The sequence below is a fragment of the Sphaeramia orbicularis genome, chromosome 8 (assembly GCF_902148855.1).
Source record: "Sphaeramia orbicularis chromosome 8, fSphaOr1.1, whole genome shotgun sequence".
Classification (NCBI taxonomy): Eukaryota; Metazoa; Chordata; class Actinopteri; order Kurtiformes; family Apogonidae; genus Sphaeramia; species Sphaeramia orbicularis.
The window spans coordinates 6,969,129-7,031,451 of record NC_043964.1 but is presented as its reverse complement, the minus strand read 5'-3'; the positions used below and the strand labels follow the sequence as shown (position 1 = coordinate 7,031,451).

The 62,323-nt window shown below is 36.9% G+C and overlaps 5 protein-coding genes across 10 annotated transcripts; 4 read left to right on the top strand and 1 right to left on the bottom strand.

The window, feature by feature from the left end:
• The first annotated feature begins 1,596 nt into the window (after positions 1–1,596).
• srsf2b (serine and arginine rich splicing factor 2b) lies at positions 1,597–6,275 on the top strand. 5 transcript variants are annotated; one of them, XR_003936006.1, is made up of 4 exons: positions 1,597–2,177; positions 3,316–3,624; positions 4,718–4,788; positions 6,092–6,275. XR_003936006.1 is itself a non-coding variant. In XM_030140868.1 (3 exons), exons 1-2 carry the CDS (start codon positions 1,813–1,815, stop codon positions 3,605–3,607), a joined length of 645 nt encoding a protein of 214 aa, XP_029996728.1. In that variant the 5' UTR covers positions 1,597–1,812; the 3' UTR covers positions 3,608–3,624; positions 4,711–5,680. The 5 variants fall into 5 exon arrangements, 3 of the variants coding, with proteins under 3 accessions (XP_029996728.1, XP_029996727.1, XP_029996726.1); XR_003936005.1 differs by having other exon boundaries at positions 1,598–2,177; positions 4,711–4,788; XM_030140868.1 differs by lacking the exon at positions 6,092–6,275 and having other exon boundaries at positions 3,328–3,624; positions 4,711–5,680.
• Positions 6,276–7,514: 1,239 nt separating this feature from the next.
• On the top strand, positions 7,515–10,986 carry LOC115423826 (eukaryotic translation initiation factor 1b). Its single transcript, XM_030140882.1, has 4 exons — positions 7,515–7,703; positions 8,400–8,563; positions 9,116–9,217; positions 9,920–10,986. The coding sequence occupies exons 1-4, from the start codon at positions 7,673–7,675 to the stop codon at positions 9,962–9,964; spliced, it is 342 nt and encodes a 113-aa protein (XP_029996742.1). The 5' UTR covers positions 7,515–7,672; the 3' UTR covers positions 9,965–10,986.
• Positions 10,987–13,302: 2,316 nt separating this feature from the next.
• On the top strand, positions 13,303–19,597 carry si:ch211-198p11.6 (sperm mitochondrial-associated cysteine-rich protein). 2 transcript variants are annotated; one of them, XM_030140879.1, is made up of 5 exons: positions 13,303–13,519; positions 14,101–14,159; positions 14,265–14,375; positions 16,477–16,632; positions 18,144–19,597. In XM_030140879.1, exons 2-5 carry the CDS (start codon positions 14,154–14,156, stop codon positions 18,228–18,230), a joined length of 360 nt encoding a protein of 119 aa, XP_029996739.1. In that variant the 5' UTR covers positions 13,303–13,519; positions 14,101–14,153; the 3' UTR covers positions 18,231–19,597. The 2 variants fall into 2 exon arrangements, with proteins under 2 accessions (XP_029996739.1, XP_029996740.1); XM_030140880.1 differs by lacking the exon at positions 13,303–13,519 and having other exon boundaries at positions 14,037–14,159.
• Positions 19,598–28,607: 9,010 nt separating this feature from the next.
• Positions 28,608–30,891, bottom strand: LOC115424155 (prostasin-like). The gene is made up of 4 exons (XM_030141259.1): positions 30,837–30,891; positions 30,083–30,230; positions 28,977–29,245; positions 28,608–28,873 (listed from the first exon to the last, which is right to left on the bottom strand). The coding sequence occupies exons 1-4, from the start codon at positions 30,889–30,891 to the stop codon at positions 28,608–28,610; spliced, it is 738 nt and encodes a 245-aa protein (XP_029997119.1).
• A 21,921-nt stretch (positions 30,892–52,812) lies between these two features.
• Positions 52,813–53,900, top strand: LOC115424154 (alpha-(1,3)-fucosyltransferase 9-like). The gene has a single exon (XM_030141258.1). It carries the CDS (start codon positions 52,813–52,815, stop codon positions 53,890–53,892), a length of 1,080 nt encoding a protein of 359 aa, XP_029997118.1. The 3' UTR covers positions 53,893–53,900.
• Positions 53,901–62,323: the final 8,423 nt, after the last annotated feature.

Genomic DNA, 62,323 nt, shown 5'->3' with positions numbered 1-62,323 from the left:
TGCCTTTGTAGATCTAATCTGTAATAAACGTGTTAATTATAAACTGAGGCAGAATATTGGTACAATTACGCTGATTTAAAAAAAAAAAAAAGAAATTTAAGGTTTTTTTCAGGTTATTCACGTTTCTGTGTGAAAAGATGGTTTGTAAATGTAAATATTTTCATAATTTCATGTTAAGTTACTCCTAAGTTATTTTTGCACTAAAACACAGATAAAAGTTTGTATTTGTCATTATTTATAGCTTATTGTATAATTATTTTTACTTTATATCATATTGGTCTGAATGTGGAACCTGAACTCACCTGGTTTTAACAACATTGATCTATTTCCTTTCAGTTGGAGTTTTTTTTTTTTTTTTTTTATGTAAAACTGTGCGTTGATGCCAAACGTCGGTTCATTCTGCTGGTTTTGTTTTCTTTTTCTTTCTCTGAACGTCTGAAAACGGGCCTAAAGACCCCACGTTTTGGGGGGGAAACGGACTCTGTGATGCTGTATTTTTGTGTTTTCATTGGATTCTATGTTGATTTTCTGCGGTTAATTTATTGTTGTTGAAACAGAAGCTGAAGTTTGAATAAAGGTGAAGCCGAATCGATCAGTGGAAGGATGAAATAAGGGACGTGCATGTGAACCACGAAGGTGATTTTATACTTGAATGTTGCACCTGGAGGTTGAATCTGCCTGTTTTTATGACCAATAAAATGTTATTTTCAGCACAAGTCGAGTGTTTTTACAGGTGGAATTCAAACCAGTTTGGACGTTGGAAGGTTATTATCTGGAGCGCTGATAAGGGGGGGCAAATTCATGGGGCCCAGCATTTGTGGGGGGTCCATAGAGCAGTATGTGTGTGTGTTGGTGTTGGGGGGGGGGGGGGGGGGGGGGGGGTCCAGTGGATACAGGAAAGAAGGTGTGAAAATTTCTTATCAGATCTGCTGTAGAATAGAGGAATAGAAGTCAGGAATTGGACATTGAAAGTACACTACAAAAAAAAGTTAAGGAAATTATTTTTTTTGTCAATTTTTTGGGTCATTTTTGACATGTCTGGTCATTAAAAAAATGTGTTTCAATTCAGTTCCCACACAAAAATGCAAAAAGCGCTGTGCAAGAATCCCAACTAGAAAAAATAGGCCAAAAATTTTAAAATATCCTTAACTTTTTGTTTGTAGTGTATGTTCAGTTTCAGTTTTGTTTCACATCAGCGTAAGTGACTATGTGTGAACCGCAGCCCCACCCACATGGTTCGGGTCCTGGAGGTTCAGGTCCTGGAGGTTTGGGTCCAAGACGTTCAGGTCCAGATGAATCCAGTCTCAGATTTGCACCTCAGGTCTCTGTCAGGTTTCATCTTGCTACATCTTTTATGGGATTTTTTTTCTGTCTTGTTTTTCACATTTTGTGGCTTATTCATTTATTAATTTATTTGTTTGTTTGTTTATTTGTTTATTTATTTCACATGTTCTGCCTTACCCTTCATGTCCTTCTCCAGCTGAATCCTCCTCATCCATCCACCCGTCCTGGGCCTGTTGACTGTGTGTTCAGGCTGTTATTCCACCGGGACACCAGGGGGCGCTAATGCTAATTCGTAGGATCAAAGGCACAAGTTGAGTTTCCGCAGAAGAAGAAGAAGAAAACTGTGTGTCCGCTTTGGCGCAGTAGAGCGGGGTTTCTGCGCAGTTGAGCGGGTTTTGTGCGGTTCTTGGCGGTTCTTTGTTCCGGGTTCTTCGACGGAAACGCGGCTCTACACCACCGCACCGAACCTGCGTCTGCGGACTTTAACCAGCGGTCGTCCGGGTGTGTTTTTTTCCGACGTGAGCCGCCATGAGTTACGGTAGGCCTCCGCCGGACGTCGACGGCATGACTTCCCTGAAAGTGGACAACCTGACGTACCGCACGGCGCCCGAGACCCTACGCCGGGTGTTCGAGAAGTACGGCCGGGTGGGGGACGTGTACATCCCCCGGGACCGGTACACCAAGGAGAGCCGCGGCTTCGCCTTCGTCCGCTTCCACGACAAGCGGGACGCGGAGGACGCGATGGACGCCATGGACGGAGCCCTGCTGGACGGACGGGAGCTGCGGGTCCAGATGGCCCGATACGGAAGACCCCCGGACTCCCACTACGGCGGGGGCCGGAGAGGAGGCGGGGGCACCCGGAGGTCCGGAGGGTACGGCCGGAGGAGCCGAAGGTGAGCAGGCCGGAGCCCAGACTCCATAGAAGAACCAGACCATTCCCCGTTTAGTGGCGAATATCCGCGGAAATCCGACATTTATGCGCGAAATGAGAAGTTTTACAGATTATTGACTTATTCTCTGCAATTCGTCGTAAATTAAATACAACAAATAATCATTCAGTGTGAGTTTAAAGGCCTTTTGTGAACCACGTGACCAGCCTCCTAAACGGATCATACGTTTAAGCTCATTAATTAAACGCGTAAATAACACGTAAATAATAAATACATAATAAATGAATGCTTTACAAACATCAGAGTATATTTTATATTTAGGCTTTAAATAAATAAAAAAAAAAACGTGTGTCTTTAATGAGTTTCATGGCCTTTTGTGGACCGTGTAAACATGCAGACACCAGACTCCACTGAAGAACTAAACAATTCACACATTTAGAGCTGATTACTGAAAACAATCTGTTACTTGGTCAACAAAATTAGATGTTTTGCAAACATCAGTGCATCCTCTGCAGTTCGGCTGAAATGAAACAGAATAAATAATGGATTAGTCAGTGTTGTATGGACTCAAACGCCAGTGAAGAACTAAACAATCCGTCTTTATTAATGAATTATTACTGAATCAGCCTCTTATTCAACAAAGTTAGATGTTTTGCAAATGAGCTGTGGATTCTGTAATTCGTCTTAAATTAAATACAAAATTAGTGTTAGTTTCATGACCTGAAGAGAACTAAGCAAATCACAAATTTAATGATAATAACTGAATGAAATCCTTTACTTCACTGATACATTAGTTTTCCATCTGCAGTTGGGCTTAAATGAAACAAATAATTAATTAATCTGTTTTATGGCCTCGTGTAGACTTAATAAACTGTTCACAGATTTAACGCTCATTAAATTAACTTAATCATACTGATGAAAGTCATCAGATCAACAGAACTTTCATTTGTTCTAAATTCATCTGATTAAATGAACACATTAAATCTGATCTGATCATTTCTAATAAACGGTTGGAATCATATGATTGTTTTGATCGTTTGGATCCAAATGTTCCGTTAAACCCTCATGTTTGTGGTTCTGACTTCGTACATTTGAGCGTGCACATGTATGTGGTCTTAACCGATCCTCTGAACCGGTTCAGTTCTTCTCCCAGCCCGAGACACCGCAGACGCAGCCGGTCCAGGTCCAGGAGCCGGTCCAGGTCCCGGAGCCGGTCCCGCTACAGCAGGTCCAGGTCCAGATCCTACTCCCGGTCCAAGTCCCGTTCTCCCAGAAACAAGAAGACCAAGGCTAAGTCCCAGTCCCGTTCCAGATCCAGATCACGGTCCAAGTCCAGGTCCAGGAGTCGCACGCCTTCCTCCAAAAGAGGGTCCAGGTCCAGATCGAAAAGCCCGCCCAAGTCGGCAGCAGAGAACGGAGGAGAGTCCCCATAGAGACGAGGATCAGTGAGGTGAGGACGGTCCACCAGAACCTGAATCACAACCAGAATACTTGATTAATTCCAGGGAAAATTATTGTTGCAGTTGTTCCATTTAAGTGAATTGGGGGGGGGGGGGGGGCAAATGTCCAAAAATGGTAAAGGTAAATGAGCTTCACAACAGCAAGAGATGTAGAGGAATAGGTAACGCCTGTGAAGTTTCACTTTACCCATTCTGAGGCACATGTGGCCCGCACTGCACCACCCCATTTACCCCACTCCATGAACAACATGAATCTCTTGCATTATGGTGACCAGTTTCTTAGTTCCATCCACCATAAACAGTCCATGTGTTTACAAACAGAGCCGGGAGGGAATTTGGGCATCTTCGGAGTTTGGTCACAACGTGCATTGTGGGAAAGGGAGGTTAGCGCCGCCACCTGCAGCGGCAGTGGTAGTACAACCATATGATATTATATGGATGAAACAAACACAACGCGGACACTGCTGAAACGCAGAAATGGCTGGAGGAATATGCATAGAGGGAAGGGAGCTCCTGCCGTTTCCACATCGTGTCTCAGGCAGCTGTGTGAGCCTTCGCTTCCCACAATGCACGTTGCAACAAAATTCCTAAGATGCCCGAGTTACCTCCCGACTCTGTTTGTAAACACATGGACTGTTTATAGTGGATGACACTAAGAAACTGTTCACCATAACGCAAGAGATTCAGGTGAGTAATCACAGAAAGACTTACAGATTCATGATACTGAGGATACAACTGAGGTTTGACAAATTAGATGAAAAATTGGTCACGAAAGTCTCCCGCACCTTTAAACACACACAGACGCTCTGACACCTTCCAGTATTAGAATGTAGATACGTGTACAGAAGTATTCAGTGTAATTGTAATTAAATGGTTATAAGATGGAATCTGGATCAGCTGTGAACTGGTTCTGTGAAGTTCTATGTGGTTCTTTGAGGTTCTGTGTGGTTCTATGGGTCCTAAAGGGTTACAGTCAATGAAAAGAGACTTGAGGTTTTTAACTGATACGACTCCATTATCTGCAGTTAAATCACATTTGTGTGTGTTTGTCTTTGACTAACTGTGTCTTCTGTCAGTTTTCAGGCGGAGGACGCTGTCATCGCTGTCGCCGCCACCGCCGTCCCATCCTGGCGCCGACCTGAGCCTCAGTAAAGGTCACTGTTGTCTTCCTCATCTTGTTCTGGTTCAGGTCTCTGTTCTGATGTTTTTCGTTTTCGTTCTGTTCTTTTGCTTTAATTTGACTTTTGTAACCTGAACCTGTTTTATCAACACCCGTCTGTTTTTATTGGATCCTCTTCTTTTCTCCTCAGTTTAACCTTTGGTTTTTATCTGTAAACCTGAACATGTTCATACGGTGGAGCTGATATTTGAATCACATTAAACATTAAATCAGTTCTAATGTGGAGTTTTCATCCAGGGAGACAAACCGACAGTAAAGGCAACAATCTGAGGCTAATTATTATTATTGTTATTTTTTTATATCAACTCATTCAAACCTCAGTCTTCATGTCATTTATCTGTAAACAGTCAAATGTTTTTCTGTTTCCATCATCTCTGTAAATGAGGGATATCAAACTCATGTATGTTCAGGTTCCACATTCAGTCCAATCTGATCTAAAGTGGATCAGAACCAGTAAAACAATAACAGAACAACCCATAAATAATGACAAATACAAACTTTGAGTGGAAAAAAAGTACAATTACATTTACAAACGATCCTTTAAAAATTTTGAATAATGTGTACAACCTGAAATTTATTTTTAAAAAATCTGTAATTTTACCAATATTTTACCTCAGTTTATCGTTTCCACATGATCATTCTAACGTACAGTGGATCTACATTTAATGACAGATGAGATATTGGTCCAATTACACTGATTTATATGAAGATATTTCAGGTTCATATTTGTTCAGGTTATTCACATTTTTTATTCACAGCCTGATAGGATCTAAAATAGGCTGGAACAGAAAAATAATAACATAATTAATTTTAAATATTCACAAAAATTTGAGCAAAAAAAAAAAACATTCACAAAATAAACAAGGAAAAAAACATGCACAAAAATTTGAGAAATATCAACTAAACAATAAAATGTGACTTATTTCTTCTAAGACATTTCAGGTTCATATTTGTTCAGGTTATTCATATTTTATGTGAAAAGATAGTTTGTAAATTTAAACATTTTCATGTCATTTTACTTTTTTACACTATTTACACACTTTGACATTATTTCCAGGTTATTCTGTTATGGTCTGAATGTGGAATCTGAACTAAAATGCTTAATATCTTCAGTGTAATTTTCCTCCAGGGGCTGGATCGGACCCCTTGGCAACCGTTTTTTGGCCCACGGGCCGTATGTTTGACAGCCCTGCTTTAAATCTGTTTCTGTTGTTTTTTTTTTTTTTTTGCGTCTCTTTGGGCTCTAACTCTGCCTGTGTGTCTTTTTTGTGCACTAGGCGCAGTTGTGTAGCAGTTGAGTGTTGCTGGTTAGCTGTTAACGTGGCCTGTATCCAGTTTTCACCCACAATGCACCTGTGAACGCCAGCTCGCTACAGGCTCACCTGTGTACAGTACAGTCAAATGTTCCCCGTTCGGTCCAGGTAGACGTGACTTTGATTAAAGATGTGCTGTTTTCTCTAAGTCTGGTCTCATGGCTTTTCTTTTCTAAACACGTCATCAACAAGGAAACGATTTAATCAATTTGTTTATGAATGTGTTCCTGTTGGACATGAAATACTGGTCATTACATGTGTTTTTGTTTATTCATAAAGCTGTAATATAACTCATTTCTTGTAGAATTGAAATTCTAATTCAGTTTTAATACAACTTTTCTGTAACATTAAGGTTTTTTTTAGTGTTTTAAGGTCTTTCAGAAGAATGTGATTGAAGATGTTTTCTAATTTACATCTGATGACGTTCACCTGTTTGACATCATATGAAATAAACAGGGTTCCCACTGGGCCCAAAAAGTCTTGAATTTACAATCATCCCTAAAGGTATTAAATTTGATGTGGTAGGTCTTATGTTTCCATAAACCTGTTCTCTGTGTTGTGTTTAAATGTGTCTGTTTAATGTCCAAACTGCAAAGACGGTAACATTAGTTGACTCAATTCCACCCGATAATTTATGCTTAAATTAGGACCACTTATCGCTAACTTTGCCCTTGGTGAAATAAATTCTAGAATTCGCAAATATTTGCCACTGTGGGTGTGAAATGGGCATTAAATTCTGTTTTAAGCAGTTTTAAAAAGGTCTTAAATCTGTATGAAATCTACATAAAGAGTAGTGCATTAAATGACTTAACAGGCCTGAAAAATGAATAAGTTGACTTTATAAGTTAGTAATATTCATTGTATGTGCATTACAACATATTTCTTTACAAAAATTTAATACAGGATAAAAAAAAATACCCTATACATATAGAAAATAGTTTTGGTTTCTTTTTGTATTAAGCTGTTCTGTTTTGTTTTTGCCTTTGTCTCTCTGGATTATGGTTTATTTTATTGTATTAAGTTACTTTTATTTAATTGTGTTCATTTCTGTGCATTCCTGTGAAGCCTTCCACCACCACCTTTTTTTTAAATTTATTTCCTATATTTGGTTTCATTTACATATTATGGTCTTTATTTACTATTTTAAAAAATGTAATTGTACTTTATTACATTTTATGTATACATTACTTTCTTTGGTTACTCATTTATTATTTTATTATATTTTTGTAATTTTCCAATTGAACGAAATGATGTCAATTGACGTCACTCTTCCAGTAAGGTTGAGAAATATCAGGGCGTGGCTACAGATGCCGTCTCATGTCTACGTCATCGACGTGCTTGCGTTGGTTTCGGGGCGGGGTCATAAAGGGTTGTTTTCCAGTCCAGGACTCGTACGTTTCCATTTTGTGAGCGCTGTGAAAACCGGACACCAGCGTCCCGTCGTCCCTGTTGAAAAGGCCGAAGATCGACAAAAAGTAGTCACAGTTAGCCGACGAACCGCTCGCTAACCAAGTTATTATCCGAAAGGAAAGCAAATCTTATCGTATGTCCACTATCCAGAACCTCCAATCTTTTGGTAAGACTTTTTAAAAAACGAGCCGAAGCGACGCCGCGGTGGGGGAAGGGCGACGGCTACACATGCTAACAGTTAGCTTAGCATTACGTCGAGTATTTATCTGTGTGGATTTCACTGTGTGGAACAGCGGTTGTTGGGTAAAGAAATGTATTCGTGAATGAAGCTTCCGTTTCGTTGTTGTGTAGTGTTGTATGTACGCGTTAAAGATACGGAACAGTTGTGAGTTAGCCGACTAGCGGGCCTTTGCTAATGTTCAAACGGCCGCCATTAGGCCGCGGTCGTTCCCAGCGCGTTAGCTTATTCTTCACATCTGTTCAGGCGAAGAAAGACGTCAGATGGATGCGGGAACCGCGTCCAAATCATCTGATGGTTTTCTCTGTGGTCCACATTTCGTGTTTGACTTAGCGTGTCTAAGTGTAACGGTATATTTCTTTGTGTCAATGCTGATGTTTTTGTAGTCCGACCCGTGTTGACTGGCTGATGCTAAGTGGCTAACTATCGGTGCCAGACTCCAATAAGCTGCTAAGCTGTATATTTAGCCCGTACGTCTGCGCAGTCCGTCTGAAATACGAACCTTCAGAGAGATCTGCCAGATGTCAACACGGGACGGATGAAAAGCAGGATGGATTGGTTTGAATAAGTGGAGCACGGTGTTTATCACTGCGAATTCACTCTTTCTCCCTGTTTCTCTGTCAGACCCCTTTGCTGATGCAAGTAAGGGTGATGACCGCCTCCCAGCCGGGACAGAGGACTACATCCACATAAGAATCCAACAGAGGAACGGCAGGAAGACCCTCACCACTGTCCAGGGCATCTCCGCCGACTATGACAAGAAGAAGCTAGTCAAGGCCTTCAAGAAGGTAAGATGGTAGATCAGAGGACCAACAGGATAGGAGGTTATTTTATTGGGGGAAACTCAGAATGATCAGTATCAGGACACAGATTAATGTCTGAGCTTTACAGAAGAATCTAAAACACAGATGAGGCGCATGACATGGGAATGAGGCCAAGGGAAACGAGTGCAGAGGAAGTAAGGACAAAGTGGATCAGATCAAGACAAAGAACAGTCACATCTGTACTCACGGTCCTGGAGCTGTGACCCTCATTTACAGTGATAGCAATCACTGTCTAAACAAAGGGACAGATCCACTGATGGATTCTAAAACAGACCTCACAGTAAAGGTTAGGAGGCAGAGCGCCACCTGCAGGTCAGCAGGTCACAGACATTCAAACACATAGGTGGGAAGTGTTTTAAAGCCTTAAGAGGCAATAAAATGTTCAAATCAGTTAGAGTCCATGTGAGGGAGCAGTCAGTTGACAGAAGCGGTGACTGACATCTAGTGTTGGAACTTTAACGCCGTCTATTGAGCCACAGACACTGACTGTGTTTGTGTTTGTTTTATCTCCTACAGAAGTTTGCCTGCAATGGGACAGTGATTGAGCACCCAGAGTATGGTGAAGTGATCCAGCTGCAGGGAGACCAGCGCAAGAATATCTGCCAGCTCCTCACTGAGGTAAAGTCACAACCACGTGTTCCTGAAAAACTTTGGAAACTTGAATCATGATCATTCAAACTGTCATTTAGGGTCAGAGTAAACACCAGTGTTTTCCCCAAATAAATCCATAATATTATATTCATATCTGCATTTAAAGTCATCTGTTACTTCATTCCCTTAAGTAGATTTTTAATGAAAACGTCATTATCTAATTTAATGTGTTTCAGGTTGAATTTGGAATTATTCAGCATATGTTGGTCAAAAGTTAGAGTCCAGTTATTGATCATGACATAAACATCCAGTGTCTGAATACGAGGTTGAAACTTGACTCTAACATATAGATATAGATGGACTTCATTATTTTATTCCAGATTTTACATCAAAAATGACATTTGGATGCAGTTGGCTTGGCACCAATAAATAAAACAGGCCTTATATATGTAAAAGATAGAATAAATCAGCATAAAAAACTATGAAGAATAAAAATGATTTTCTGATTTAAAAAAAGAAAAAAAAAGATAAATATGTTTGGAGTGTTTTGGGTTCAGTGACCGACTGAATGTGTTTGTTTAATCCAGTGGTTTTTAGATTCAAAGAGTCTTTATTGTCACCTCATTAAGTAAGAAAAACATAGGTGAAATAGAATCAGAAAAGGAGTAAATACCGTGTACGTGTTTGTTGTGGTTTTAACGGGTGGATGTTGTTGTTTTTCGGTTCCAGGTCGGTTTGGCCAAGGAGGAGCAGCTCAAAGTCCACGGCTTCTAAAAGCTGTTTGCAGCCCTCTCCCCCCATCTCTCCTGGAAGGCCATTAAACCCCCCCCCTTCCCTCCTCTGTCCCGACCCCTCCCCCCTTCATCCTATGTGCTGCTGTTGCTCTTCCTCCCCCCTCTCCCCCTCCACCAGCTCCTCTTAGCTAAACACGTGAATTACCTCTGACAAGCATGGGACTCTGTAACACTTCGGCCCCCCCGCAGCACCGACACCGCCACCAGGGGGCGGCGGCCTCGCTTCGGCAAAGCCCACACGCCACTGCAGCGTCACACGACATCAGGGACGAGTGGTGATGACGACGGACCCCCCCCTCCCCCACACACACTCGACGCTTCCTGTTCCCCCATGTTTATTTCCTTTTTAAATTTTTTTTTTCTTTTTAGGTCTCGTGCCACGATGAGGAAGGCACCGTTTCATGTAACGTTTTTTGTTTTGTACTTCAAGGTGTTTCAATAAAACGATGAGTCTCCATATGTTGGAGTGGAGTGGTTGTCATGGGGGGGTGTCACGGGGGTTTTAACGTCCATGTCCATCCTGGTCTCAGGTCCCAGAGCCGTAGATTTGAACATGAATCCATTTGTCAGACCAGTCGCGTTCATCCATGGTTCATCTTTTTTGGTTGGATGGAGTAAATCTGGGTCGTTTTCTATGTAACCACATGACAAAACGACCTGGTGACGCCAACGCTCTGACCTTTAATACGATCCAACAGTAACATCAGCCTTTTTTTTTTTTGTTTGTTTTTTATTTACTCAACTTTCCTGCTCTGGCACTTTACCCACACTCCCTAAACCTGCATCATCACGGACACTTGAATCTAATAATTTGTTTTTATTAATGCAATAATTCTAAACAGGAGTGGAGGTGCAGGAATGCTGGCGTGTCCTCAGTACAGTTTTTCTTCAACCTTTAAAGCCATGGCGAGGCCACACTGTGCTTCTGTGAGTGAACACAATGACGAGCAAAGTCTGTTTGGAAAAAGTCCATATGTGGGTGAATAAAGTTTCTGCAGTTGATGCTCCTGTTTGTGCTTTTATTCTTCATGAGGCACAGCTCTGTCCTGTGCCCATAAGGCTGCCGGGTAATGTAGTATTTTGACTTTAATAGTGTTGGTTTTTTTGCAAAAATTACCTGTTTTTGTAGGAAATGCTATATATTTTATTTTTACTTAATTTGTTACGTCTTTAAATGAGCAGCTTTAATATTTACTATTAAACCCATATGATTTACAGTTAAATTTCCTCCAAAACTCAGCCTCTATCTCCTCTGTTCTATGCACGGACCCTGAAAACACTTGGAAAAATTTAGACATTCAGACGCAGGTAAATGTGGGGCAAATCCATCTGTGATCTGTGACAGTCTGAACAGGTGGTCCTAAATCTCACCCGGACCGCTTTCGTACGTGGTCCTAAATCCGACCCAGACCACTTTCATATGTGGTCCTAAATCCGACCCAGACCACTTTCATATGTGGTCCTAAATTTGACCCAGACCACTTTCAAATGTGGTCCTAAATCTGACCCGGACCACTTTCATATGTGGTCCTAAATCTGACCCGGACCACTTTCATATGTGGTCCTAAATCTGATACAGATCTGATATTTTCCAATGTGACTTCAGTCTGAACGGCCAGGTCACATTTATCCGACCTTTACATCATTGAAATGCAACAAACATCATGATTTTGCGTTCCACAGTGTGTGTCCGCGTGGTCTTGTGTTCCATCAGGACCTCTTTAGTGCATGTGGGTCACTTCAGGGTCACATTCAGTTCAGACTCAAAAGTGATAGAAGCCGCATTTAATGTGGAATATGAACCAACACACAGAAAACATCAGATTTCACCAAAAAAAAAAACAAACTAATTCTGCATTTAGACCTGCTGTGAAGGGAGCCTTAACCTGGGTTTATTTCACCTGCAGAGACTCCAGTTTTAACTCAGAGTAGACAAATGATTTAGAATGTGGAAAAACTCAGTTATCATTAAACAGATTATAATAAAGGATGGAAAAGAGAAAAGATGCAACAAGACAATAATGAAGCAAAAAAGATACAATTAGATGGAAAAGAAATGAGACCTAATTTTAAAAGAGAAAGTCATAAAACGACACAAGAAAAAGAATGTTAAAAAAGACAAAATGCAACTGGATGGAAAATACACAACATGATAAAGAAAGAAGCAAGATACAGAAAACAGAAAAAAAAAAACGTAACATAAGATGAAAAAGACAAAACAAAATTAAATACTTAGAATTACACAAACAGGTAAAACACAGTGATATTAAGGATAAAATATATGACTTTGCTGATGGAAAAGGATGAACAAAGACTTGAACCCTTAAAGACCCAGATTTACTTTAGTGTCAGATCCACAAGGAATTCCTTTTTTAACCTTTGAGTCATTTATCACCATTTATTCTAATATCATCTTCTTTATTATGTGTATTTTCAGTGTCTTTTTCATCAAAATTTGTCATTAACTGAACATAAACCCAGTGTGTCCATCCACTGTCATTGATTCAACTCCATGGGTTTTACTGGTGAATCAATGTTGTAGAAGATGACGGTGTTTCCATGCTAAACTACGGAGCCTCTGAACGTCCAAAAGGGTCATATCTGATTTGTCATAATTATTATTGTTATTTACAATGTCTTATTGTTCAGCACAAATGCTCTGGTCGTTAGTTTTCTTTTCCTTGTCTTTTTAAAATCTATTCATCGCACATTATTTACATTTCTGTATATTTTTATGTTCACTGGATTTATTTACATCTCATCAAATAAAATGACATGATCCTGAAAAGATGAAGAACTGTATTTTACACCAATTATTGACATGTATTGATAGGATTAGTGGATCAATAGGTATTAAACAGTTTAGATCTGTAGATGGTTTAGGTTTTTGGAAAGGGGAAAAAAAAGAAAAGCAAAAAAAGTGCTTTATTGTGTATTTCACATTCTGCTTCCTGTGAAAATAATAAATAAAAACATTTATTAAAAAAAACAAAAGAGCTCCCTGATTATTAATACACTAATCTTAGGTAAATAGTGCATACATGAATCCAAATGTTAAAATACAGCTCCAGTTGTCTCGTATTAAAGGTGAAAAACTTACGTGAAATTCTTGAAAATCAGTTTTACGTAGAACCTGATGAATTAAGAATGTAATAAAAAAAAAATCTTTACTTTTCTTTTAATTCGTTTCATTTTATTTTCACAGTGTTTTATTTGTACTGTAAACATTGACGTATTTGCCTCATACGAAATAATCACTGAAATAAACTTAAAAAAAAAAAAAAAGTTACTTCCTCCTTTCGCTTTCCGTCCGACTCTTTTGCTCCTCCTCGGGATCCGTAGAACTCCATGGCAACGCAAAGTAGCGCCCAAGCTAATCCCAGTTTGTTTGAGTTTCAGCTCCGTTTTCTGCCGTTTTCTTCTGTTTTACTTCATTTAATGACTGAACAGGACGTCGGGACTTAAATTAAACATGTACCAGTGTTAGTTTAACTCCGATAAGAGTCTTTAAAGACGCTTCTGGAGCCTCGGATGGGTGAGATGATGCTAACTGTCCTTGTTCTTCCGTTAAAAAGTAGAGTTTGAAGGATTTTAATCAGATCAGCAAGAATTTCGTGTTGTTATTGAATCTATTTATCGTGTTTACGTTGAAAAAGACACTAAAATACCAACAGCGAACTGAATTTTGATGCTTTAAATCCGTTTAACTGCTTATACTGTACTTTTCTGAACATTAGCATGAGCTTTTTGATATTTTAAAATTTATTTTCTGACATTTTAATATGTATTTTGTGACGTTTTATTATTTATTTTGTGACATTGTGACATTTTAATATTTATTTTGTGATGATTTAATATTTTTTTTGTAACATTTTAATATTTATTTTGTGACGTTGTGACATTTTAATATTTATTTTGTGACGTTTTAATATTAATTTTTTGACATTTTAATTTTTATTTTGTGACGTGACATTCTCTTCTGTACTATTGTATTCTATTGTATTCTATTGTATTCTATTGTATTCTATTCTAGTTTGTCCAACTTCAGATAAATATAAATATGGGACGGTCTGAGTATGAATCCAATGAATCTGAGATGATCTGTGTCTTCATCAGGGTCATGTGACATGTGACGCCGTGGACGTGAAGTGTCCTCTGAGTTAAAGACCATGGAGGTGAGTGGTTCTCCAAGCTCCACCCACTGACCCGTTTACAGTCAGACACATGTGCTGGGTTTGGTCCAGACCTCCTGTCCATATGTGGTGTCTGTGCTCCTGCAGGTCTTGTCCATCTGGCAGCTGTCCGTCCCTCTGCCGGCCATCATGCTGATCACCGTCACCCTCTACATGATCGTGGTGGGGATCGGACTCTGGATCCGGTTCTGTCTAAAGGTCGGTTCTGTTGTCACACAGACGGAACAGGGAGGACGTCCCCTTTTCCTACGTCTTCCTTTTGTCTTCTTCACTTTAAAGGGTTCATATTTGTCTAACCCCACTTTCATTAGTCTGTGGTTCATTTCTTTGTGTATTTGTATTTGCTGAATTTGGTATGTTTTATAACTAGTTACGTTTCTCAACGACAAACGTTTCTCCAACATTTACGCATATAAGATCCAGACTTCCGACAAACATTTCTCCAACATTTGCGCATATAAGATCCAGACTTCGGACAAATATTTCTCCGACATTGACACATATAAGGTCCAGACTTCAGAAGAACATTTCTCCGACTTTTAAACATAGAAGATCCAGACTTCCGATGAGCATTTTGTTGCCAATTCTTTTGAACCTTTTTTCAGGAAGAACTTAACTTTCAATATCTGTCCATTAATTATCATTATTATTATATGGAATAAATGCTTAAAACAGTGGGCTATAGTAAAAAAAAATAGACTTTTGGTCATGTTTATTATGAAAAACAACTGTAAATGTTTCTAATGAAACTTATGAGATTGTAGAAATAAACTTTAAAACCGGAGAAATACAGATAAAAGCAGTGAAAAAAACCCAAAACCCCTCCAAAAAACAGAGACACTCAACAAAAACAAATTAAGTGACACTAGCAGAACACTCCAAAACAGCACTATCACTATTATATACAATTATTTACAAGAATTCACCACTAAAACCGCACTAAAACACTAAAAAAAGTAATAAAAATCTTCCATGTCTCTCTCACAGACTGCACTCTGCTGCTCTCAGCGACACCCACTTCCTCTCCTCCCCCTTAGTTAAGGCAGACCTCTACCCTCATGTGTTCTAGACCAGGGGTCGGCAACCTGTGGCTCCAGAGCCTCCTGCGTCTCTTCCTCCTCCTTGTAGTGGCTCTTCCCTTTACTGTGGTCAAGCCCGCCACTAGCGTTTTTCTTGTGCACTACTCATTTGACAATTACAGTAGATGAGCTGCATGGAGCGAATGTGCCTACAACAACAAAAGTAAGGGCTCATTTATGCTCTACTTTAAAGACGCAGACAGACGGAGGGTTCTGTCCGTCCTTTGTTTATTACTCATGTAATTCTGTCCGTTTTCTGGGAGCTTGCGGATTGAACCCAGACAGAGAATATGGAGCAGTACAACTGGGAACTGTGGAGGCAGTGTTGAGTTTTGAAGAGAATCATTTCCATAAATAGCGATACTTTTCATAGAGCGACTGTATGAGTATGAGTACTGTGTACTTTTGGGGTAATCCTACAACAGATTCCCTTCCAAGGTACAAAAGTGTGTTTTTCGTCTGAAATAGGCTTTAAGACTAAATTCAATAATTAATCAATTTTTTTTTTTCCAATCAGTACCTCATGAATTTGGTATATTTGGTATTAGTACTTCATATACTATTAGCAGAAATACTATGAACTACTTTTACTGTGTACTTTTGGAGTAATCATACTCAAAAATCCCTTCCAAGCTCCAAAAGTGTGTTTTTTGTCTGAAATAGGCTTTAAGACTAAATTCAATGATGAATCAAATTATTTTTTCCAATAAGTACCTTGTGAATTTGGTATTTTTTGTATTAGTACTTCATATACTATTAGCACAAATATTATGAACTACTTTTACTGTGTACTTTTAGAGTAATCATACTCCAGAATCCATTCCACACTGCACTTCTGTTTGTTGTATTCAGTGGTTGTAACAGATAAAATGTAAAAAAAAAAAAAAGATCAAAACTTTTTCAAGTTTATAAGCTCTGTTATTTTTTGTGGCTCCAGATTTTTTTTTTTTTTTCTTGGAAGAGGGGGCAAAATGGCTCTGACTGATAATAAAGGTTGCAGACCCCTGTTCTAGACCAACAGAAAGAACCCAATCTCAGGTCAAAGATGACGTTTAAATTCCTTCAATAGCATAAACTGTTCAATAGTTCCAGTCATTTGAAGAACGTGATGCTGCAGACGCAGTGGTCTCTAAAGGGTTCAGAGGACATTGAATCAGACCTGTTTGCCGTCTTCAGTGGGTCACTTCTGATGATCCTGTCCATCCTCTTGTCTCCTGTAGGACCGCTGTTCCTTCTCCTGTGGTGACTGTTGTCCGGACGTCTCCGTCTCCGAACAGTGTTACAAAATGGCGGAAACCTGCGACTGTCGGACGCCGTCCCTTCGTTCCTGTCTGGTTGATACGTGTCCTTCTCCTTCAGCGTGTCCTACTCCTTCTGTAAGTCTGTCCTCCGTCCAACAGTCTGTCGGTCAACACACTCATCTGTTTTTATCTGTGTGATGGCCGCTGTCTGACGTTTGTGTGTCTGCAAACATTTGAGTTTCCTAAAATATGTGACTGTTGTCCACCAGCGTTCTCTGTAAGTAAGGCCAGATAAGATAAGACTAAGATAAGATAAAATAAGATTAAGATAAGACTAGATGAGACAAGATAAGATTAAGATAACACAAGATAAGATTAAGATAAGACAAGATAAGATTAAGATAAAACAAGATAAGATTAAGATAAGACAAGATAAGATTAAGATAAGACAAGATAAGATTAAGATAAGACAAGATAAGATTAAGATAAAACAAGATAAGATTAAGATAAGACAAGATAAGATAACATTAAGATAAAACAAGATAAGATTAAGATAAGACAAGATAACATTAAGATAAAACAAGATAAGACAAGATAAGATTAAGATAAAACAAGATAAAATAAGATTAAGATAAGACTAGGTAAGATTAAGATAAGACTAACCCCAGCCTTAACCCTAACCCTAACCACACATCGTTAACATTACACAGTAGTTTGTATTCAGCTGTTGTTTTATTGCTGTTCGATAAACTGTTCTTGAATCTGTTCTACTTGATCTGTGTCATCAACCTGATGGTTTTATTTATAAACTTAGATTAAATCTAATTCAGATTTACTTTGTCCAGAAACTCAGAAAATACAGAAAAACATAAAACAAATCATAGCCATCATCCTAAGTAGAAATATACATTATTAGGCTCCGTTTTGGGCTCCATCCACCTCCAGTTCATGTCCAATCACTGTTAAGAACATCAAAAATGACCTTTAAATTCAGATTTACCGTCACAGTTTTTTTTTTGGTCCAGCCGAAACAATATATTCTCTGTTTTTGAGACTATTTGTTTTTGAATATTCTATGGAAATCACTGATACTTTTTTTTTTTTTTTTATAATCATGAACATCGTAATGTGACAACTAGTCCATGTTCTTTTTCTTGCAAAAATGGGACTTTTTTTGTTTAATTATGATTTTTCTCATAATGACCTTGTACATTTTAACATATTGTTAATAGCAAGACATAAACTTATTAGTCGAAATGAAAGTAGAAATATTTGTCATAAACATTGGCTCTGTTTTGGGCTCCACCCACCTGGAATTCATGTCCAATCACTGTTGAGAACATCAAAAATTACCTTTAAATTCAGATTCACCGTTGCAGTTTTTTTTTTTTTGGTCCAACCGGCACAATATATTCTCTGTTTTTGAGTCTATTTTTATATGACGACTATTTATTTATGAATATTCTGATGTCATTGGGTTTTTTTTTAAACATATAAAAAACTGGTCAGAATTCTGTATTTGTGTTGACATTTTTCTCCAGACTTGTTTGGACAGGAGCCCATGTTTAAAGCAGTTCTTGTAGATTCCTGTGTTAATTTTCCACTGATGTGAATTGTGGATTTTTTTTGTTTTTTTTGTTTTACAGTGTGCGACTCTGGACTGCGCCTGTACGTGTCATCCTCCAGAATGTGACTCCTGTAACTGTCTCTGCTTCGAGATCAGGATCAAATAAAAGAAGCAGAAGAAGAAGAAGCAGCAGAGGGAGGTGAACCGATGCCAACGAAGCTCTGGACATCTGTATTTTTTAAAGACCCTTTTCCAGATGTCGTGTTGAAGTTGTGTTCAGATGATGAAACTTCTCCATCACAGTGTCCATATTTAAACACCACGAGGCCGTTTTACATTTAGTCCAACTGACCTTCTCCTCCTTTGACTCTTAAGTGCCTTCTTTGTTCTGTACATGGAGGTCAAAGGTTAAACCAGTGTCTGACTTTGGTTCCAGATGTTTGTTCAAATGTGTCACATCCTCATCTTCTGGAATCCATTAGTCTTTCCGTTAAGGCTGTACAATTAATCGGATTTTAATCATTGTCGCAATTTTGGCTGCCACGTTTTAATTAGCTTGATCGTCGGTTTATATTTCCATTTAAAGTGCGGGCTCTGCTGTAGATCTAATCAAACACTGTCTCATCCAGTAGTCAGCCAACCACCAGGGGGCGAACACACAGTTAAGGCTTCATTAAACTGCATAAAAAACAAACAAACGCACCCTGCAGCGGTGGACTGATGAGAGCCACTCATGTGGAGAGAAGAAGCCTCAGCCCCAGCCTTAACCCTAACCCCTACCCTAAACCTGAACCCAACCCCAAGCCCCAACCCTACCCCTAAACCTGAACCCAACCCCAAGCCCCAACCCTACTCCTAACCCTAACCCTTATCGAAAGAATGAAAACCAACTCTTTTTTTTTTTATTTTATTTTGGATTTGCACCTGAATGATAAAATAACAAGTCATTTTTTTCATTTTCTGATTGTGGATTCTCAGTTGAATAAGAAAAGAGCGAATGATACACAGATTGGGGATCAAAGTCAGATGCTGCTTTGAGGCCAGAGCGTCTTTAATCGACCTCAAACTAAAGACAGTCGCTGGGTTTACGTATAAACCTGAGAAAAGCTGCAGCATCGGCTAAAACCAACCAAACTGATATTTATACCATCTGTTTTTAAGTGTCATAAACCTGTTTATTTAGGTGAAGTCAGTTTTGTTTTGTTTTTTATCCCCGTAGGGACATTCATTCTGTCCATTTACCCATAATACACACAGTACCTAGTGCTAGCGTTACCATTAGCATTAGTAGTGGTGAGTTTCCATTGAAGGCGCTCATTAACTGAATGCAGATCTTCATAAACACAGATCTGTTCACCTCCAGTTTCAGGATGATTCTGTAAAGATCTCAGACTTTGCCCTGAATCAGTTCAATTATTTGTTGAATTTTCCATCACATTTTCTATTAATGTTTAATATTTACTGGTTCTGTGAACTGTTTTTATATGAGTCAAATGTAGAAAGTCTGCCACAATAAACATAAAAAACACTGAAGTTTACAAATGTTTTTGATCTGCAGTGGTGTTGTCGAACCCTGACAGGCGGGAAGGCCCAACCAGGGTTTTGGATGTGGACCCTGACCTTCATTTTCAAGGTCAAACTGTGGTTGAGGTGTCATATTTGGACAGTGATGGTAATCAACATTTTTTAGGTGTTTTCGGGGTCAGTGCATGTAACGGGACAAGAAACAAAACCATAAATTATATGGGTTTTTATAGTACATATATTAAAGCTGCTGATTTAAAGATGTAACAAATTAAGTAAAAGAAAACTATAGCATTTCCTACAAAAACAGGTTATTTTAGCAAAAACACACTGTATTAAACTCAAACTATTTTAATTCAGGGCTCTCAAACTCATTTTCTTTCTGGTTCCACATTCAGCCCGATTTGTTCTCCAGTAAAATAATAACATAATAACCTATAAATAATGACAACTCCAAATTTTTGTCTTTGTTTTAGTGCAAAAACAACCCCATTAAATTATGAAAATACTTACTTTTATAAACTATCCAAACAAAAAAGATGTGAATAACCTGAAAAAAATTAAATTTCTTAAGAAAAATAAGTGCAATTTTAACAATATTCTGCCTCAACTTCTCATTTCTACATGTGCATTCTGGATCAGATCTACAAAGACACTAAACACTGAGGAACAGGCAGAAAATAGTTAAAATTGTGCTTAATTTTCTGTAGACATTTCAGGTTGTTCATATTTGTTCAGGTTATTCACATTTCATTGTTACAGGATAGTTTGTAAATGTAAATAGTTAATAATTTAATGTTATTTTTTGCCCTAAAACAAAGACAAAAATTTGAAGTTGTCATTATTTGTAGGCATAATGTAATATTATTTTTACATCAAACTGAGAAGAAAATATGGAGTCATTATTTTTTGTCGGTTATTCTGCTGTTATTATTTGACTGTAGATCATATTGGTCTGTATGTGGAACCTGAACTAAAATGAGTTCCACAGCCTGGACGATGGAATTTTTGCACTTTGCAAATTCATTCCACAGGCTGGATTGGAACCTTTGGTAGGCCGCATGTTTGACACCCCTAATCTACAGTCAAATAATAACAGCAGAAAAACCTACAAAAAACAATTCTATATTTTCTTCTCGGTTTGATGTGAAAAAAAAAAATTTACATTATGCCTATAAATAATGACAACTTCAAATTTTTGTCTTTGCTTTAGTGCAAAAAATAACATTGAATTATGAAAATATTTACGTTTACAAACTATCCTGTAACAATAAAATGTGAATAACCTGAACAAATATGAACAACCTGAAATGTCTACAGAAAATTAAGCACAATTTTAGCTATTTTCTGCCTGTTCCTCAGTGTTTAGTGCTTTTGTAAATCTGATCCATAATGCACATGGACAAATGATAAGGTGAGGCAGAATATTGTTAAAATTGCACTTATTTTTCTTAGGAAATTTCAGTTTTTTCCGGTTATTCACATCTTTTTTGTTTGGGTAGTTTATAAAAGTAAGTATTTTCATAATTTAATGGGTGTTTATTGCACTAAAACAAAGACAAAAATTTGGAGTTGTCATTATTTATAGGTTATTCTGTTATTATTTTACTGGTTTGGCCCACTGGAGATCAGATCGGGCTGAATGTGGAACCTGAAAGAAAATGAGTTTGAGATCCCTGCTTTAAATAGTTCATTACCCAGGGCAGAGTTACACTGGGGATGGATGGAAAAATGTCCTTGAGCCCATCCTTTTTTTTACCCTGGCAACAACAGTTTGAAGCTCTGTGATTGGACGCAGTAGTACGGCCACATTAATGAAAGAAAAAATGTAACGAATAGTCATAAAATGATGAGAATAGTTCTGGTTCTGGTGACCGGTCCAGGGTGTACCCCGCCTTCAGCTGGAACATTTCTAGACAAAATGTCCAAAAAAATTACGATAACGGTGCAATTATTATTTACGAAACTTTGTCAAAGAAATGAATATATTCATAAATCATGTAAAATTACATAATGAAGATCAAAACAGTTTTTATTAAAATCAGCATCTATGTTTACAGAAATTGTAAAATGTTCTGTTCCTTACAAAAAAATGTGACTTTTTTTGTATAATTAATTCTCATAATGACTTTAACATATTGCTGAATACTAAGATATAAAACTTAAATGTAAATCTGTCGTTATAACCTGTCGTTACCTGACTCTTACTTCGTGTTTGTCTGTTCTGATGTTCTACATGGAATTCATGTCCAGAGACAGTTTGTTTAAGTTTCACAGGTTATGTGAATTGTTTTTTATATCACCAAAAGTATTGGGACACCTCTCCAACTCACTGAACAAAGGTGTTCTGATCACTTTTACAGTCATGCAAAAACTTATTAGACCATCCAAAGTTATCAAAAACAGTGGTTCTGTAATCCAGTCCTAACTCCTGTGTGTATCATGTGACTAAAACAGACAGAAAAGAAAACATGGAATATCTAAAGGCACTGTTTTTGTCTGTACAATGCAAGGTTATTATCGTTAACGAAAACTAAGGAAATGATGAAAACTAGAATTGAAAAAACATTTTCGTTAACTGAAATAAATAAAAATTATAATTAAAAGAAAAAACAATAACTAACTGAAACTGTATTGTGTGCTTACAAAACTAACTAAAACATATAAAAATTATGGATAAAATTCCCTTTGTTTTTGTCTTTGTCAACGTCGGATTACCTTGGTATCCTGTAATGGAAACAGTCTCCAGGAATAGGACCTGGTACCCGAGTCGAGTTGAGCCGGTTCCACGTAGTGGAAACGCGGCACAATGCACTTCTAAAGGAAACGACAAAAACTCCCAGAACCAGAGTCCTAAACCTGGTGGAAAACCTTCACAGGAGAAGTTGAAGCTATTGTAGCTGCAAAGGGTGGAACGACTCCGTGTTAAAGTCACAGATGAAGAACGGGCTGGTGTTCAAGTCCATGTGTGTAAAAGCAGGTGTCCCAATACTTTCGGCCATATAGTGCATTTCCATGTCTCGAACATATTTGCCTGTATTTCAGTGTCTCTGTGCGTAGACGTGGAGGCAGACGGTGAAGATGAGCAGATGGATGAAGGTGATGTCTTCTGGAGGTCGTGCGCCGTTGGTCTCAGCGTTGGAACGCGGAGACGAGAAACTCTGCAGCGAACGCAACAGGAAGGACTGGTATCGGCCCAGTCTGTGGAAGACCTTCACAGCACTTCGAGGTGACGGTCGGAGCTTGTTGTCGTTGGTTAATATGGCGGCCTGGACCCAGAACCCGTCCAGTTTACACATCAGCAGACCCCCGGGACCCCCCTGGAACAACAGCAACAGGTCAAGTCAGCGAGGATCGACCAATGAGAGCACACGACTGACTGAACCTCCTACTAATACGTACAGATGTGCTCAGAAGTGTTCATACTCTGACAGATGTTCCGACATGACAACGACCCAAAACACAAGGTCAAGTCCACCTGTGATTGGCTACAGCAGAAGAAAGTGAAGGTGGAGGAGGGGCCACCTCAGTCACCTGACCTCAGGATCACTGAGTCACTTTGGGGAGGTCTCAAACATGTAGTTCATGCAAGAAAACCCCAAACCTGAAAGGAACTGAAGACGAACACTGGAAAAAATCTAAATCTGACCAAGTGTTTTTGTCTCATTTCTAGTCCAAATATGTCATCACACTTAAAATCAGACAGAATCAGCTAAAGAGGAACTTTTCAGTGAGATATAAGAACTGATTTATAGACAATAGATCTGGAAAATCTGAGTTCAAGAAATCTTACCAAGATAATTTTTACTTGTTCCATTGGCAGATTTTTTTCTTTTGGTTAATTCAAGAAAAGAAAAAAAAAAAAAAAAAAAAATCTGCCAATGGAACAAGTAAAATTATCTTGGATTTTTATCTGGGATTTTTTTTTTAATTCAAGATTTTTGCTTAATTCAAGACTGTTTTTTACTTAATTCAAGATTTTTTCTTCTTCATTCAAGATTTTTTTTTGTTTAATTGAAGATTTTTTTTTTTTTTTTTTGCTTCATTAAAGAATTTTTTTGCTTCATTCAAGATTTTTTGTTTTGCTTCGTTCAAGAATTTTTTGCTTAATTCAAGATTTTTGCTTAATTCAATAATTTTTTTTGCTTAATTCAATAATTTTTTTTGCTTAATTCAATAATTTTTTAAAAATTATTAAATTATTATTAAAAATTAAAGATTTTTTGTTTGTCCGTACAGAGCTGACTGTTGCAGTTTGTCATACTTGTGTATTTTTGGTCATTGAACAGACGAGTGAAAACAGTAAGTTGATAGGACCAATATTTTGCTATGGCCAGAATCACAGAATCATCATTGAAGTGGGTTACCTAGCAACAGATACACAATAGGGCTATGTTGCCCTGGTGTCAGATTTCCTGTGCAGAAACAGACATGTCAGCTGAGAGATTATTCAACTGAAAACGACCGAGGAATTTACCAAGAAAGAAAAAGAAAGGAACTGGATCAGAGGATCTAGAACCATGGTTCCCCAAAGGGTTAACGCACTAGTTCTATTGTAGTAACCTATAAATAATGACGACTCCAAATGCTTCTCTTTGTTTTAGTGTGAAAAAGTAAAATTGCATGAAAATGTTTAGATTTATAAACTATCTTTTAACAAAAAATGGGAATAATCTGAACAAATATGAACTTGAAATGTCTTAATATATCAGTGTAACAGTTCCAATATTCTGTCTGTTATGAAATGTTTGCATTTATACATTAGAATAAACATATAGAAATGATAAACTGAGGCAGAATATTGGTACAACTGAACTTATTTTTCCTAAAAAATTCCAAGTGGTTTATGTTAGTCACAATTTTAAAGGATCATTTGTAGATGTAAACGTTGTCATAATGTAATTCTACTTTTTAATTGTTATTTTACTGGTTGTGACCAAAGTTCTAATAGTTTGGGATTTTTCATTATAGTTTAGTTTTATTGAGTTTTGACTTTTTTTTTTTTTTCTCAAATTCAGTTAGTTTTAATTCGTTTTTAGAGCAGATTTGTTAGTTTTTATTAGTTTTAGTTTTTTTCTAAATGCTTAGTTTTTGTTAGTTTTAGTTTTGTCGTATATTTTCTCTTCTTCGCTGTCATATTCAAATAAATCCCAGACAGGACTCTGCTGTTTTCTCCCAACTTTAGTCTCCGTGTTTCCAGGTAGAGTGGGGACCAGAAGGCGACTGGAAACAACAAGTGACGGACTGTGAATTGTCGTATGGTGCCGCTAGCTAAAATTGCTTGAGCAAAATAAATCAATTTCGTATCAATCCAACATTGACAAAGACATTTACATTTATGCATTCGGCAGATGCTTTTTTCCGAAGTGACTTACAGGGGAAAACCAATCAAATCAATCAATCAAATTTTATTTATATTGCGCCAAATCACAACAAAAGTTATCTCATGACACTTTACATATAGAGTTGGTTAAAACCAGACTCTAAGCCAGTTTACAGAAACCCAACAGAATCCTCCAGGAGCAAACAAAGGGAATTTTATCCATAATTTTTATACATTTTAGTTATTTTTGTAAGCACATAATACAGTTTCAATTAGTTTTTGTTTTTTCTTTTAATTATAGTTTTTATTTATTTCAGTTAACAAAAATGTTTTTTCAATTCTAGTTTTCGTCATTTTGTTAGTTTTCATTAACGATAATAACCTTGGTTCTGACCCACTTCAGATCATATCGGACTGAATATGGAACCTGAACTAACATGGGTTTGACAGACCTGCGTTATTGACTCCTGTTCTAATAAATAAATAAATAAATAAATAAATAAATTCCTGCCGTCATCATGTACCTTTTTCAGGGTTAAAGGTTTTGTACAAATGCTGTCGGTTGTTGATTCATTCCCACAGTCGACTACCAAGGTCTGGAACTCCTGCAGAACTGGTTCTAAAGTTGGAGAAAATAATCAAACAGTATTTCAGATGGTGTCAGGACTGAAGCACCGACCCCCCCCCCCCCACACACACACACACACACACACACACACACATACCAGTCTGTGTTGTGGACTCACCCCCTCCTGGTCCAGAGCTCCAGGCTGCAGCCCAGCATGAGGATCCCACAGAGAAGGTGCGTCCGTGGTCCAGGCAGATGGGCTGGACGTGGTCGGACAGACCAGGCCTGGAGTCCAGATGCAGAACCGCCACATTGGACCCGTTCAGACCGCTCTCGGTGATGTTGACCACATTCAGAACTACGTGGAACAGGTTGGATTGGCTCTGTTTTAGACCCAGACCTAGGACCACGGTCCAGTCAGATGGTCTGGGTGGACTGAGAAGACCAAAGGAACCACAGAATTCAGTTTGGTTCGGCAGAAATGACAAGTTTTAGTTGAGGTTTAGTGTTAGTTTGAGTTTTGAAGGTTTTAATGAAGGAAGACTTGATTTACAGAAGCTTAAAAACATTAAGCCTCTCTGACCCACCATAGAACCAGTCCTCCAGAGCAGATCTGTACATTTGTACAGCTTTAGTGACAGTTTTTGGAGCATTTTAATTTGCTATACATCAGTACAACAGTTATATTCTAAAGTTTAACTAGAAAAGCACTCGGGGAGCGCAGACCTCTGCCAAGGCATGTCAGCACTATGGCTGCACAATTTTGGAAAAAAATAAAATCCCAATTTTTTCCTCTAAAAACTCAGTTTTGGGGTAAAACTACAAAAGACAAAAGAAGTCAGCAAATCCAATTTCAATTTAAAATTGATTAATCGTGAAGCCCCAGTTTGAAACCATGACCGAAAAGGTCATTTTCGGAAGTCATACTATAGTCTTATGAAAAATTCCTTTTTGGACGATGTTAGTCAACACCTGAAAATTTTTTTTAATCAGCCTGAAACACTTCAGGGAGTGTTTATTATGATCTCAGGAACATCCTAAATTACAATTTAGACATGTTTGAAATCATGTCCAAAAAGGTCATTACACGGACTTCTGTGAAAGACCACTTTCACAATTTGGAGGAGGAGCCTACGGTAGCCCAGAGGAGGAGCCTACGGTAGCTGGAGGAGGAGCCTACGGTAGCCCACAGGCGCACAGAGGCATGAGAGAGATGAAATATATTTGATGATTTCCCTTTTTTAAAATCATCCTAATTACAAAATCCAATTTTGATTTAAAATCGATTAATGGTGCAGTCCTAATCAACACTACAGCACCAAACATCCAATCACAGAGATTGAATTCCACCTTAACTGGACCTCTCAGTGGTCAGCTGATTGGTCCAGGGTTGGTGCTGGATCGATGTGTCTCACCTGGAGAAGCAGTCGGCGTCGGTCAGGACTGAATCCACGTCCACCAGAGTTCCCCCGCACACATGATGTCCATTCAGCCGTAAACTGGCCATCCAGGGCCACCCCCCCACCGATGACACTGAAGCCCCTCCCACAAGGCGTGACCTTATCTGGACCTGACCACAGACCACGGCTGGACCGGAAATGGAAGAGTTAAACAGGTCAATTAACACCAGTGACTTTTCCGGGAGGAGTTTATGGGTCATGTGATGCTTTTCCACCATGTGGCACCAACTCAGACTCCACTTCTTCTTTGGTTTTTAGTCGTATCATCTCTGTCTAAATTCAAAGTGCAGTTGAGGACAAGAACACATTTGTCTTAGGTTCTTATAAAGTCTGGGTCTAGCTAACCACTGACTGGTTGGACATAAGATGGTTTTAATGAAACAAAATCAGGATCTTTTCTTAAACCCAACCCAGAGGTTTGGTGTTTTAACGTGTAGTATTATGACGTAGGAACCTAAGCAGAATCATGACAGTCAGTTGAACATCCTCCTCCTGTGGTGTCTTTCACTCTTTATGGTACCTCATCCTCTGAAAGTTGTCCTGTACCTGAAGTCTCTGCCAAAAAGTCCTGATATCCTGAGGTCCAGTCAGGTCATGGTCCAGTACTGACTGAATAAACCCACTATAATAAAAAGTCCAGCTGCTCTAGTCACTGTAGTTGTCAGGAACATCGTCCGTCAGATATCGGACATTCGGTTCCTGGTACCAACATCGACTGGAGTTGAATTTATTTAAACCAGTGTCATGTGGTGGAACAGCACTGTTTTGTGTTTTCCTGGATAAAACAGACACTCACGCTCGTTGGTGGTCATTGGAGGCTTTGTGGTCGTTGGCTGGACAGTGGTTGGAGACGGCGGCAGGCCAGTGCAGGAGATGTTGAGGTCACTGTCAGTCCCATTGGATGTAAAGGTGCTGAGACCTGGGGGGTTACTGGTGATGGAGCTGTTTATCCAGGACACATACTGGGACACTCTGGTGTAGATGACAGGTTTTTGATGGTTGGTGCAGCCAAATCCAAAACTACTGACGCCAACCTGGATCCAACGGCCGTTCTGCTCACCCATCAGTGGACCACCTGGATCCCCCTTAAAGTTTGTTCAATCAATCAATCAATCAATCAATCAATCAATCGACCAACTAAACCACTGACCAATCATCCCATTAATCAACCACAACCCACCCAAATATTCCACCAAAGAAGCTCATCAACAAGTTAACAATCTAACCACAACCAACCAACCCATGAAACATCCCACTGTACAACCAGAACCAAACAAGTCATCCAACCAACATCAACCACAACCTAATAACCAACTAATCAAGCAGCCTACAAACAACCACAACCAACCCAACAATCCACTCAACCACCTCATCAACCAACCGACCATCCGACCAACTGACCAACCGACCGACCAACCAACCAACAAACCATCCATCCATCCATCCAACCAACCAATCGACCATCCAACCAACTGACCGACCGACCGGCCAACCAACCAACCAACCAACCATTGCCCTCTTACATCATGTCCTCCACACTGATTACTTCTACTAAATTGTGAAAATACTCAAACATATATTTGTTACATTTATTTACAAAATGAGTCAGATTATGTCAAATCTAAAGTCACCAATGTCCATCATATATGAAACCACATGCTCTCAGATCTAGAAAGTCTTCAGATGGTGACTGATTTTTTTAATACCAGAATGTGGACATGGTCCTTTTCCTGTGAGATCTTTATAGATCCAGAACATGGTCAATAATGAGTGGGACAGGTATGACGTGGTCACCTGACAGGAGTCCGTCCCTTCTTCATGGAACCTGGTACACATCATGTTATCTGTGACCACATTCACTCCCAGGTGGCATCTACACTGTCGGTTCCCAATCACCTCCACCTCCATCAGGGTTTGTGGTGAAGGACGGGCCACTAAAACAGGAAACATACCTCACATCATTTCAGTGGCTTCAGGCATTAACACAGCTGGGTTCTGGTCAAAAGGTCAGAGGTCGTTCCTGTTTTCGTCACCTACCATTGGAGTGGGTGCCTCTCCGGTCGGTGATCCAAACGGCGGTGCCGCTGTTGAAGGTGCTGTCCGGTGCTGCCAGGCAGACGGGCTGGATGAACGGACCCAGAGGAACCGGAGAACCGAGCTTCACCAGGGCCACGTCATTGGTAGCATAGAAGATGTTGTAACAGGGGTGGATGATGATCTGAGACAGGCTGCGGTTCACCTGGTCTGGGTCGGATCCGTCCAGGGTCTGGACACCAATGGATGCAGAGAGGTCCTTGAAACGCTCGCTGAGGACAAACAGTCCACGTCAAGTCAGAGGTGGTTTGAAACATACAGACAAGGGACACACTGCAACTGTTGTCATGGTAACGGTAAGTGGAATTCAGCGGCATCAGTCTTTTTTCTTTTTCTTTTCTTTTCTTTTGTTGTAAACCTGATATACTTTTAACAGTGTGACAGTTTCATACATCGGAAGGTTCTCAGGGTGGCTGAAGGTCGTGTGTCGGAGAACACTGGTTCAGGTACTTAGTTTAATTCTACAGAACATCATGAAACTGCAGTGAGCATAAACAGGTATTTCTTGAGGTGGTTTGACACCATGCTGGTACACAGAAGAAACCCAGTATCCGATTTCATAGATGAACGCATTAGCATAGAGATGCTAATGAAGCGGCTAGCGTGGATGTTAGCTCCAATGCTAACATTTGAGCCACCTCGGTTACAGCTAACATCTACAAAGTCGTTGAGGACAGTTTTATTTACAAAGATGCACTTTTTCTTTTGTCTTTTTCAAATGTAAAGACGTGATGTATCAATTTTTTACTTTTATTGTGTTTTTTTTAATGTTTTTCTTGTTAGTTCCCGGTTCAACTGAACTGGTTTAGCTCTTTTTTTATGGTTTTTATGGGTTTGTTTTTTTTTTATGTTTTTTTGTTTCAGTTTTTGTCTTTTATCACATTTATCTTTCACATCATCTTTGTCTCGTAGCAGGTTTTGTGTTTTTCTATCTTTTTACTTATATCTAATTGATCTTTTTTTTGTAAATTTTCCCTTTATTTTGCCTTTTATGAATAATTTGCCTCCACAAATAAAATGTTTGGTTCTTTCCAGTGGTTGGTTCTTACTTGAGGAAGCAGTGGGCGGCGGTCAGGACCCAGTGGGCGTTGACGAGTGACGCCCCACATACATGGACCCCCCGGCTCCGCAGACTGACCTGCCAGGGCCAACCCCCCCTGATCCTGGGGTCCACAGAGGATCTACCACAGACTGAACCTAAACCCAGACTCAGTAAAAGGTCAAACGAACGTCAATTCACCTGAAATCTGAACAATTACAGCAAAACATATGTGGACTCACCGTCTGGATGAGACTGAGACTCTGAAAGAAACAAAAGTCATCTGTGAACCCTCTGGTGTCCAGGTGAGTATATTAAACACACTTTAACCCTCTGGTGTCCAGGTGAGTATATTAAACACACTTTAACCCTCTGGTGTCCAGGTGAGTATATTAAACACACTTTAACCCTCTGGTGTCCAGGTGAGTATATTAAACACACTTTAACCCTCTGGTGTCCAGGTGAGTATATTAAACACACTTTACACTTCGACTTATTAAAGGTCAGATTATTTTACACAGTTTGTTTTTGGTCTGGTTCGTCTGGTTGTTTAAATTCTGATCCATTCACTAAAATCATCACATTATAAACAGTGTTAAATTACTGCACTAACAAACATGAAATAACATGAAAAGCAAAAAAATAAACTAAAATGAAGTAAAAACAAACAATAAAATAATTTGGGTGAAATTTAGTCACATTTACTTTTGTAATTTTATGTAATTTTATGTAAGTTTTTATAAATATCAGTAACAGGTTCTTACCTGGAGGAAACGGCATCAGCAGCGTCAGCACCAAAAACAGCCTGTACCGCGGCATCATGGGAAAGTTAAGCCATCACATCTGCTCTGGTATAAATAAGCCTCCTCCTCCTCCTCCTCCTCCTCCTTTCTTTTTCTTCTTCCTCCTCTTCCTCCTTGAGGAATAATAATAATAATGACAAATGTCAAAGTGTTCTAATAGACACAATTAAAACACAAACTTGTACTTTCCTGGGTCTCAGGAGAATATCAACAAAACAAACAATTACAACCGTGGTGATAATTATAATGGAAACAAGAACTAAAACCAGAAGTAGACCAGAGTACTGGGCAGAAGAGAAAAAAAGGAAGAAATGACAATGAAATAAAAGAAATAAGACCTATTAAATTAGAGATATAGGGGCGTGGCTGGGGGGGGGGCACAGTGACCCCCAGGGATAAGCTCTGCCCCCCCCATGAATTGCCCTGTCCAGCCTGCCAGAGCTGAATGGACCCTGTTTGACGGTCACAGTCACAGCCCCCCCCCCCCCCACCACCATACGCATCATGCCTACCCACACATGACATTACAGTCCCACCTCTGACCCCCGACCCCCTTAAAACCAGACGTTGTACAGATGAATCTGAGGTTTGTTTTAGGTAAAAATATTCCATTCAGTCCCAGACACGAATCCACATGTGTTTTGACAATAGAAGGAGGTTCTGGGAGGTTTAGAACCCACCCACTGTTGTTCAGAACCACAGCCTGGAACAAACAAACACAATGAAAACAGATCATGTGGTCAGAACTCGATACTTGACACCGGACTGAACCTGTTTTTAAGGTGTCGGCTTTAATCGGAGGAGTTGATCCAGTTCAGGTTCGACCATCGTCCGCTACATTTCACACCTTGAACTGGTTTTTATGAGCGTGGGAAACGTGTTTTAACTGAACCCTTTCATACATGAATTATGACAAAAAGTACCTAGATTTTTTTAGATTGATTTTATTTCTCAAAATTAGGCTAAAGTTGAAATGCATTTAGAATATTTTACAAAATATGGTTTTATTCAGAAGATATTGAACCTCCTCAGACCCAGGAAAAGACAAGTTTTTTTTTTTTAATTCAATAATTGTCTATATTGGAAATGTCATGATGCAACAGTGTTTTCAGATGCATTTATTTTTTTTATTTTATGGAATATCCTTTGTGGTGGACATTTTGGGGTTTTTTTTTGTCTAAAGCACAGGTGTCAAACATGCGGCCCGGGGGCCAAATCTGGCCCGCCAAAGGTTCCATTCCGGCCCGCAGGATGAAAGTGCAAAAATTAACCTGAAAAGTCAAGGTTGTCCAAATCATTTTGGTTCAGGTTCCACATACAGACCAATGTGAGCTACAATAAAAATAACAACATAATAACCCATAAATAATGACAATGAAAAATTTTCTTTGTGAAAAATTTTGTGGAAAAAATTTCAGTGAAAAAAATAACATTCCTCTGTGAAAATATTTACATTTACAAAACTATTCTTTCACAATACAATGCAAATTAATACATAAATAAAAACAAAGATGAATAACCTGAAATGTGCAATTTTTAACAATATTCTGCCTGTTACTAAATGTTTTGTGCATTTCTGGATCCACTGTGATTTGTAGTTGTGTTAATAATAAGAGATGTAATATTGTAGAAATTGTTCAAATTTTAGTTCCAAACTCCAAAATTTTAACAATATTCTGCCTGTTACCAAATGTTTATGGAACAGTGTGTGTAAATGTATATGTCTAAATAATAACTTGAGGCATAATATTGTTAAAATTGCATGAATTTTTCAAATGAAATTTCTCTTTTTTCAGGTTATTAACATCTTTTTTGTAAAATGTAAATATTTTCATAATTTAATTGGGGATTTTTGTACAAAAACAGATTACAGATTACAGATTACACAGATTACAGATTTCTTTATTGTCATTTGACAACACAGTGTACATACAGCACAGAGTACATCAAACGAGATTTCGATCGATGATTAGGGACATCAGGCCGCTGCAGCTGGTGCGCCACCACTGAACCCTTTTCTTCGAAATTTGCAGCAAAGAACAAGATAATGCAAAGCACAAATATAAGACTTCATACAGTTTTCACACAGTACGTGTGGACACATGCCGGAATTTTTTCATGGATTTGAAAGAAAAAAAGAAAAACTTGGATTTGTCATTATTTATAGGTTATTAAGTCATTATTTACTGGTCTGGCCTGCTTGAGATCAAATTGGGCTAAATATGGCCCCTGAACCAAAATGAGTTTGACACCCCTGGTCTAAAGCTTTGAAACTCTTGTCCAAACATGGACAGTAAACCCATAACCTTAACCCTAACTCTAACCCTAAACTTAAACCTAACCTTAACCCTAACCGCTAATTGCGTGGTATTTGATGAGGCGTGAACACACACTGAAAGCTTATAATGCGTACAGAAAACTCACCAGTTCAAAGTGTCGTGTATATTTACACAATTCATGACATCAGGTTGAAACACTTGTCACTACGAGAATAAAGATATAACATTACGGTAATAAAGTCACAGTTTTAAAAAAATGATAATTTAAATTCATATATATATATACACACACACACACACACACACACACACACACACACACACACATATATATATATATATATATATATATATATATATATATATATATATATATATAAACTATTAAACCCCAAAGAAAGAGGAAAAAACCCAAAAAAGAACCAACCAACCCCCCCCCCCCCCAAAAAAAAACAAAACAAAACAAAAAAAAAACAAGATAAATAATGTTATCATCTCCTCTTTCCAATGCTCAGGGCTGATTAACAGTTAATTTAATGTAAACTAATAACACATTTCTCTGTCAAAAGGACATTGGACACAGCAGGACACTCTTGCTGCCAGTAGAGAAAAAAGCATTCCACTGTTGCTAAAACAAATTAATTTGTCCACGAACTGAAAACTTAATCTTTTCTAACTTTAAATAGAAAAGTAAATCATGCACCTATTGCACAAATGTGGGTGGAAGAGGTTCCTTCCACTTACACAGAATCATACGATGGGCCAATGTTGTAAATTGTTAAGAAGGAAAACAGACTCAAGAATTTGCTCATCCAGGGATATCTCTCCCCCTCTGTTTGACACTGGGTTTTATACAGGAGAGTTATACAACATCTGCACATCCTTTCTACCAGAAAAGGAATCTGACCATTCACTACATGCGTGATACGCTCCTTTACCAAATATGATGTTACCAGATTAATGACTTTGTTTTGACCATAGTTTGGTGAGAATTTCCTTTCGTCCTTATTTTAAGGTCAGGCTGACCTGACACACACACACACACACACACACACACACACACACACACACACACACACACCACTCTAACAGAAATTGCTCAGTCTCAGGAAACAGACACACACACACACACACACACACACACACACACTTAAGGCTTATCAAAACATTACACGTGACACTGGACAGATGGTAGAATTGATACTAACGGAGAGGAAAATGAGAATTACAATATTAAAGTATTCTTTTTACCTTTAAATACCTATTTTAAATACCACACCAATAGTGGACAAAAAGCTGTGGAGTCACTGTGGGTTTGGACGATCCCAGCGCAGGAGAGGAAACTCCAAAAATAGCCAGTAGGGGGCATGGTTGCACTGATTTACCCAAAGCAGGGCTGATCAAAGCAAAAATGTTATTCCAAAAAGTATTAAGTTTTGAGCAAGACTAAAACATGTGAACATGACTAAAGCAGGGGCAGCACCACACTGGTTACAGTTTGGATTTACATCAGAGAAAATCTGCACCGTCTTTTGGTTGGTCCAAAAACAGCGATGTCAAATTAGACAGTGCATAAATGACTGCTGAACCCTCTGTATAATGCTAAGGCAAAGACTGTCACAAAGTGTTAAATTTAACTCAGTTTCCCTTTCTCCTTTTAGAAGTGAGGAAAATGAATTTGGATTATTTAAAAATATATTATATAGCAGTGGTTCTCAACCTTTTTTGGCTCATGACCCCATTTTAACATCACAAATTTCTGGCGACCCCAGACATTCAAAGCTGAGACTTTTTTTTCCTAAAATTAATCTGTCTTTGATCATGTAATAGTTTTCTATACTATGCTTCAAATACAGGTTAATGTTAGAGGACATTTCGTCTGTATAATTCATATCATTATGGACAGAGGCAGTAAATCCAGGTGTAGATTACTGCACAAAGGGAGACTTGGATTTTCCTTGGTCAGGATATGTACAGTCAGTCCAGCTGTGATTTACAAGGAGGACAATTAATACTGAACAAACAAGAACTGAAACTATAAATTATGAAAGAGCTGCAGCATCTGAAACTGACCACAATGAACATTTGACAGATAAACAGAACCACAGTGCTGCAGTTTCAGCTTCACAGTTTGTCATGTCTTTGATGGATTGTAATTGTCTCTCTCAACTCACCATATATTTTTTATTTGTAAGTTTTTATTTTTATCAATTACTAGAAATTTCAGGTGACCCCACGTGGGGTCCTGACCCCAAAGTTGAAAAACACTGTTATATAGAGTTGAAATTATTTCCTTCAGTGCTTGGGGACGTTCTAAAATTTAGTCACATGGATTTCTTCCTGGAGCATTAGGAAACTGAGGTGTCATTTTGGACATAAAGTCACAAATCTGTAAATAGCAGAAAAAGTCTCTGTTTCGGATCTGATATTTATCAATAAGATTGGTGAAAGACATGCGTATGCCGTTGTCATAGAGGTCGGCAAATGTCTTTAAAAATATCTATATAAATAAAATTTGATTTCATTTGATAGTTATTACACTAATGAATGAATGAATGAATGAATGAATGAAATCTTTATTTTGACATGTAGACAGTGAAATCAAAACAAAAAATCAACCAGCAAAATATAAGTACTGGTACATAAATGATTGATAAACAAACAAACAACAAAACATAAATAAATAAATGGATAATAATAATAATAATAATGATAATAATAATAATAAAACAAATGAAATAATTAAAATAATTAAATAATTAAGTTCAATGCACTAAATTCCAAGTTGATTTAACTAAAATATTAAAATATTTTAAGTTAAATGTACTTCAAAGGTTCATTACTCATTACTTAATTTAGTTTTTTTTTTTTTTTAAGGCAATCACTTTCCTCAGTTTTTTAAAGTAAACTCGACTTATCCGGGCTTAACAGGATATATAAACGGTACCAAAAAACCCCACCCGTGATGCATTTTTGTTAATAAATAAACAGACATGACCACAGATGAACATAAAAATAACTAATCCACCTTCACATGACCTCACACACAGTTTGTATAGTTTATTACATAGAGAAGTTAATTTAATGATGGTGCAACTTTTCGGGGTCGGTCTAATCTGAACAAACATCCGTCAGACGCTGAACAGATGCCATAGATCATTAACCCTTTAACGGGCGTCGCTAGCATCTGGTTGACCTTTTTCCTGATCAAATTGCAGCTATAAAAACTCAGCCCAACCCGTTTTAGGACATTTAAATGAAAAGTTATGATCGACTGGAAAAAACAGAAACTGATTTGAATGAAACTGCTGCTGGAACTAGAACCTTCATCCTCATGTCATAAACTGTGTAAATATACACAACAGTCTGAACCAGTGTGTTTTCTGTACACATAAAGTTTAAGTGTGTGTGTCAAGGTTATAATAGTTTTGGATTTTTAATTATAGTTTAGTTTTATTTAGTTTGGTCTTTTTTCTCTCATTCAGTTAGTTTTAATTAGTTTTTAGAGCAGGTTTGCTAGTTTTTATTAGTTATTATTTTTTTTTCTGAATGCTTAGTTTTAGTTTAGTTTAGTTTTAGTATTTCATATATTTTACCTTCCTCCCCATCCTATTCAAAGAAATTAGTGAGGCACGGATATAGGTTACCCCGGACACTTTATTTGGGGGTCGGGTTAGGGCGGCTCATTGACTGAGCAGAGACACAAACACATGTACAGTACAATGTATAAATTCCCTATAGCAGGTTGGGGGGGGGTGATCCATACACAACGTCACTTATGTTAAAACAATGGGAAGAAGTGCAAAGTGTGAGAGGAGATGCACAAAGCAGCCAGCAGTAAACCAGATAGAAACATATATAAACCAGCTAACCAGCAGTGAACCACACAGAAACATTTATAAACACTTATAAACATATATAACCCCGTTCATCATCAGTAAACCACACCTTAGCAGATCTCTCATATCTTAATCATCTACAGTTCCATTATTAGCCAGCTTTGCTTCAGTTCAGTTCAGCTAGCTGTAGCTAGTAACACGTTTTTTAACATTCTAACAGGTTCCATACCTCTGTAATTGGATTACTTTTCATCCTCCTCTTTTCTCCTCTTCTAAACTGTGCAGTTCAGGGCTTGGAAGGCCTTTTCATGGTGATAAACTCTCCAGTTTTTACCTGGATGCTAGTTCAACACTGATGCTGTCCTTTAGCTCCGCTCTGTCTCTGTCACTCACACACACACATGCACACGGTGCACAAAAAAACCAAAAAAAAAACCCCTGACCCCATGCATCAGTAAAGTAAACCCCAGACAGGACTGTGCTGCTGTGTCCCAGCTTTAGTCTGTATGTTCCAGGTACAGTTAGGACCAGAAGACGACTGGAAACCACCAGTGACCACACATGACAGACTGTGTAGTGTCGTATGGTGCTGCTAGCTAAAACTGCTGGAGCGAAATAAATCAATTTGATATCAATCCGACATTGACAAAGATGAAAATGAAGGGAATTCTATCCATAATTTTTATACGTTTTAGTTAGTTTTGTAAGCTCACAATACAGTTTCAGTTAGTTATCGTTTTTTTCTTTTAATTAGAGTTTTTATTTATTTCAGTTAACGAAAAGGTTTTTTCAATTTACGTTTTCATCATTCCATTTGTTTTCGTTAATGATTATGACCTTGATGTGTGTTCACACCACGTCAAATACCACAGGGTTAGGTTTAAGGTTAGGTTTAGGTTTAAGTTGAATCGTAAGAGTTATTGAAGTGTAACAGTTTTGATATGTAACAGGTATTGAAATGTAACATTATTGAAATGTAACAATTATTGAAATGTAACAGTTATTGAATCATAATAGTTATTGAAATGATGTGAAAAAAATATTACATTATGCCTATAAATAATGACAACTTCAAATTTTTGTGTTTGTTTTAGTGCAAAAAATAACATTAAATTATGAAAATATATACTCTTACAAACTATCCTGAAACCATAAAATGTGAATAACCTGAACAAATATGAACAACCTGAAATGTCTAAAGAAAATGAAGCACAATTTGAACTCTTTTCTGCCTGTTCCTCAGTGTTTAGTGTCTTTGTAGATATTGCACTGATTTTTTGTAAGAAATGTAATTTTTTTCAGATTATTCACTTTTTTTGTGGATACTTTATACAAGTGAGTATTTTCATAATTTAATGTTTTTTTGTTTTTTTTTTGCACTAAAACAAAGACAAATAATGGTACTTGTCATTATTTACAGGTTTTTCTGTTATTGTTTTTCTGGTTCGACCCACTGGTGGCAAATGGGACTGAATGTGGAACCTGAAAGAAAATGAGTTTGAGAGCCCTGGTTTAAAGTCTCATTGGATCAGTCCTAATGTGGTCATGACTGAGACAGAGACCCAGACCCCCCCACCCCACCGACAACTCAGTGATGAGTAGTAATGTATGAGATAACAGGAAATAGAAGTGGAAAAAAGGTAGAAAAACCCCCTGAGGGCTGGACCTGGCTCTGGGTCTAAATAGTTTGGATTGTGAATAAACTTGGAGTCCATCTGCACTGACCAACTTCAGCCAAAACAACAGAAACCAAAACCATGAGCAGACACTGAAGAAGCCCGTCATGTATTACTTACATGTGAACACACCTGACCTCCTTTTACCACCTCTAGTGGGTCTGAATGTCTTATTGTTCTGTGTTCAAGTAAAAGCAGCTTTTCCCAAACAATGTCCACTGGGTCACCACAGAAGTCTGTCAGTGTTTCATTTATTATTTTCATCTGATTAGACCTGAGCTCCTTTTACCTCCTTTTACCTTTATGTATATGTATATATATATATATATATATATATATATGTATATATATATATATACATATATATATATATATATATATATATATATATATATATATATATATATATTTTTTTTTTTTTTTTTTTTTTTTTTTTTTTTTTTTTTGTTAACCCTCCGGTATCTGGGTGCACCTTTTAGGCACACTTTGCACTTTGTTTTAAAAAACTTCATATTATTTTTCACAATTTAAATAAGGTTAGAATTCAAAAGTTGTTCATTTTTGCATGATCTTTAAAATTCTGGCCACCAACTAAAATGTGCACATTGGAAACAAAAGAAAATGACAAAACTAGCATCTGTCTCCCAAGTGTGCCTAAAACGCACTATTTCTTCCTTTTGATATGTATGATTAGGGCTGACCTTGATTCACAAAAATAAAATCAAATTAGAACAGAAAAATAAACCAATATATAATATTTAATAGTTTGATTTATTGGTGTGCATTTTACGCACACTTGGTGACAAATGCTAGTATTTTTGAACATTTGACCTAGCGCCAAAAATAATAATGCAAATTAACTTAACTTAATTAATTGAGTTAATCACTGACATATGCCAGGCTGCAAAAATCAAATGATATGTGATCCACTTTTTATGTAGTATATTGAAAAAAAAATTTTTTTTGCGTTTTTTGCACCAAAAAAATAGTTTGTTTACATTACAAACATGGCATTTAAAGGGTTAAAAAATGTGACAATTATTGAGTATTTGGTATTTTTATTTACAGCTCAAGTTGATGAAAGAGAAAAAAAAAAAAGTGTAAGAGAATTAAAAACAAACTGTATGAAATTTTTTTTGACATTATTCCACAAGTGTGCCAAAAAGGCACACTTGGTGCTTAGTAAGGGCCTTGGTGGACTGGATACTGGAGGGTTAATGGTGTTTTGTTTGTAAAACGGTGTTTACTATATAGAATTGGAACAAACGAAGGATGAATGCAGTCCATAAGTGGTTTCACTCTAACCTGGTTTACTCTAACCCGGTTCACTCTAACTTGGTTTACTCTAACCCGGTTCACTCTAACTCGGTTCACTCTAACTGGGTTCACTCTAACTCGGTTCACTCTAACCCGGTTCACTCTAACTCGGTTCACTCTAACTCAGTTCACTCTAACTGGGTTCACTCTAACTCAGTTCACTCTAACTCAGTTCACTCTAACCCGGTTCACTCTAACTCAGTTCACTCTAACTGGGTTCACTCTAACTGGGTTCACTCTAACTCGGTTCACTCTAACTCAGTTCACTCTAACTGGGTTCACTCTAACTCAGTTCACTCTAACTCAGTTCACTCTAACCCGGTTCACTCTAACTCAGTTCACTCTAACTGGGTTCACTCTAACTCGGTTCACTCTAACTCGGTTCACTCTAACTCAGTTCACTCTAACTGGGTTCACTCTAACTGGGTTCACTCTAACTCAGTTCACTCTAACTGGGTTCACTCTAACTCGGTTCACTCTAACTGGGTTCACTCTAACTGGGTTCACTCTAACTCGGTTCACTCTAACTCGGTTCACTCTAACTCAGTTCACTCTAACTCAGTTCACTCTAACCCGGTTCACTCTAACTCAGTTCACTCTAACTGGGTTCACTCTAACTCGGTTCACTCTAACTCGGTTCACTCTAACTCAGTTCACTCTAACTGGGTTCACTCTAACTGGGTTCACTCTAACTCAGTTCACTCTAACTGGGTTCACTCTAACTCGGTTCACTCTAACTCGGTTCACTCTAACTCAGTTCACTCTAACTGGGTTCACTCTAACTCAGTTCACTCTAACTCAGTTCACTCTAACTGGGTTCACTCTAACTGGGTTCACTCTAACTGGGTTCACTCTAACTCGGTTCACTCTAACTCGGTTCACTCTAACTCAGTTCACTCTAACTCAGTTCACTCTAACCCGGTTCACTCTAACTCAGTTCACTCTAACTGGGTTCACTCTAACTCGGTTCACTCTAACTCGGTTCACTCTAACTCAGTTCACTCTAACTGGGTTCACTCTAACTGGGTTCACTCTAACTCAGTTCACTCTAACTGGGTTCACTCTAACTGGGTTCACTCTAACTCGGTTCACTCTAACTCAGTTCACTCTAACTGGGTTCACTCTAACTCAGTTCACTCTAACTCAGTTCACTCTAACTGGGTTCACTCTAACTCAGTTCACTCTAACTCAGTTCACTCTAACCCGGTTCACTCTAACTCAGTTCACTCTAACTGGGTTCACTCTAACTCGGTTCACTCTAACTCGGTTCACTCTAACTGGGTTCACTCTAACTCGGTTCACTCTAACTCGGTTCACTCTAACTGGGTTCACTCTAACTCAGTTCACTCTAACTCAGTTCACTCTAACTGGGTTCACTCTAACTCAGTTCACTCTAACTCAGTTCACTCTAACTGGGTTCACTCTAACTCAGTTCACTCTAACCCGGTTCACTCTAACTCAGTTCACTCTAACTCAGTTCACTCTAACTGGGTTCACTCTAACTCAGTTCACTCTAACTCAGTTCACTCTAACTCTACCCAGTCGGTGTCAGGTGTATCTATCTGTCGTGCTGCACTCCTTCCGCCCCTCCTTCGTTGGCATCAATGAGTAACTTTATGGAGGCGTGAACGTTTGTCAGCGCCACAGAGACCACACACAGGAAACACCAGCATACGCCTAGACCTGGACCCACACCTGGACCACCGACCTCACCTGGCCCTATACTTTTACCACTGTCCTCACCTGGACCTGGTCCACCGTCCTCACCTGGACCTGGTTCACCGTCCTCACCTGGACCTGGTCCTGGTCCTGGTCCTCTCTAAGGTGAGACGTTTTATTGATCTGAACCATGTGAATCCACTCTAAGCCGCCGTTAGAAATGAGGAAAATCAACGACCAAATAAAGCAGAAGCTCCTGGAACTGAAACTTTAACGCATAAAATCCCACAGATATGTCTGAGTCAGCCTCCAAATGAAGGTTTTCCTTACATTTAATCTTTCCTCAGTTATTTATCACCTTTTAATATATTTTTCAGTGTAAATCCTGTATTTTCTATATTTAATTCACTGATCATGTAGATGTTCATTAAAACTCAGAGTAAATTTAAAAGTCATTAAATCAAAAACAGAAAAACTGAAGAAAAAAGTGTCTTTTTCAGTCCAATCTATCATTAATTAATAAAACTATGCTTTTATGTTGATGATACAGTCATTTACATATCGTTAAATCAGCAAATATGTTAAAATTGACCATGAAAATATGAAGAACTGTATTTTACACCAATTATTTCAACATATTTCTTCAATTTTGTTCAGTTTGTGGCTTATTGTATTCTTGTTGCTGATTATTTTTTCATTTTTTAAAATTCTTTTTGTTAATTTTATTGATTACTTTGGCTGTTCTGGTTGATTTTGTTGGCTATTGAATAAATTTTCCTTCATTTTTGTTAATTTTTTTTTTATTTGATTCATCTTTCAACATTTTCTTGCAGATTTCATTATTATTATTATTATTATTATTATTATTATTATTATTATTATTATTATTAGTTTAGGGCTTAAAAAACAGAGAAACAGAGAAAAACTGAAGAAGAAGGGACTTTTTCAGCAAAATTTATCGTTAAATCAGCAAATATATCAATTTTCAGAGAATTTTACATTTAATATGTTAAAATATGTACGTCAATGTAGAATAAAGTAATGATAGTTAAATTAAATATCAACACTGGATTCACAGATAAAAAATGATTTTATGTCGAATTTGACAAAATTTAGTCAAATTTCAGGACAAAAGTCATATTTTTGATTAGAATTCTCATTAAAATGTCAAAATGTAGAATAATTTTTTCTTTTGTTGTGGTGAAAAAGAAGAAGTAAATAACTTGTTCAGTCAAAAACTATGTAAGTAGGTTTTTTCTCTATATTTAACCTTTTCCTTAGTGATTTATCTCCATTTCTTATAATTTTATCCTCTTTATTTTACATTTTTCTGTGTAAATCCTGTATTTTCTATATTTAATTGACTGATCATGTAGATGCTCTTTAAAACTCAGAGTAAATTCAAAGGTTATTAAATCAAAAACTCAGGAAAACTGAGGAAAAAATGACTTTTTCAGCAAATTTTATCATTAACTCCGCAAATATGACCATGAAAAGATGAAGAACTGTATTTTACACGAATTATTTAAACATATTTCTTAAATTATGTTCAGTTTGTGGCTTATTTGATTCTTGTTGCTGTGTATGTTTTCTTTTTTTTAATTATTATTATTATTATTAGTTTTATTGATTATTTTGGCTGTTCTGGTTGATTTTCTTTGGCTATTTAATAAATAAAAATTTAATGAAAATGTAATTTAAAAAAACAAAAACAAGAGGATAATGAGTAAAAAAAAAAAACAAAAACGAGAGGAAAATGAGTAAAAATAAAAACAAGAGGATAATGAGTAAAAAAACAAGAGGAGAATGAGTAAGAAAACAAAACAAGAAGAGAATGTGTAAAAAAAAAAAAAAACAAGAGGAGAATGAGTAAAAACAAGAGAATGAGTAAAAAAAAAAAACAAGAGGAGAATGAGTAAAAAAAAAAAAACGAGGAGAATGAATAAAAAAAAGAGGAGAATGAGTAAAAAAAATAAAAAGAAAAGAAAATAAGCTCCTTCAGCATCTGTTTTTGGAAGAAAAGAAAAGAAAAGATTTCTGGGAACAAATCTTTAAAAACACTTTCTCCATGACCACTAACACCGACTCACATCACTCAGAACCATGGGTTTCAGATGGGACTGGCTGACTCAGGTATCTGTTCACACTGCCCATCAGGGAGCACACACAGCTCTGTTCATGCCATCCGGCTTTGCCAACCAGTTCACACCCAGTGGATAAAGCTCACTGAAACACTACCCACCATCCTGGCATCAGCACCACTCTGTCTTCTTGGCCACGTATCCAATGTACACCTCCCATCCAGATTCACAAACCCAGTACTCATTTCTCTAGCTGTCGGCAAAAAAGTAATCCTCCAAAACTAGGAATCCAAGAATTCATGTCCCATCACTGACCGGACTAACCTCACAGCTGAACAGATTTCAGTGGAAAAGAATAAAGCCCTCCAGAAGAAGCAGATGTCAACCTTTGAGAACAATGGGAACCTATTCATGACTTTTTTTTTTTTTTTTAAACAAACAGCTGAAAACCACATATACCATCAGAACAGAACACATACCCCCCCCCCCCCCCCCACACACACACACACGAACACCAACTTTTCTATCTCAGCGTTCACACACCGCACCTACAACAATGCAATACATCTGACCGACACTAGTATAAGAGCAACCACTGAGTTTGTCTGTCCATTTATCTAGTCTAATGTCTGTTCTGTCTTCTGTCTGTTCTGTCTGTTTTCTCCTACGTCTGTTCTGTCTTCTGTCTGTTCTGTCTGTTTTCTCTTACATCTGTTCTGTCTTCTGTCTGTTCTGTCTGTTTTCTCTTACGTCTGTTCTGTCTTCTGTCTGTTCTGTCTGTTTTCTCTTACGTCTGTTCTGTCTTCTGTCTGTTTTCTCTTACGTCTGTTCTGTCTTCTGTCTGTTCTGTCTGTTTTCTCTTACGTCTGTTCTGTCTTCTGTCTGTTTTCTCTTACGTCTGTTCTGTCTTCTGTCTGTTCTGTCTGTTTTCTCTTACGTCTGTTCTGTCTTCTGTCTGTTTTCTCTTACGTCTGTTCTGTCTTCTGTCTGTTCTGTCTGTTTTCTCTTACGTCTGTTCTGTCTTCTGTCTGTTTTCTCTTACGTTTGTTCTGTCTTCTGTCTGTTCTGTCTGTTTTCTCTTACGTCTGTTCTGTCCCACTGTTGTGTGTCAGTCTGTCACTGTGTCTCGTCCTGTCTCTGTGTACTTTTGTTTACATGAACCCCTCCCTCTGTGTTTATGTGAACCACTAAGGAATGGATGACAATATGAGTGTAAACTTGAAATTGTTCCTGGTCACTTGTTAAGACAAGCTGTAATTAAAAAATAAAGTTGTCCCCTGAAGGGGGGGGTTTAAGGAAAGAAAAGAAAAGACAAGAAAAGAAAAGAAAAGAGAAAAGAAAAGAAGTTTCTATATTTCGAACGATTTCCAAAGGCAGCTGTTTCCACACACACAGGATTTTTGTTTGTTCATTCATATATTCATTCATTCGTTTGTTTGTTCAGTCGTTCATTCATTTGTTCATTTGTTTAATCTTTCATTTGTTCATTTGTTCATTTATTCATTCATTCATTCATTCATTGTATTCATTTGTTTATTCAGTCATTTGTTTATTTCTTTGTTTGTTGATTTGCTCATTTTTTCATTTGTTTGTTTCTTTGTTTGATCATTCATTTGCTCATTTATTCATTCGTTTGTTCATTTGTTCATTGATTTGTTCGTTTATTCATTCATTCGTTCATTGATTTGTTCATTTATTCATTTGTTTGTTCATTTGTTCATTCATTCGTTCATTGATTTGATCATTTATTCATTTGTTCATGGATTTTTCATTAATTCACTTGTTTATTCGTTCATTTGTTCGTTCATTCGTTCATGCCGTTTCTGAAATGTTAACTAACGTATTCTCATTACTTTTGGGTAAATATGGTCTCATATTTATGTTCAATAAAATTGTGAAAACAGTAAAATTGTGATGACAGTAATTGTAAAAGTTTATATTTAAGCTGATTCTACACATAAACGAAAACAGTTTTATTGTTTCTATTTAAGCTGATTCTACACATAAACGAAAACAGTTTTATTGTTTCTATTTAAGCTGATTCTACACATAAACGAAAACAGTTTTATTGTTTCTATTTAAGCTGATTCTACACATAAACGAAAACAGTTTAATTGTTTCTATTTAAGCTGATTCTACACATAAACGAAAACAGTTTTATTGTTGTGTTCGAGTGTGGAAGGTTTTTTCTGTGAGTGAAGTTTGATCCTGAACTTATGGAAACTTTACAAAGAGATAAAAGATGACGGAAAAGCACTAAAAAGACCAAAGTACAAACAAACAAATGACTGTGAGTGGATTCAACCATAGAATAGAATAGAACCGTGAACTTTCATGCGTTCTTTCTTTCTTTCCCAGGTCGGTTTAAAGCAGGGCTGTCAAACTCATTTTAGTTCAGTTCCACATTCAGCTAAATTTGATCTGCAGTGGGCCGAACCAGTCAAATAATAACAGAATAATATAGAAATAATGTCAACTCCAAACTTTTCTATATGTTTTAGAGCAAAACAAGTAAAATTACATTATGAAAACTTTTACATCTACAAACTATCCTTTCAAAAGATGTGATTAACATGAACAAACTGAAAAAATCAGTGTAATTTTAACAATATTCTGCCTCAGTTTATCATTTCCACGTTCATTATAACGTACAGGTCACAGTGGGTCTACAAACACACAAAACATTTAATAACAGACAGAAGATTGGTAAAATTGTATTTACTGCTCTTGAGACATTTCAGGTTGTTCATATTTTTTGTGAAATTATACTTTGTTTTAGTGTAAATACATGAAAATATTTACATTCACGAAGAGAAACATTTGGGGTTGTCCTTATTTATAGATTATTATGATAGTATTTGACTGGTCCTGCCCACTGGAGATTGAATTGGTCTGAATGTGGAACCTGAACTAAAAGGATTACTAATATCTTAGTGTAATTTTTGCATTTCACAAATTCATCCCCAGGGCCGGACTGGACCCTTTGGTGGGCCGGACTTGGCCCCCGGGCCGCATGTTTGACGCCTGTGGTTTAATGCAGGGGTGTCAAACATGCGGCCCGGGGGCCAAATGTGGCCCGCCAAAGGGTCCAGTTAAGCCCCTGGGATGTTTTTGCCAAGTGCAAAAATTCCAGAGTCTTGAATTGAATTAAGAAAAAAAAAAAAAGCTTGAATTCAGAAAAAAATCTTGAATTAAGCCAAAAAAAAATCTTCAATTAAGTAAAAAAAAAAAAAAAAATCTACAATCAAGCAAAAAAAAAAAAATCTCAAATTTAGCAAAAAATCTTGAATTAAGCCAAAAAAAATCTTCAATTAAGTAAAAAAAAACTTCAATTAAGCCAAAAAAAAAAATCTCAAATTTAGCAAAAAATCTTGAATTAAGCATAAAACAAAAATCTAGAATTAAAAACTTATTTTTTTTCCTTTGTTTTAGTGCAAAAAATAACAATAAATTATGAAAATATTAACATTTACAAACATTTACAATGTGAATAACCTGAACAAATATGAAGAACCTGAAATGTCTAAAGAAAATTAAGCGCAATTTGATTTATTTTTCTTCCTGTTCCTCAGTGTTTAGTGTCTTTGTAGATCTGATCCATGATGCACATGGAGAAATAAGTTGAGGAATGACTTTGTTAAAATTGCACTAAATTTTCTTACCTTTTTTAAAATTAAATTTCAGTTTTTTCAGTTTTTTTTTTTCTGGATAGTTTATAAAAGTAAGTATTTTCATAATTTAATCTTTGGTTGTTTTTTTTACATTAAAACAAAGACAAAAATTTGGAGTTGTCATTACTTATAGGTTATTATGTTATTATTTTTCTGGTCCGGCCCACTTCAGATCAAATTTAGCTGAATATGGCCCTTGAACTAAAATGAGTTGGACACCCCTGGTTTAATGGGTTTCATGTGTTCCAGACTTCAGCCGTTTCAGTTTTATTCTCATTGTGGGCGTTTTCACTCCATCCCTGTTTTAATCAGATCAGCTCTGCTGCGTCTTTGTCATTGTTTTATTGCAGGTCAGAGGTCACGATGGTTAATGTACAGTCGAACACAGAGCAAACACAGTCCGATCTGTCTGCGACGTTAATGATTGACAGCGAACAGGAATAAAAGGAGCATGTGACCTCATTAAACTGACGCTGAAACCGCCTCATTTTCATCTGGATCTGTTGTTTACAATGTCAAACTGTTCCATCATATTCAGACAGTTTCATACGGTGGCCCAGAGGTGCAACAGCCCAAAAAATGATCCACTATAAGAAAAAGAAGAGAACAGCCCAAAAAATGATCCACTATAAGAAAAAGAAGAGAACAGCCCAAAAAATGATCCACTATAAGAAAAAGAAGAGAACAGCCCAAAAAATGATCCACTATAAGAAAAAGAAGAGAACAGCCCAAAAAATGATCCACTATAAGAAAAAGAAGAGAACAGCCCAAAAAATGATCCACTATAAGAAAAGAAGAGAACAGCCCAAAAAATGATCCACTATAAGAAAAAGAAGAGAACAGCCCAAAAAATGATCCACTATAAGAAAAAGAAGAGAACAGCCCAAAAAATGATCCACTATAAGAAAAAGAAGAGAACAGCCCAAAAATGATCCACTATAAGAAAAAGAAGAGAACAGCCCAAAAAATGATCCACTATAAGAAAAAGAAGAGAACAGCCCAAAAAATGATCCACTATAAGAAAAAGAAGAGAACAGCCCAAAAAATGATCCACTATAAGAAAAAAAAGAGAACAGCCCAAAAAATGATCCACTATAAGAAAAAGAACAGAACAGCCCAAAAAATGATCCACTATAAGAAAAAAAAGAGAACAGCCCAAAAAGTGATCCACTATAAGAAAAAGAACAGAACAGCCCAAAAAATGATCCACTATAAGAAAAAGAAGAGAACAGCCCAAAAAATGATCCACTATAAGAAAAAAAAGAGAACAGCCCAAAAAATGATCCACTATAAGAAAAAGAACAGAACAGCCCAAAAAATGATCCACTATAAGAAAAAAAAGAGAACAGCCCAAAAAATGATCCACTATAAGAAAAAGAACAGAACAGCCCAAAAAATGATCCACTATAAGAAAAAGAACAGAACAGCCCAAAAAGTGATCCACTATAAGAAAAAAAAGAGAACAGCCCAAAAAATGATCCACTATAAGAAAAAAAAGAGAACAGCCCAAAAAATGATCCACTATAAGAAAAAAAAGAGAACAGCCCAAAAAGTGATCCACTATAAGAAAAAAAAGAGAACAGCCCAAAAATCATCCACTGTAAGAAAAAAAAGAGAACAGCCCAAAAATGATCCACTATAAGAAAAAAAGAACAGAACAGCCCAAAAAACAATCCACTATAAGAAAAAGAAGAGAACAGCCCAAAAAATGATCCACTATAAGAAAAAAAAGAGAACAGCCCAAAAAACAATCCACTATAAGAAAAAAAAGAGAACAGCCCAAAAAATGATCCACTATAAGAAAAAAAAGAGAACAGCCCAAAAAATGATCCACTATAAGAAAAAAAAGAGAACAGCCCAAAAATTATCCACTATAAGAAAAAACAAGAGAACAGCCCAAAAAATGATCCACTATAAGAAAAAAAAGAGAACAGCCCCAAAATTATCCACTATAAGAAAAAAAAGAGAACAGCCCAAAAATTATCCACTATAAGAAAAAAAAAAAGTGAAAAGCCCAAAAAATTATCCGCTATATATATATGATCATCCACCTTTTCAATTAAGGGGGTGCTGTTTACCTTAAAGATCTCTTGCTTTAAAATTAAGGCTACCATAAAAAATAAAAGCATAGGCTGAAAATGTTTAAAGCCTTCAGCTAATGTGGCTAATGCTAACAAAGTAACCCACTGGAAGTGGAGGTCAGTGCACTAAAAATAAAGTTATTTAAAAATATATAGTGGATCATTTTTGGCCTGTTCTCTTTTTTTTTCTTATAGTGGATCATTTCAGGCTGGAATCAACGATACTGATCCGATACCGATACTTTGTACTAATACACTAAATGTCTGGAAACCCAACAACAAAAAAAAGAAGTGTATTTGAAATCATTTAAAAAAGTATTTAACCTTACAGTTAAAACACAAAGTTACAGTTACAACACACAATTACAACATATACTTACAGTTACAACACACAGTTACACTTACAACACACAGTTACAGTTACAACACACAGTTACAACATATACTTACAGTTACAACACACAGTTACAGTTACAACACACAGTGACAGTTACAACACACAGTTACAACATAGAGTTACAGTTACAACACACAGTTACAGTTACAACACACAGTGACAGTTACAACACACAGTTACAACATAGTTACAGTTACAACACACAATTACACTTACAACACACAATTACAGTTACAGTTGCAACATACAGTTACAGTTACAACACACAGTTACAGTTACAACATATAGTTACAGTTACAACACACAGTTGTAGTTGCAACACAGAATTACAGTTACAACACAGAGTTACAGTTACAGTTGCAACACACAGTTACAGTTACAGATAATTACAGTTAATTCAAGCCAAATAAAATGTGCCAGTGGAACCTGTGAAGGTGATCTTGTTCAGATGAGTTGAAGTCAGATTTTCCAGATCTGTTGTCTATAAATGTTTTCCTCTGTCGGAGATTCTGTCTGATTTTAAATGTGATCAGATATTTGGACTAGAAATGAGTCACTTGGTCAGAGTTAGATTTTTTTTTTCCAGTGCGTGGCTTTAGAGTTTATTAATAAACCTCAGAGAAGCATCATCGTAAGTTCATAGACATGAGAGTAATTACTGTTTAATTAATAAGAACTGTTCTAAAAATATAAACGTGTGTATTAATGAAAGTGAAACCTGAAAATACTGAACATGTGACACTTCAAACGCTGACGCTTTCATTCACTCAGAAGTTTCTCTGGAACAAATGCACACTGACTGATTTTTTCCCCTGGAGTTTGTTCCGTTTTTCACTCAGAACAGGCAGTGAGTCAGAGTCAGTGGCGCAGCACGCACTTACCCAGGCGGAAGAAGAACTAGTCCCTCCAGTGGCGTGTCATTTGGACCAGAACCCTTTAGTTCAGATCCGTTCCACTGTGGACCAGAACTTCCACAGGTTTCATTTTTGTTATTTGTCTGACAGATGGAAAAACGAGTAGGATCATAATATACAAAGAAAGAAGAAGAAAGAGAAAACAAACAAACAAACAAAAAAAGACATTTGCCCTTATCTTCGCCTGTACAGTTCAGTTTACAGCCTCAGCGTAAATGTTCATCTGTCCATTTTGTGAATTTCATCAACTATTTCCATCCAGTCCACCAGCACCAGTGGATCCAGTTTAAGCCATTTTTACAAAGGATTTTTATTTTATTTTTTGCTAATTCATGATTTTTTGTTTTTTTCTTTTGCTTAATTCAAGATTATTATTATTGTTGCTTAATTCAATATTTTATTTTGCTTAATTCAAGATTTTTTTTATTTTTGCTTAATTCAATATTTTATTTTTTTTGCTTAATTCAAGATTTTTTTTTTTTGCTTTTGTTTTTTTCCTTAATTCAAGATTTATTTATTTATTTATTTATTTTTTGCTTCATTCAAGATCATTTTTTTGCTTAGCTCAAGATTTTTTTTTTTTTTTTGCTTAATTCAAGATTTATTTATTTATTTATTTATTTATTTATTTATTTATTTATTTATTTATGCTTTATTCCAGATTTTGTTTTGCTTAGTTTTGCTTAGTTCAAGATTTTTATTTATTTATTTATTTATTTTTTACAATTTTTTTGCTTAATTCAAGGCTTTTTTTAATTCAAGATTTTATTTTATTTTGCTTAATTCAAGTTTTTTTTTTTTTTTTTTTGCTTAATTCAATATTTTTATTTTTATTTTATTGCTTAATTCAAGATTTTTGTTTTGCTAAATTCAAGATAATTATTATTTTTTTTTATTATTTTTGCTTAATTCCAGATTTTATTTTGCTTAATTCAATTTTTTTTTAATTATTATTTTTGCTTAGTTCAATATATATTTTCTTCTTTGGTTAATTCAAGATTGTTGTTGTTGTTGGTTTTTTTTTTTTTTTTTTTTTTTTTTTGCTTAATTCAAGTTTTGTTTTGTTTTGTTTTTCTTAATTCAAGATTTTTTTTTTGTTTATTCAAGATTTTTTTTTTTTTTTGTGGCTTAATTCAAGAAAAAAAATATCTGCCAGTGGAACAAGTAAAAATTATATGGTCTGGTCTGAGAACCTCAGGGACTGGTCTGAGAACCTCATGGACTGGTCTGAGAACCTCAGGGACTGGTCTGAGAACCTCAGGGACTGGTCTGAGAACCTCAGGGACTGGTCTGAGAACCTCCTGGACTGGTCTGAGAACCTCAGGGACTGGTCTGAGAACCTCAGGGACTGGTCTGAGAACCTCATGGACTGGTCTGAGAACCTCAGGGACTGGTCTGAGAACCTCATGGACTGGTCTGAGAACCTCAGGGACTGGTCTGAGAACCTCATGGACTGGTCTGAGAACCTCATGGACTGGTCTGAGAACCTCCTGGACTGGTCTGAGAACCTCAGGGACTGGTCTGAGAACCTCAGGGACTGGTCTGAGAACCTCAGGGACTGGTCTTTTGCTGGTCCCAGAGTCAGGACTAAACAGGTGAAGCTGTGTTTCAGTTCTATGTGTTTCAGTTCTGTGTTTCAGTTCTATGCAGCTAAACTCTGGAAGAGAAAAACTTGGAGTTGTCATTATTTATAGGTTTTTATGCTATAACTTTAATGGTTTGGACCGCCTGAGATCAAATTGGGCTGAATGTGGAACCTGAACTAAAATGAGTTTGAGAGCCTTGGTTTAATTGGTCAGCCTAAAAAACTGCCCATAGGTGTGGATGTGATAGGGGTTGTTTGTCTCTTTATGATGAACTGGCGACTCGTCTAGGTTGAACCCTGCCTTTGCCCATAGGTAGCGGGGATAGGCTCCAGCACCACCGAAACCCTAGTGAGGATAAAATGGGTTCAGAAAATGAATGAATGTTAATATACTGGTTTATAATGTGGTTTCATTCTTCTCGTTTCCAGGGCTGAACCATGTCATCGTCAACCACCAAGTGGACTTACCTGCGACCCTTCGTCTTCACCAACGCTTTTCTGTTGTTATTTTTTCTTATTTTCTGTGCATACTATAAGTATGACACCAAGTTTCCTACTTTCAGTTTTTGTGAAGAGCGTGGAACTGAGGAGTCCCAGATAGAACCACACCAGACCCAGATGGAGCCCGATACCATCCTACTGATCTGGACGTGGCCGTTTGGTCACAAACATGACCTCAGCTGCCGTGTTTTCAACATCACCAGGTGTCTTTTGACGGACAACAGGACTCTGTACCACCAAGCCCACGGGGTTTTGTTCCACCACAGAGACATTAACAGGAATCTGGACGGGTTTCCCAATGAACCACGTCCCTGCTTTCAGAAATGGGTTTGGTGGAACATGGAGTCACCGGCGCACTCATCTCAGATCCCTGCACTGAACCACTTATTCAACCTGACGTGTAACTACCGCTCTGATTCAAACATCCCAGTGCCTTATGGGTATTTGGTGCCGGTGATGTCCCAGGATGAGGTTTCGAAGGTGCCAGCGAAGGACAAGTTGGTTTGCTGGATTGTGAGCAACTGGAAGGAACATTATGAAAGGGTCCAGTATTACAACAAACTGAAAAACTACATCAAGATTATGACTTACGGAAGTCCGTTTGGCCATCATTTGACGGACCAGGACTATACGACCATCATCTCCAGCTGTAAATTCTACCTCTCCTTTGAAAACTCTGTGTACAAAGACTACATCACAGAGAAGTTGTACAACCCCATGAGGCTGGGCAGTATCCCCGTAGTCCTCGGTCCTCCCAGGGAAAACTACGAGGACCACATCCCTGGAGATGCTTTCATTCATGTCAATGACTTTGCCTCTCCGAAGGAACTGGCAGAGAGGTTAATTTACCTCGACCGAAATCCTGACGAGTACATGAACTACTTCAACTGGAGAAACAGGTTTAAGGTCGTAAACTCTTGGTTTGGTCATGAACACGCCTGCAGAACTTGTAGCTATTTGCAGAGGAACAGAGGTTACCACGTGTTCCATAATCTGAACAAATGGTACTGGGGTTAACGAGTCGTAAAAGGATAGAGTCGAGTAGATCTACAAAGATGGAAAAAGAGTTCTGGGCAAAACCTTGACCTTTAACCTCCAAATTCTAATCAGGACATCCTTGAGTCCAAGTGGACATAGACAAGGCTGCTGTGAGTTTGACCTTTGAACTTAGACCACCAAAATCTTTTCAGTCCATCTGAACATTTGTCCCAAATTTTGTAACATTATGTCAAACTGTTTCTGAAGACTGATCTCGTAAAATGGCGTTGCATGTCACGCCAGAGCTTATGGCATTTAGAGAGGGAGGTTAATTTACCTCGACCGCAATCCCGATGAGTACATGAACTACTTCAACTGGAGAAACAGGTTTAAGGTCGTAAACTCTTGGTTCGGTAAAGAACACGCCTGCAGAACTTGTAGCTACTTCAGAGGAACAGAGAGTATCACGTGTTCCATAATCTGAACAAATGGCACTGGGGTTCACGAGTCGCAAATGGCAAAAGCTGCAATGATTAATTATAATGCGGCGTTTCCACTACGTGGTATCGGCTCGGCTCGACTCAACTTGACTCAACTCGGCCTTTTTGCGTTTCCATAACGAAAAAGGACCTGGAATCTGGTACCTGGTACTAGTTTTTTGGTATCACCTCCGCCGAGGTTCCAAGACTGGGGAACAGATACTAAAAGGTGACGTGTAAACACTGCAGACCACTGATTGGTCAGAGAGTCCTGTCTGTGTGTTTTACAAAAAACAGATGTGGAAGTTTACAGTAAATGTAGCGGTAGGTTAATCCACATGATGACAGTCTGTAAAACTACACCATGGTTTGTTGAGGAGGTTCAGATGTAAAAATTCAGCATGAGTTTGACAAGACAACACGCAACGAGCGAGTGTATCAGCAACTCTCTGAGCAGAGGACATGGAAGTAACGCGCCGTATTGCTATGACGTCCATGTACTGTAAAGTCGATAGTATCCTGGAAAGGAAACAGTCTTCAGGAATAGGACCTGGTACCCGAGTCGAGTTGAGCCGAGTTGAGTCAAGCCGGTTCCATGTAGTGGAAACGCGGCATTAGTAACACCTTTTAAATTAATCAGCAATGAAATCATTTATTAGTTGGAATGGGTGTGTTTTTAATTGTCCGTGTGTCAGGTGCTGGGACGTTATTTGCAGAAATGGAACATGATCTTAATAAAAGTTTTTATCAGTTTACAAAGGCAGGTTCATGAAGGTGATGAATGAGTGATGTGCACTAATAAAACCTGACTTCCACTGATTCCAACTGTTCTCATTAGTAAGTGTGTTGGTTCCTTCCGGATAAGCCGACATTTGTGGCTTCGTAGAGCACTCCCTGGTGGTGACGAAAGGAAGTAGATGGGTTCGTTTCTGAAACTGGTCCCAAAAAACAGGACATGGGGCTAAAAATTCAACCCAGAGATAGACAAATGTTCTGAAGCAGGTTTGGAAGAACTTTGGATCTATTTGAAAAATAAATGTTTACTGAGATAAAAGAGAAACTATTTTTCAGATAAAACACATTTTTATATTATTTTATATAATTTTTTTTATACAAAAATCCACATGTAACGCAGTCAAAAAGACACGAAAATTACGGGCTTCTATTTTTTGAATATCTTTTTATTCTCTCACTGGTGCATTTTGGGAATCGAAGTAAATATTCAATTACCTGCTAATAACATACTAATCTATAAATAATGACAGCTCCTCTTGTTTTAGTGCAAAAAATAACATTAAAATTGAAAGCATTTACATTTACAAACTATCCAAACAAAGATGTGAATAATAGGAAAAGGAATAACTGGAAAAAACAAGCATTACTGAAGAAAAATAAAGCAATTTCGACAATATTCTACTTTAACGTCTCATTTCCACATGTGTATTACAGATCAGATCTCCCAAGAAAAAAATCTGCATGTAACACGGTCAAAAGGACACGAACATTACCTCCTGCTATTTTTTTTAAAACATCTTTTTATTCTCTCACAGGTGCATTTTGGGAATTGAAGTAATTATTCAAGGCAGAGTGTTTGACAAAAATGACCGCTGTTGTAAAATCATTTGCAATTCATATGTGTTTAAATGTTTGGGTTCTGCATGTAACACCAGTGGACACGGTGGGTTCCACACCAAGCCTGGAATGAGACTGAGATCGATGAAAAACCCACATGTGGATCAGAAAAACCACTAGGATCGACACATTTAACACAGTGTCTTTATTTAGAGTCTATAGAAGACCATTTACAGACAAGTTTCACATCTAATGCACTGACACCTAGGGAGATTTAATGTCCATATTTGGGTCCTATTTTAGACCCAATATTTGATTATAAATTTATTAATTATGTTATGGCTCAGAGTAAGAGGATATTTTTTGTGCATTTATCTGGGGTCATCATTAGGTCCATCCTGGGGGGAAATATGTCTACGTTTACCTTTTATTATTGGGTCTAAAAAGATGGAAAAGTGACAGATACTAAAATAAACCCAGTTTCATAGAAGCGCCCACATATAAACTATCCTGTAACAATAAAATGAATAACCTGAACAAACATGAACATGAAATGTCTGAAGTGCAATTTCAACAACACTCCACTTAGTTTTTACTATTAATAATGATTTATTAGTTAAAAGACAGATAGTTATGTATATTTCTTATTTTTGCATATTTTTGTATATTTATTATTTTTGCACACTTATTTATGCATATTTATTACTTTTACTCACTTATTTATATATATTTATTATTTTTACACATTTATGGATATTTCTTATTTTTGCACACTTATTTATGGATATTTATCATTTTACACACATTCATGCATATTTATTACTATTTATAAACAAATAAACAGACAAACAAACAAACAGACAATCAAATAAACAAACAGACAAACAAACAAACAAATAAACAAACAATCAGACAAACAAATAAACAAACAGATAAACAAACAAACAGACAGACAGAGAGACAAACAAATAAACAGACAAACAAACAAATAAACAGACAAAAATAAACAGACAAACAAACAGACAGACAAACAAATAAACAAACAATCAGACAAACAGATAAACAAACAGACAGACAAACAAATAAACAAACAATCAGACAAACAGATAAACAAACAAACAGACAGACAAACAGACAGACAAACAGACAGACAAACAGACAGACAAACAGACAAATAAACAGACAAACAAACAAACAAACAAACCAACCCTGGTGAAAACCTAACCTTGTCGGAGGTAATCATGTCCAATAATCGTATGTTGAAGACAGTTTGAAACTCTAACAAACACAATCCCAAATGAACAGACACGTTAAACAGATCAGGTCCGTTAAGGTCTAAAACACAGGACGTACAGCAGGTGGTCCAATAACTGAAGGGTTGGTGTCCAAAACCCGCTCCGTCTCCCACCTTGGCTGAACAGAACCTCAACAGAAGTGTCGTTCAGGTGAAACTCGCTCCCTGTGTGAGTGAAGGTGGGTTCACCGGTCTGTGTCTGCGGTTCTGTTCTTATCTACCTGTACAAATACAAACACACACAGGGCAGGAACACACACTCTGCTCCTTCATTTACATTATTCCAGATCTGTCGTCTACCAGCACAGCCTCGGTCGGCCCATTTCACTGACTCCTCCGGTGTCGCTTCGGTGGAAAACACCTGGACTTTCACACGTTTCGTCCGTTATCGTCCGTTCCGCATCAGGCCCGTTCGGATCATATCAGGCCTTTTCCTGCTCCAAGGTGAGTTGGTCCTTCTGTTCCTGACCCGGGTCGACTTCAGCCCTTTACCTCCAACCGTGTTTCAGACAAATACGTCCAAGTCACTGTTTTTAGAAGAGTGATGACAAAGAACCCAATAGGTGTTGTTTGAAATGTTCTGGGGTTCTTTCAGTTCAGTGAAGCTGAACTCTGGAACCGTCTACATGGTGATGTGACAAAAGATCTTTTGGCTTAATTCAAAATTTTTTTATGCTTAATTCAAGATTTTTTTTCTTAATTCAAGATTTTTTTTTCTTCATATCCTCCTAAGACCCAGGAAATGTCAGCAAAGTACAAGCTTTTTTTTTTTTTTTAGTTTTTTTTTATTAAATAAGTGCCTATTATTGGAAACATCATGATGCAACAGTTTTTTCAGATGCAGTTTTTAAATTTTTATGGAATATCCTTTGTGGTGGACAGTTTTCTTTTTTTGTGTAAAGTTGTGAAACTCTTGTCTGCAAATGTGGACAGAAAACCCATAGCTGGGTCTGAGGAGGTTAATTCAGGATTTGTTTTTTTTTTTTTTTTTTTGCTTAATTCAAGACTTTTTTGCTTGATTCTAGATGTTTTGTTTTGCTTAATTCAAGATTTTTATTGTCATTTATTTATTTATTTTTTGCTTAATTTGAGGGTTTTGTTTTTCTTTGCTTAATTCAAGATTTTTTTTTTGCTTAATTCACAATTTTTTTCTTTGCTTAATTCTAGTTTTGTTTTGTTTTGTTTTTTTGCTTAATTCTAGATTGTTTTTCTGCTTAATTCAAGTATTATTTTGCTTATTTCTACTTTCTTTGTTTTTTTTTTTGCTTAATTGAAGTTTTTTTTTTTTGCTTAACTGATTATTTGGTTATTTCTAGTTTCTTTGTTTTGTTTTGTTTTTTTCGCTTAATTCAAGATTTTTTTTTTTTTTTTTGCTTAATTCAAGAATTTTTTTTTTTTGCTTAATTCAAGTTAAAAAAAAAAATCTGCCAGTGGAACAAGTGAAAATTATCTTGGTCAGATTTCTTGAATTTTCTTGATTTTCCAGATCTGTTGTCTATAAATCAGTTCTTATTTATATCTCACTGAAAAGTTCCTCTGTAGGTGATTCTGTCTGATTTTAAGAATGATGAGATATTTGGACAAGAAATGAGAAAAATACACTTGGTCAGATTTAAATGATAAATGGATTGAACTTATACAGCACAGTCTCTACACCTTCATGGTGTCCAAAGCACTTTACAGTTCCTCACATTCACACTCATACACCAGCAGGCGGCTGCTGCCATGCAAGGCGCTGCCAGGCTCTACTGGGAGCAATTTAGGGTTCAGTGTCTTGCCCAGGGACACTTTGACAAGTGGACAGTTGTAGCCAGGATTCGAACCGTCAACCCTTCGGTAATTTGATGACCCGCTCTACCAGCTGAGCCACAGTCACCCACAGATTTAGATTTTTTACAGTGCGTGGCTGATAGAGCGTCTGTACAGGAGCAGGTTCCATCGTATCACACTGATCCTCCGTCCATATCAGGTCGTTAACATGTCACTTCCTGCATCAGAACCAAACCACATGCATGTTCTCCTGTATCATATCTAATCTTCTTTGCAAAACCTGTTTTTTTCTTTTATCAAAAATCGTTGTATGCCAATTGTCTGAGCAAGATTTGTAACCTCATCTTATCTTAATACACAAGGGTTGGACTGAATTTCCACAGGACCACAGTTTTAGCTTGTTCCAGACACGAACAAAATCTGGTTTCTGCTGGTTTTCTATTTCAGCAGCACATCATTGGTTTCCAATCGCAAAAGACGTGTTTCAGTCCAAGCGTACGTCATGAACTGCCTTTATGTCCACTCTACATCAGCCAACGATGTTGAATAAATACAGTAAGAATAACTGTACAGCAAAATGTACTTTTCAAACATCACGGAAGAAACAAACATCACCAACTATCCACCAGAAACAAATCCATTAGAAGAGTTTTCATTATTTGTTTTGTGTTTACTGTTTGGTTTGTCACAACGGTCAGAATTATTAGTGGTCATTTGGTTTTTTACTATTTTTGGACAAAGTCAGTTTGTTCAGAGGAAATGGAACCAAATATTTTCAGATCATTAGTAGTAGTAGTAGAAGTGGTGGTAGTAGTAGTAGTAGTAGTAGTAGTAGTAGTAGTAGTAGTAGTAGTAGTGGTAGTAGTAGTAGTGGTGGTAGTAGTAGTAGATACACACACAAATACAATGATCAATAAATGCGATATCTTCTTATCACGAGTTAATTACAATAATATTGTATTTTATGCGTATTAGTATATTATAAGTAAATGTTCACTTTATTCAGATATGTTCTATATTTTGCTGTATACTGGATTATTCATTCTATTTTTTTAATCAATTTTTTAAAATTTATTTTCATTGTGGCATCTCCAAAAGTACAATAAAAAAAGAAAAGAAAATTCACATTTTATGATATAAGATTTTGTGACACACAAAGTATAACACCCCCCACCCCACCCCCCCCCAGAACCAAAGGAAGACCCCCATACCAACCCAACCTGGATCTGAAAATACAAAAACCACTAATTAAAAACAAATACACGTATGTGGATGAAAGAGAAAATAATTTACAGATATAAACAGACGTGATCAGGACAGTCAGAGATAATTGTGTTGCATAAATTCTTTTAAATACACAAACTGAAGACGACATTTGAAAGTTCTGTTCCAGATTATTCCACAGATGTTCCCTCTAACAGATAATCTGACTGTTTGTGTTTGTTCTACACTTTATTTTCTTGCAGATTTCAGTTCCTTTTAAATTTTTTTTTTTTTTTTTTTGCCTGAGCTCAAACATCTCCTGTAGACGGTAGAGGAACATACGCTCATGAGGTTTAGACGTTATCATGTGACCCATCAGCTGTTTGTGTCAATAAACATGTCAAACACGTCTTGTATTTCCTCAAATTGGAAACAAATTTGAATGACACTTTATTCCTCCGCTGATAAAGTCTCACAAATCTGGAATCCTCTGTTTGAACTGGTCAGAAAAACTCATTTCCCTTAATTTCCCCTTTGTTCCAGATTGACCTTCATGGTCATTTTTCCACCTGGTCTATAACTGCCAGTACACTGTAAAAAATCTAACTCTGACCAAGTGTATTTGTCTAATTTCTAGTCGAAATATCTCATCACACTTAAAATCAGACAGAACCACCTAAAGAAGAACTTTTCAGTGAGATATAAAATATAGTTTTGCTTAATTCTAGATTTATTTATTTTTTGCTTCATTCTAGATTTTTTTTTTTTTTGCCTAATTCAAGATTTATTTTTTTGTGTGTAATTCTAGTTTTTTGTTTGTTTGTTTTGCTCAATTCTACTTTATTTTTTACTCTTTTTTTTGTTTTTCTGTTCAGTAATTTACCTCGTGTAACACATAACACATCAATATTCTAAATGTGAACCTTTCAAGCCTTTTTTTTTATTATTATTAATGGAGAAGGTTGCTGTAGTTGTTCTTGGGTTTGTTTTATTTTTATATACATGAAAAAAAAAAGGGAAAGTGTGCAACAATTCATTTTCAATTTATTTGTCACATATGATACAGTGTTTGTTTTGCCCAATTTTTTGTAAAACTGCAAATAAACAAAGGTTGGGGAAATAAATAAATGAACAAACTGAAGAGGGACATTTTAAAGATTTTGTTGCCCAATTCAAGATTAATTTTGCTTAATTCCATATTTTTTGCTAAATTCTAAATTGTTTTTTCTTAATTCTAGATTTTTTTTTTTTTGCTTAATTCTAGGTTGTTGTTTGTTTTTTTTTTTGTTTTTTTTTTGCATAATTCGAGATTTATTTATCTTAATTCTGGATTTTTTGCTTGATTCTAGATTTTTTTTTCTTAATTCCAGTTTTATTTTTACTTAATTCTAGATTATTTTTTTGCTTAATTCTAGTTTTGTTTTTTTTTTTAAATTCAAGATTTATTTTTCTTAATTCTATATTTTTTTGCTTAATTCTAAATTGTTTTTTCTTAATTCCTGTTTTATTTTTGCTTAATTCTAGATTTTTTTTTTTTTTTGCTCAATTCTAGATTTTTTTTTTTTTGCTTAATTCAACATTTATTTTGCTTAATTCTATATTTTTTGATTAATTCTACATTGTTTTTTCTAAATTCCAGTTTTATTTTTGCTTAATTCTGGATTTTTTGTATTTTTGTATTTTTTTTTGTGCTTAATTCTATATTTTTTGTTTAATTCTTAATTAGTTTTTGCCCAGTTTCTACAAAACACCAAATAAACACAGGCTGGTGGGGGGGGGGGGGGGGGGGGGGGGGGGGGGGGGTTAAATGCACAAATTGAAGAAGACATTTTAAAGTTTTTGTTGCCTAATTCAAGATTTTATTTATTTTGCTTAATTCTATTTTTTTTTTTTTAATTCAAGATTGTTTTTTCTTAATTCCAGTTTTATTTTTACTTAATTCTAGATATTTTTTTGGCTTAACTCTAGATTTGTTTTTGCTTAATTCTAGACTTTTTTTTTTGTGTGTGTAATTCAAGATTTATTTTGCGTTAATCCTAGATTTTTTTGCTTAACTCTAGACTGTTTTTTCTTGATCCCAGTTTTATTTTTGCTTAACACAGTTTTTTTGGGTTTTTTTTGCTTAAATTCTAGATTTTTTCTTGCGTAATTC

Coding starts and splice junctions, on each gene's coding strand:
- LOC115423826 (XM_030140882.1), top strand. CDS start 7,673: ATGTCCACTATCCAGAACCTCCAATCTTTTG. Junction 7,704..8,399: donor CCAGAACCTCCAATCTTTTG/GTAAGACTTTTT, acceptor TTTCTCTGTCAG/ACCCCTTTGCTGATGCAAGT. Junction 8,564..9,115: donor TAGTCAAGGCCTTCAAGAAG/GTAAGATGGTAG, acceptor TATCTCCTACAG/AAGTTTGCCTGCAATGGGAC.
- si:ch211-198p11.6 (XM_030140879.1), top strand. Junction 14,376..16,476: donor GGATCCGGTTCTGTCTAAAG/GTCGGTTCTGTT, acceptor TGTCTCCTGTAG/GACCGCTGTTCCTTCTCCTG. Junction 16,633..18,143: donor CAGCGTGTCCTACTCCTTCT/GTAAGTCTGTCC, acceptor TTTGTTTTACAG/TGTGCGACTCTGGACTGCGC.
- srsf2b (XM_030140867.1), top strand. CDS start 1,813: ATGAGTTACGGTAGGCCTCCGCCGGACGTCGACGGCATGACTTCCCTG. Junction 2,178..3,315: donor TACGGCCGGAGGAGCCGAAG/GTGAGCAGGCCG, acceptor GAACCGGTTCAG/TTCTTCTCCCAGCCCGAGAC.
- LOC115424155 (XM_030141259.1), bottom strand. CDS start 30,891: ATGCCGCGGTACAGGCTGTTTTTGGTGCTGACGCTGCTGATGCCGTTT. Junction 30,231..30,836: donor GCTGATGCCGTTTCCTCCAG/GTAAGAACCTGT, acceptor GTCTGGGTTTAG/GTTCAGTCTGTGGTAGATCC. Junction 28,874..28,976: donor GAGAGGCACCCACTCCAATG/GTAGGTGACGAA, acceptor TTCCTGTTTTAG/TGGCCCGTCCTTCACCACAA.
- LOC115424154 (XM_030141258.1), top strand. CDS start 52,813: ATGTCATCGTCAACCACCAAGTGGACTTACCTGCGACCCTTCGTCTTC.